At 40.6% G+C, this 51,795-nt stretch overlaps 1 protein-coding gene across 3 annotated transcripts; it reads right to left on the bottom strand.

Moving 5' to 3' along the window:
* Window positions 1-16,456: 16,456 nt before the first annotated feature.
* On the bottom strand, window positions 16,457-50,866 carry SOCS5 (suppressor of cytokine signaling 5). Of its 3 annotated transcripts, none has more exons than XM_075089085.1 (3): window positions 50,496-50,865; window positions 23,117-23,208; window positions 16,457-20,795 (listed from the first exon to the last, which is right to left on the bottom strand). In XM_075089085.1, exon 3 carries the CDS (start codon window positions 20,781-20,783, stop codon window positions 19,176-19,178), a length of 1,608 nt encoding a protein of 535 aa, XP_074945186.1. In that variant the 5' UTR covers window positions 20,784-20,795; window positions 23,117-23,208; window positions 50,496-50,865; the 3' UTR covers window positions 16,457-19,175. The 3 variants fall into 3 exon arrangements, with proteins under 3 accessions (XP_074945186.1, XP_074945187.1, XP_074945188.1); XM_075089086.1 differs by lacking the exon at window positions 50,496-50,865 and adding an exon at window positions 50,364-50,432; XM_075089087.1 differs by lacking the exon at window positions 23,117-23,208 and having other exon boundaries at window positions 50,496-50,866.
* Between the last annotated feature and the right edge of the window lie 929 nt (window positions 50,867-51,795).

Below are 51,795 nucleotides of genomic sequence, written 5' to 3'. Positions count from 1 at the left end.
AAATGGGGAAATCAAGGCTTAGAAAGCACATTTGTGAGACTTCCCAATGGGCCACCGAAGAGCCACAGGCACAGCTCGGATCGCCCCCAGCCCCACGCTTGGAATGTCTGCAAAACCCTCGTTTCCTCTTGTGCCCCTGAAAGCCATCTGCTTGGTTAAAGCAACATGGCTGCCATTTTACACAAGATTTCGAGAAAATAACATGCTGCTTGTTTACATGTTTTTGCCCATGAAAACTCTGATATGCCTCGTGAGACACATGCTTGCACACAGATCCAAGGAGGAAAACCACATAACCAAGACTTCAGTAAAACATCTTTCTGTTTGGAGCAGACAACTTTAACAAGACTGTTTTAATGGGAAGAAGATTTGGTAGCTATTTTAAAATGTTGGCAGCAGTTTTTGCTAGACAGAATTTTATGGTATCATTCATCATATAGATTGCTAATCTAAAAAAAACCAAAAACAACAAAACAACGCACATTTGAGACCCAGTAAAGACTGCTCTAACGGTACAGAAGTCCTATGATTTCCATGAGCAGTTTGGGAGACAGTGGCATGAGGTCAGGCCAGTTCCAAGCATAAGGTCTACTTGATTCTTCCAGGTCTCACACGCTGTGCCACTTGGCTCTTTGAAGGACAACCTGACTTATTACAATGCTTCCAAAATGGATTGGTCATGCACAGAATGACCATCCTCTCCTTCCCTTTTAAGAGCTGCATAAGCAGATATGTGATTCCATGTTCAATAACTAAAATTAAAATTCCCTCTACCCATAGCCTCCTGCAAGAATGTGGCTATTCTGGTTGAAAAACTACATCCTGCTCTGCATCATAATCAAATGGTTCTCTGTCAAAAGTTCAGCAATCTTCCAGGACTGCTGCTGATCTCTTGGAGTCAAGAGCAAATGCTTCTTTGCCATTCCAACAACTGGGTCAGATCTGATGAGCTATAAAATTTCACATCACCCAGGAAAACATATGGGACTGACTTTTTAACCAAAGCAGATGCAGGCATGCACTTACGGGCCAAATATACTCAGCATCCCCTAAGGAAAAAAACAAAAGATATCTCTTCCCCACTCAGAGCTTCTGTCCAGACAGACAATGATTGTCCATGTTTTCCCAGGCCTTCTGTGCATCCAACAGTGGCTGGAACCACCATGCAGTAAATCCACTCAGGCTTACCAGAAAACTGGGAATCTAAGACACACATGTACTATAGTGCATATACTCTGCCTCCACAGAGGATGTAACATTCTTGGAAAGTCTTACTCCCCGTATTGTTCAGGGATGCATGGTCGATTCACATAAGTCTGATCCTGGGGGAAATGGATCCTACTGAGTTAGGTACAATTCACACACATACAGTCAAGGACCTCCCAGAGCATTGGATAACCCACATGGCACCTAGGCCCCATTCCCTGCTTAGGCAAGGGAGATTTGACATTTCTTGGATAAAGTCCTGTATCTGGAAATTCTAATAGATCTTAGTACAGGTAGTAGCACTGTAGAGCCTGTTTTCAGACCCAATTACTTGAGATACCTTCAAATATCTCTTTCCTCACCTCCTACATGCCTCGGCACGTAAGAATATCAGACTGAAGTGCTGTCCCAGAGAGCTAGCAGTTGGCCTCCAGCATTGCTGACATGGACAGGCAGGCAGGGTGGGCAGCCATGTTGGCACTGCAGTGACTGATCCCCTGGGTCCCACCACACCTCACTCACAGTACGTCTCACAGATGTTTTGACTTGAAGATGATCTTCGCCCCACCTGATGAGGCCAGTAACAGACTGAGGGGCAGTCTCAGGTCCCAGGGCTGTGCAAACCTCTGCCAGCAATCAGGCAAACGGGGTTTTGCTGTAGAAAAGAAGTCTGATTTTGAGGCCTGCTCTAGCTATCAGTAGGAGACAGAGCCTTTGATGCACAGGCTGAGGCATCCCATCACAAGCAAGCCGTCTCAAACATGCCTGTTTATGGTGGCAAGGTAAAGGTGCTATGACTCAGGTGCCTGAAGAGGGATCTCTAATGATACCTTCCCAACTACATGTAATACGTAAATACACTATGTGGGCAGGAAATGTATGAAATAAGGCAGCACTTATTATAATTATTTTAAAAGAAATATTTTTTATGTTAAGCATTTAAACTTTATTTACAGCATGGCAACAGCTCCTGGGAAGAGAGCGGGAAGTTGATGACCTTTTTCCCAGCTTTCTTACTGGCATCTTGGCAACATGAGGTGAACTCTACTTTTCAGCCTCAGTTTCTTTACTTTTACAGCCACACCAGGCAATACATAGCTGTTTATTAAATTGATTGAGTTCTGCTGCTGGAAAGGTATTTATAAAGCCTGGTGAGATTTATAACAGTGTAATACAAGGGTATTTAAACTCTGGCTTCTTCTGACAAAGTGGACAAATTCCTGGATTTCTCGGTGTTTATAGTACATTAACCTACTAGGAAAAATGCTGGAGCAACAGCAGCAAGAAGCAGATCAAAGAGTGCAGAGCTGTGAGCTGCCTCTGCCAAAGGGACTGAGCAGCAGAGAACAGAAGGCTCCCCAGGCCTGTGCTTGCCCTCAGAAAAGGGTCCAGGGTGACATTGGTGACCCATGCAATGGCCCGCATGACATGCGTGTTTGTCCACTGTGCTGTGGGGTGAGACGACCACACGTGCCCATCACTGGCCAAGCCACGGCTCCTCAGGGACAGACCGATCCTGTGTCCCTGGCTCTGGCTTGAGAGCATACAACATAGGATACGCCTATACAAACTCCAGGAGATCCCTCTAAAATGACCACAACATAGCTGACTGATCAAAAGGGGACTCCTTGATAACAGAGTAGAGGGTATTCAGAATTTTAGAATTGTCTCTTTTAAGAGGGATTTGAACATAAGGGATTTTTTGGACAGTGACTCATGGTGCCCAGTGCACAGCTGGAGCAGGACTACATTTACAATTACAGTTATTAAAGCCAGTCAGCTATAAACAACTGCTGCTTCAAAGTGGGATCTGAGAAACCACAATTATTTCCCGTTCAAACTGTAGAAGAAAAATGTGGTATTTTTTGGTACCAGCACGCAGCAGTGTTTGCAACAGCTGTACATGTTCAACTGAAAGGGAAATTATGTTTTCTGACAAGTATAGTTTCTTTTATTAAGTCTGGTCAGTACAAGAAGACCCATCAGCCATGAAACACATGCATTACAGATGCAGTTTTCAGTCCCTTGCTGTCATGACAGGCTTTCGACCAGCGATGTAGTCATACCTATTGTAAAGTACCATTTAGCAAACCCTGGCATGACCTGTCCGCTTCTTTCTAATTTACAGAGTACAAAACTCACTGATAGAATCACAACTTTCTAAAGAACAAAATAAATCCATACAAGTTAGGGACAGCTGTTGAAGGATTTCTCAAGACAGTGGGTACCACTAGGTTTGCTTTATTAATCACAACTCAGAGTTGGGCCACCACCTCACTGTGTGGCAGCTAACAAGACGGCCTTCAGGTTATATAGGTTTCCCTGATAATTATGTCATTGTCAAAGTCCATCATAAGTTTCCACTCTGTTCTCAATTCTTCATTTTTCTGGTCAGTTAAAAGTTCTTATTTTTCTGCCTTCAGCAAGTTCTTGTCCTCGTCTCAGTTCTGCTTCTGGTCACGAGCCTTATTGGTCCATTGTTAGTCCTTTGACCTCCTTCTTAGAACATCTGCCCAATGTCTTGTTTAAGTTCCCTAATTTCTTGGAAGTTAACCTTCCAACCCTTAAATTTATCTACTTATTCATCTACACATCTTATCTATATACCTATATTTAGTTAACAGATATTACAATCAGCATTTAATCTTCATGTCTAACTATAGTTCTCTCTATTTATCCTTTCTATTGATTGGCTCTGCTGGTGATTAATCCAGCCATAGTTGGGGCTATACAGGGGACAGAATGAGCAGCACTCTGCGTGGACCAAAAATAATAGTTATACACTTGTGGTAACACAACTGGTATAACAATATTGAATACATTCATTTATCTATTTCTTATTCTAAACTGGTATAACTATTGAATACATCATTTATCTGTTTCTTATTCTAAGTATCTGAGTCTGATATCTCTTAACAGCAGCAAAGGATTTGAGGAAAATAACTGTTGAAGTAAACTCTCAAATGAAGCAGAGAATATTTGACAGCAACTGTGGCTTCAGACTCCCCAAAATAGAGAAAAGCAAACTGAAGCAAACAGTCTTGTACCCAGCTCATTTCCAGGCACGCATCTGGGGAACTCCTTGCATGGGGCTGGCTGAAATCTTCATGGCAGGACGATCACTCAGAGGCTTTCCAGCAAGCGTACTGCAGAAAAAGTTGCCCTGTACCTACCCCAACAATTTGATGGAACCATCAAGTCCATAGGAGATGTCAAGAGGTGATTAAAAGCGAAGAGCAACCTCACCCAATCCTTGGGCCAGCTAAGCTGCAGGGCTCCTGGTCCAGTTGGTAACTGCCCTTTGGGTTTTAGCAGACACAAACAGTCAAACCGAAGTGGGGCAGGGAGGAGCAGTCTGAAATAACAGTTGTGCATGCATTATGCTCTCCAGCTTCTTCTGATAGCAAAACGATTTCTTTTGGAAGGCTTGCTACTGCTTCTACTAGCTTAAAAACCTAGCTAGGTACAACAGCTACTGACCTGGGCCATTTTCCTCCCATCAAATTTGTCCAAAATGTGATTTTGCCTTGCTGGAATCACACACCTGACAAGGAAAACAAACTTGAAGCTTTGAGACAGGCTGTTCAAAGGTGCTCACAGGGTGGGGTTTCTTCACAGTCTTTAATGAACGTCATGGTAGCAGACTGACTTTGCTGGAGCAATACACTCTGCACCCATCCGGCAGTCCCCAGCTTCTGTTAAGGTTTCTTAAAGAAGCTCAGGGGTGTGGGACCTGAATTATCTCTGAATTTAGGAAAAAAAGCAGTTGTCAGCATTCAGCCACTGTAACAAGGACAACAGGATTCCTACCACAGCACTACATCTTTGCTTGTCTCCACGCTTAACCTTAGCAGAATATTTTCTCCTTTACCTCAAATCATTCAGCACATACCCAAGAGTATCTTCTAGTTTAACCAGCCAGATTCTACTCTGAGGTATCAAGCCTGGAGACGAATATAACTGACAAATTCAGCATTTTCAGGCTTCCCTGGCTTCAGGAGAGACCTCAAACACATCTGCAAGTAATGCAGATTGCTTAAAAAAATTTTTTTTTTAAACCTGCAAACCTGAAACACTATTGGGCCTTTGTGTACTCAGAAGTAACCAATGTTAGATCAGTCTGACTTCATTATCACAAATAAAATTCAATGTAAAGTTGACACATTTAGACTATTATCTCTAGCTCTAATAACAGAGACATTGTTTGATTAACTGATTTTTTTTCTTTATCTTTTACAATACAAGACACCACAGTACTCACTAGTTTTAATATGTCTCTTTACATATTAAACTTTTCAGGTGTTGCCATTAGGGGCATTACTGTTTCATGTGATAAATAGGATTTACAAATAGGAGATTTCATCCCAAAATAAGTATCTCCATTATGAATAGCAATGTGGGTATGTCCCAGTTTGCAGTGCAAAGCTCTAATGTCACAGCTACTGACGTATAATCTCAAAAAAAACAAACTTCTGAAGGATTTCTCTTATATACCCATTTAACATTTTTAGGATAAGTAAATTTTACGTAAGTCTTAACTAAATAGGTGTTAAAAAAATCCCAGCAAGCATCATCACCAGAACAGCAAGTCTAGTCTATTCAAATTTCAACAGTCACTATATGAAAGAAAAGGCAATGAATTATGTACACTATTTGTCTCCATACCAGTTTAAAAAAAAAAACCCACCCAAAAACCTCCCAAAAATCTGAGTTTATTTTTACCTATGTCCACATTTCTAGTTGTAATTATACACCCAAAGCACAGAGACATAGGACCTCACTGAAGTGATAACACTGGTAGGTGAGTTACCATGCAATATGTTTTCATGACCTGTTTTAATAATCTTTGGGAGGTTGAAGACCCTTTCTGCTACATGAGTGATTGCTGGGAGTACGATCAAAACTCTTTGGGGTAAAATGTACAAAACTAACAATTCCATACAATGTTTCCCAAAGTCCACTTCATTGGAAGACGGCAGGCTGAACATTTGGCCATCTCAACTCCGTAAGAGTATGAGTTGAGCATCATGCCTTTGCTGTGGTCACTTATGATTGCTTTTGACAAGCATGTTCCAGGATGTGCGTCATCCCAGAAAAGTTTGTTTGACTGTAAATACCCACAGAAGACCTGGGAGCAACAGGGAATGCTGGAGCGCAATCCTAGCTGGTTTGCTAAGGACAAAAAGCAAAATGAGTCAGCCCATAGCGTGATAACATGACAGAGAATGAGTAAACACACAGTGTAACAGGCCACCAAATAGCACTGGATCCCAAGCCAGATGTGGTAAGCAAGGAATAATAGGAACTCAGGCTTTTCTGCAGCAAATGCACAACAAGAAATCTCTTATTTGGATGAGTGACTTAGTGCTAACAGGAAACAAAGAACAACTGTGTTCTGAAGGACTGTAGCCCCACAGAGAAGGTCTGGGACAGCACGTCTGTGCTGTGAGACCTTTGGAGCACAGAGGTGAGCATGCACATTCCCCACATCATGGCTTCCTTGCAAACAACATACAAACATACAGCTCAAAAGCTGCAATAATTTGACAGACTGGCTGACTGGAGAGCCAGGGCTGTGGGGTGCACCCCAGAAGGTAACCCGTGAACACTTCACTGCCCCACACAGACAGGCAGTGCTGAGTAACACAGTCCACCGTTTCTGAGCCTGGTTGCTCAAGTTCCCAAAATAAATCAAAACATCCCCCTCAAAACTTTCCCTTAAGTCCCCATTGTAAACTCATAGTAATTTCTCATCTCAAACAACAGCATTTAATCACTGTAGAATAAATCAATTAAATCAAGACAATACACAAATAATTGAAACCTGCAGCTTCAAATTCCATATTGCTAGATCTAAAAGCTACCCTACAGAAAATTGCAGGCAACATGCCGATCCAGGTCTGATTGGCACTTCCAGAACCTCGTACAACTCAGCAGGAATCCCAGTCCTGTTGTTTTTCCCCCAGGTTCCAATACTTGTTGACCCATGCTGAGCACATCGTCTGACTTTCGCCTAGCATGTATGCTGACCACCAACACCTGCACAGTAAGTTGTGGGAGTGGGTAAACTGGAGATAAATCTAATGTACTTGTGCATAAATAAAGTAAGCTGCAGAATGAAGACACAGCTTTGGAAAGTTATTCTGTACATTAAGAGATTGTAAACTCCCTTTGCATATTTACCGAATGGTTCAAAAAGCTTTAAGTGAAGGCATTTGCTTAAAGTTTTCTAGCCTTTTCCTCATCCATGCAGAGAGATGGGTTTGGCACAGAAAAGAATCCTCTCAAGTATGATTTCAGTAAGTCTGATTTTTTGCAGAAAATTACTAAAAAAATTATAGATCTATCCGTCAAGGCACATTTCAACTGGGATGTAGCAAATACGTATCAGAGTACCGCGACCATTTACACAACTCCCAGCAGCATGCACTTTGCTTACCTTGTGTCTGGAGCAGATGTAGTGTATGTATTTCCCCTCTCATTAAAGTCACTCTGATTAAATGTATTTTCAGAACAGGTCACAGAATTATCATTTTTCCAGGAGCAACATCCATTTCCACAGACTAGTCAGTTGGTAGACAACCCTGCTAACCCCTGAACCTGAGCAAAGGACGTGGTGAAGTATTTTGCAGTCCTTAGAGCGGTGAGCCAGGTACTGTTCTGCTGAAACCACACCACACCTGGAAACCCCCACATCAGCACGTTCCTCGGTAAAGATACAACCACAGTTCCAGGTTGCTGGTTTACTCATCCAGTCCATCCAAACTGTCCAAGCTTTGGTGGGTAGTATGTTCACTATATTTAATATTTCCACCCTCTCAGTTTCATTATAGGTGGTGTCACAACCAGCTCTTTGGTAACACAATCTTTGGATAAAATAGCTGAACCCTGGACTTCTGTTGTGGAAGGTCCTCCCAACCAGTTTCATGATGTTCAAATAGAAAACCAAAAGGTTCCTCAATATCCAAGACAAAATAGGACGATTCAGATATGAACACCTGCAGTTTTGGGGAAAAAAAAGTAATTAGCACAAATGAAACTCACCTCAGATAGAAAAGTAAAGCGAGTGCAAAAAGTAATCTTGTCAAGACAGAGGACACAGTACAGGGAGGGCCAGCTGTAAGGGCATCTCATCCTTTCCATCAATTTGACAGCCATCAGAATAGTTGCCACGGGCTTGGAGATCTGATCTTCACAGATGTCTGTATCAGTTTAAATATCCCCTAAGGAAAGAGATTTTAAAGTAACACAGGGAGAGGAAAACTTAAGAAGAAGGAAATGAAGTGTTTCTAAATCTTTAAGTTTTCTAATTGTTGCAGGATGAAGGAGAAAAATAGTATCTGAGAGGCAAAGATGGCTGTAGACAAACTTTTAACTAAGAAGCTCAGACACCAGACCGTGCCAGAATGAAAGGGGAGGAACACACCCCTGGGGAAAAGAGATGACTAAACTTCAAGCAGAGAATCTAATTACTTGGCTTTGGCATTCATTCTACTGTTAATCAGGGTATCTCCCAACAGAAAAGCAGAGCCATGATTTAACACTGAGGACCATGAGACTCATGGACTGAGGACTATGAATAGAGGTTTGAGTGGAAATGCTGATTTAAAAATCCATGAGCAGGTCTGAAACAATGTTGATCCGTGCCTACTTGATCAACATTACTGATTAGTAAATTACTTAGTTATTTTTGAAAAAACTTGCTGTAGCAACACAAAGGAATTACAAACTATTACTGACTCAAGTTACAATGGACATGACGAGACTAGACAGTGTCTTGAGAAAACCAAGAGAAGCCCTTTGAAATGGCCTGAAGGGAACAATAATACTGCAGGAATTGTCCTTATGCAAAACTGAAGGCAGCTTGCTGCTCAGAGTACACATTGCTCGTGATATGGGTGCAGAGACATCATCTCTGCACTCTAGAAAAGGCAGCCTGAGGAAAGCCCTGTTCTGTTACCCTTAAGTAAGGCAGCTGGGCAGAATCTCTTTATCTTGCCTATGACAAGGGGGATGCTAGAACTGGCCCTGTTAGGACAGGCGGGTTGATCCAAAGGCTCACTCAAGCAGGAGCAAAGCCAGATTTTCTCCTGTGAACCTGAGACTTCTGGCTACAGGAGGGTAGCAAAAGCTCTCTAACTACAGGGGATGGAAAGCAGGGTTGGCCACTAGCTCCATTCTCTGTCTGGTCTGAGATGGGGACCAACTCTTGTGCCTGGCCCTCTCTTACAATAGGTCTTCCCAAGAAGCAAAGTAAGGGTGAGCCACATTCAGAGCCTCAGACCATCCTGGGCTGTTTCATTAGGTGGCACTGGTCCTGAGAGGAGCACAAGGATTAGAAATGGGATTTTTGTTAAAATGTCTAAACTGCCACAAACCAGGACCTAGGGCAAGCTCTGGAGGGTACCACTGTCTATGAAGCATGTAGTGCAGTAAGTGATGACCTGCCGGAAAGTGACTTCCAAGGCATCTACCAAGAGCTGCAGCCAAGTAGTGTTTCAGGGCACTACTCAACTTTTCTGGGCAACTCTATCTCTGGAGCTGGTGCCAGTCTTAAATTCCTGCGAGAGATACCAGACACCCGAGAAATTCAGGAGTTCTTAAAGTGATACAGATACCAGTCTTGGAAACGGTTCTTTCAAAGTTTGTGCTGGAATTATTTACAAGTACCTTTTCTCTTTTTTAACTTTCTCATCCAATGTAAAAACTCTAGTTGAAGTGACCCTGCATAAGGATTAAGACTCCTTGAAATATGGAATCAAGGTAAAGCTAAAGCCTTCCAGAAAAAGTAAGTGAAGCTGTTGATGCTTCTTACAAACTCTCAGCTTAAACCCCCTGCTCACAGAATGCTTCCCACCGGCTTTTTCCTGAACAGCATAAACACTGGCAGTACTCATCTGATGGTCGGTGATGGCTCTGACACATCTGGAACAGCTTAAAGCCACAGCCTTTATGCAAAGCCATGCCCACAAAGGCAAGAAAGCAAATTTTCAGTTAAAAAGAAAAGTTTGATAGCTCCAGCTCAACTGGACAGTTTGAAGAACAAGGGTGAAAGTGTCCTCCAACCAGGAGCACACAACACACGTGCCAGACTGGGGAGGTGGGAAGGAGAGCACCCTTACAAACATTGCTAGGGCAGGAAAGTATTTGGCTTAAGTATCAGGCATCTGCACGCCCATAGTATGAATGGCTATACAAGCAATCGCTTGAAGGAAGAGTCTGGCTTTTTTCTTCTTGACACATAATGAAACTGAAGACAACGGTGTATAAATAAAACAGGGTGCTTCTGTAGTACAGAATGATAACAATCTCAGCAATTCATCAGCTCATGCCAGGAAATTCTCCTCACACACTGCTTCAGGTTATCAGTTTTATCAGACTGGATACAAAAAATAAAATTACAGAAGTGAGGAGGCAAATACAGTGTCTCCACAACAGAGCTTGTAAGCAGAAAATAACACTTTACATGGAGAAAACCTAAACTATGCCTTGACAAAGGGCTGCATTAGGAAATAAAGAGCATATGGCACTCAGTACCCTACACACTAGTGTATTGTATATATCATGTCCTCAGCAGTCAGTTACCACTTGAGCAAACACACTTAATTACACATACCTATCTCAGGTGGTATGTGAGGTGTAAGAGGTGGACACATACCTACCTCAGGTCTACTGCACGTTGAAGGAAGGGTGTCAGCCATTCCCAAATAACACAGACTAGTTCTTCTGTTATGCTGCTCACCACTAGAGTGCAAAGCATTTCACAAACGGATCGAGTAACATCATTCTTCTTTCACTAAAGGGAAACCCGAGCTAGCGAGCAAGAGCATGTCCAACTTACCCCGCATCTAGCAAGTCCGATTCCAAGCAGCTCTTTGCAACCTTCTTACAAGATGTGTCCCATTCCTGAAATGGAGATGAATTTACATATTCCTCCTAACAGAGATGAGAGCTACAACTAACACTATTCTGAAGATTAGAAACCCTAAAAATATTAATTTTTATTAATTTCAGTAAGTTTTGAGACTACAGAAGCTCTGAAAGAGCTACTTTTCTGAAAGAAACTACTTCCCAGATGCCACCGGACACCTGATGGGAAAGCAAAGTGAGGACACTCTTGCAAGCAGGTCCTGCCAGCACTGTTTCACTCATGCCTGAGCTACCTCATCAACTGTCGGGAAGTTCAGATGCAGAACCATGCTAATGCCCCTCACACCACCAGCTGCTTCAGAGGTGAAGTGACACCACAAACCCTTCTTACGGATTCATTTGTCCAGGTCCTCTGGGTTGGATGGCAGTAACATAGCTCTTGTGTTGCTTCTCAGCATTTTACCTGGGTGACCAAATAAATGCTTGTGTGGAGAATTAAAAGCCCAAGAAACACTGCTACAGGCACATATCCTCCTCCACACAACTTGTGCGAGTGCGGCCAGCTATGATCATTCCAGGGCCTCTCCTATATTTATTCGATATACCTATATATTATATTCTAGATACCCATGTGCTTTTGACATCCTGCAAAGTCACAACATGAACAGCTTTCTGAGAGAGACTCCTAATTCCCTCCTCTAGGCAAAGTGACACATGAGCGACCAATTCCAGAGATCTCAGCTTCAGATCGCGTGGTGTTTTGAAACCCTCTTGAAACATTATTGTGCCTGTTTTAATAGTTAGCTTCATCTTCCAAATGCACCATTATAACAGGTAAGTTAATGCCAATAACTTTCATTTATCAATCAATTATGGATTTATTTTAGCGGAGTTTAAGACAATTAACCTTCTGCATGTTTCAATGAAGCTAGAACTACAAAGGCACCCTCTACATAAAACAGACAAAACTCCACAATTTTGTTTTCAGGGGTTTGTTTTCTATTAGTTCAACAGTGATGAGAGATAACTCCAAAGGAGCCTAGACTAACTGTATTTTTTTTAGGAGCAATGCTCTAAAAAAAACCACAACTAACAAATTAAGAAGCCTGAAATAGTCTGGCAGAGAAGCCCAGATGGCTCTTATTGCACCCAGCTGTAGCTCCTCACCAGCGGCATTTTGCCCAGTTATCACAGTCCAGACTTTGCACCAACTTGCTTTGGGAGTAGCTCCATAGGGCAGAAAAGAAACTATCTCAGCTTACAGGACAAGAGCTACATCTATTCCTTAGTTAGCGCTCGTGGGGGCTGTGCTCTAGAATAACACACATTTATGCCACAAAGATGTGTAACTCAGCCCACAACTGGGGGGAGAAAAACCCTTGAGAATGAAGTGAAAACTCGCTAAATTAAGAGCTTACTGGAATTTCAGAGTGTGATAAAACTTCTGAAGACTATAATTACCAGTCTCTGGATCTCTTCACTCAAGTATTTTAGATGCAACATAAATGGACTGGAATAAATATGAGTTGCTGAATATTTTGATCTAACAACTATGTATCCCTTTGACATGTACAGTAACTAAATATTTGTAAAAATATGTATGTACAGTATAGACTGAAACCACAGCTTTTTGCTCCCCAACAAATATAGAAAGAAAACAATATGGTAGTTTATACCCCATTTATTAAGACAGAGCCATCTATTACTTAATACACTGGTTGGGTAGCCATAAGTCACATTATTTTCGTACTATATTGAGATGCAAGACAGTTTGGCAACCAGTTAACAGGGACAAATTAGGCTGGGTGGAGAAACATTTAAGCTGCAGCGGGTTAAAAACCATCTAAGCTAGGGAGACCTAAGCCAGCGCAGTTATACAAGGTGCTGGCATCAGGCAACGCTCAGCACGGCACACTTGCCAGCCAACTCCTCGAATGCCCGGCAGACCTGCCAGGGCCCCTTCAACTGGAATGTTGGGAAAAGGTCCAGGGACCATCTGGGTGCTGCTTTTTTGGACACCAACCAAAGAGTGCATCACCAGAGCTACAGTTTTTCTGTGCAGGGGCCACATAGTTTTTCATAAGAATGAAGGCTTCTGGTAAGAAAGTTTATAGTGCAATCTGAATTACTTTGTGCCCACAGTGTCATTATTCATTCTCCCAGAACAGTTTAAATATAATTGTGTAGGAATTTGCTATCTCCAGAAAGATATTACAAAGTAGTGCTTATACAATTGGTGACTACATAGATTCGATTTTAATAAATATCTCTTCATGCTTTTGCAAAACAAGTACAAAAGCAAGAAGTGACAAAGCAGCCAAGTAATTTTGTACCTTCCAAAAGCTACTAAAATTCTCGGGGCTCTAAAAAGTTAATATACCTTATCGCACAGGAAGCACACACCATGTTCAATTTAACAGCTGCTCAGAGAGGAACAAAACCCAATTCTGCTTCCTCTTTGCCAACATGCCACCAAGTTACAACTCCTGCTGAGAAATCAGCGAGGTTGCTTTACTCCAGACAAGCAAGTTCAGATATGTTTCTGCTTGTCAGCGTAGCTGCGTGCTTAACAAGGAAATCTGCAACATTAGCTATAGCACACATACACAGTTACGTACTTTTTCTTCCACTAACGACAAAAAAAAGGGTCAAACACCAGGAGCTTCAGCTCAAATACACTGTGTTGACCCTAAGAAATGTAGCTGGTAACAGCTGTAGCTTTAATGCAAACTAACAAAGTGAATATTTATTCAGCTTGAAAAGTCTATACTCAATAGTTACCTTGATAACAATAGACTTAAAGATGGTATTGGGTTAATATACTACTGCTACACTACTTTTGTAAATGAAATATTTTATAAAAATAAGAAATGGCAATGCTTCATTGAAATAACAGATTTAAAATCTGCCTCTTGAAACAACTACTCTTAAATCAGTATGGTAACGTGACGTGCAAGCAAATTAAGTAAAAGCACCAGATTTCTGTTCAGTCTTTAAATGATTGTACTGTTACAGTAATCCAAGAGGTGGTGGTTTTTCTTTTTAAAGATTTATGACATAGTGAGAAGGGGGAAAACTTCTTAAAAAAGCATCTTCAAGAGATCCTTACCTCATCACAAAACATTTACTTTATGTATCTTGCTATGAAAACATTAAGCCTTTTTCTTTTCAAAGTCATCATTAGTAGCATTTTCAATTAAAAATTAAAAAAAACTTAAAATTCAGACATTAAGTCAACTGCATTTGGTAGACACAACCCACGGTCAAGCTAAACGGTTCTTTGTACATCAACACTGCAGAAAGGGAGAACAACCAGTAGTGTTATACCATGCTTTGTAAGAGTTAACACTTTAAAGCCAACTGATTTGACTTTTGTCTGTTGTAAAATTTTTAAAAACAATTATGAACAAAAAAGAAAATCTCCTTTGGTCACGGTCAGGAGAACTGTTTAGGCAAGTGTGGCAATAGCAGGAAAACACACACCAATCAACTGGCTGTAACAAATACAGTTGAAGATACAAATAAAACAGCCCTTTTATCTGCAATGCATGCCATGTACAGACAAAGTTTGGGAGAGAATTTTTACAATTCCAAAAGATTAATGCTCGCCATAGTGGTGTACTTCAGGCAGCTTCAAAAAAGGACCATGAATGCACGCATGCTTGGAGGCATCTTATTAACATATATATATAGGCTACGTAGATTCTTGAGAAATAAGGTTTGGCACATACATGATCTTTTCACAACAACAACTTCAGGAAAATGAGTCTCAAAAAGCGCTTTCATAGTTTTAAATGTGGTTTTAAAACAGACAAATAGTTATTTTACAAATAATCACAAAAGATTCAGTCCATATTTTTCCTTAAATACTGTATTTCAAGATAGCTTAAAAAAAAAATAGAACCACGCTCCCTGCAGATCCATCTCTCTGGTACTCAGCAACTTCTGACTCGACAGCGTCAGTCTTGCATGCAACTTTGCAGCAGAAACAAGCTTTAAAGCATTCTGCAAATATTTCCACTTGCACATGGAGACTAAAGCAAACTGGTTTTGTATCATAGAAATTCAGAATCTTTGCTTGTATCTAATTAGTGCAGAACCTTAAAGTTAAAAAAGGATTTAAGGATATGAGTGTCAGGATGATGTCTAGCAAAGGCTTGAATTCATCTTATCAAACACTAAGGATACACAGGTCTTTCAAAGACCGTATGCTTCTGATTTTAAAGACTACGGACTTGTAAGCAACAAGTCTTCAAATACACACAAAATTTAAATTACATCAATGCAAAACAGGGCTTTGACTTATTTTCTTAAGAGAAGTTTCATTCTGCCAAGTAAAATATCTGGACAAGTGGCTGCATGTCCTTAAAGGGTATTTTCAGAAGAGTTATGCCTTTAAAACTGATAAAAACCCCCAACCTGTAGACCCTCATATACAGTCCAAACACAGTATAGTTACTTTTCTCCCATTCCACAGGGACATAAAGAAAGACTTCTCAAAAAAATTTTGATTTAATGCCCTAATTTTTTAAATTTTAATTCTGTTCTGCAAACAATGATCCAGTGACGAGTAAAAACCCCTATGCACTATATGACATTGTTTCATTTACACAATTTTCCAATAGTAAACATGTTCTATGGAAATTAGAATTATTTTAATGTCTCTGTCTTGGTAAACTGGAGCTGCTGCTGACTTTCCAAAATATAACGATGTGTGTATTTACATACCAAGTTGTGCTAAGTATTCAAAGATCCTAATTCTCACACAGCACCATCACCCTGTTCTTTTCAGATATGGTCAAAGATTTTTAAGATTTTTGGCAAAATAATTCTACCAAATAAGCCCTTTCTATAGCCCTTCCTGCAGAAAGGAGAATCACTTCAAAAGAACACTTTACAAGATTGAGGCTCAAATACTTATCTGCCACATAACCAAATTAGGCTGGAATCATGCTAGCATACCTTATTATGCCGAACACCATTGTTAAAAAAAAATTATTGCTTTGTGCACGTCCTGAACATCTGTATAAGGTTTTCTAAACAAAATCAGAAGGTTAAAATTCAAGCATACTCCTCAAACAGAAACGAGGAATCAACTACTTGCGTTCTCAACATACTAACGTTTTAGTGCCTTTAGAACTGAAAATTTATTCATTAAGAAATACACTGCAACTTAAGTAGTCAACGCTCAAGTCTACTATAATTTAAAAAGTGATTATTTTCAGCATAACCACAGTAGCAAGTTATTCTGTATATTTCAGTGAAGCAAAGCTTTAAAAAATTTGTAGAGAAGCAGATCATTCCTCTGTGTGTTTTGAGGGAGCAATAAGTCCTCCCCATAAAGATTATTTACACAAATGCAAGAGCAAACTTTCCAAGATAAGCGTTTGGGGTTTTTATTTTTTTTTTCCAAAGATTCCACCACATGATAAAAAATTAAATGTGTATTCCTGACCACATTGATAATGTCACAGCTAGAATCTTATCAGCTAGTTTATGACAAGCAACTGCAACGGGTGTAAACAAAAAACAGGTCCCTTCACTGGGACAACGCTTGGTTGCAGGTTGACTGTACGATACTAATATCAAAAGCAAGATTTAAAGTAAACTCATCTGGAATTCAGATCCAACTGAGGGAACAGCGAGAACGACACGGTGAAGGTACACTTGGGTGCAATTTCATGCTGGTGACTTTTTCCTCTTTTTATGCTTAGAGCAGATTTTAAACCAGGAGTTGCATATCCAATGACACATACAATTCAAAACTTAAGTGACCATTAGCACATTTGTACACATACTTACATAAACTTAGTATTTACATATTCTAAACAAAGTTCCACTGTAACAGTTGAAGTCTTAACACATGAAAGAAGATAAGCTACTACAAAGAATGCATAACGGGATCACAAATTTTCCACAAGCATATAAACGCATGTTTTAAAGTGCTTTCTGGGTGCTTCAGATTAACCCCTTGCATTATAAGCTTCTATGTAGTGCTGTTCCAGTCATTACAAAATGATTTAAATCATTCCCCTTCAGGTGCATTGTAAGTTCAAGAAAAATGACAACACCATTGATGTAAAAGTTTTAAGCTCTACCAACATAAGTGTATACATTACTTAAGTCAGATGAAGTTGTCAACTACTTTGGTTTATCATAGCTTGGGATAAGTATTTGATAGAACAGAAATTGCACCTCTCCACTGTTAAGTTTACTAAAAAAAATACCCCAACATAAATTGACAGTATTCTTTGGTAAAAACAGGACATTTGACCGGTTTGTGTGTACATCTATTAAATAGTCTAAAAGTGAACCAATGCCACTGCTGTACTGTCAATTTACAGGAATAACCATTCCTTACTCAGTGGGGACCATCAAAACATTAAGCTTAGCAGTTAGCTATGTAACAAGCTGAAACACCTTCAGCAACCGTTACAGGGGATCAATAACGTTTTAGAATACTTTTTGCTTTACATTTATCCTTTACATTACAAAAAATGTAAAATGCTCGATGCCTGCAGACAAGTCCATTACTTTGCAGTGACTACAGAAACATTATTCAACATGTACATTGTTAGGTTTCTGATAAGCATGTACGAAAACCAGGAATATGGTGTGCTGACCAATATTCAACTGCACGGTATTTGTGCATTACCTATACTAAGAAAAGCCTATTAAAAACTCAGTTAACTGCTACAAGTTACTTGAATATATAAAAACAGAGCAGATATACAAGTATAACACTGAACATACTGTACTTTATTAGCACAAAAAGCCAGAACAAGGCACAGCAAGCAGAAAAATACATCAATAGAAGGGTTAGTGTAGCATACAAGAATAACATTTATTGTACTTGCAGCCAAAAACGTTCCCTACCTCGCACAGGTCATTGCCATAGAGAAGTAATATCATACTGTAGCAGCTGGTAAAGAAACTAGGGAGCACTCATAATTGATACAAAACATTAAACAGGGGTCAGGGCATTCAAATAAACTTTAGTGCAAAAATGTCCAAGACAGAACTGTTTTAAGTTCCATCCATTAAATAAGCGAACAGAACTTAGACTCTTGTTTCCAAGTAATCTGTTGAAACTATAATCAGTGCATATTACTTTTAAACATTTTTAAAAGCACAAATGGAAAGATATTTACAAATAAAGTGTAACAGTACCTTTGAAACCTGACTTTTATTTCAGATACGTCAGATTTTGTACTCTGGTTATAATAATTCAATCACTTGTAATTTTCTCTGTAAAAATATCAGACAACTTTAAATAATTAAACATTTTTTCCTCTTCACTATTACCTTCCATTGTAAGTTACTAGCAGTCAGGCCACCAAATTCTGTTTTAGAAAGAAACACAACCTTTTGTTTCATGGCAGTAATCTAATCCCATGAATCAGTAATTCACACTGGAAGGTATTTAACTGTCCAGGACAGCATTACTCTTGCTAACAATGCCACTTAAATCTCCAAGTGTTTAAAACAGAATTACAGTACTGAGCAGGCATATTCAAGTCTTAATGATTAGGAAACCTTATACACTGAGAAAAGTGTGGTTCACCTGTTAGCATCAAAACACAGTTAACGCTTAATGAACTGTTTCTAATGAACTGCTCTTCATTAAAAGAATATAGTCTTATTCACTAGTATTTGGAAACTTGTTTGTGAGTTAAATTAGTACTTTGAGTAGTGGAAAGTTTTCAAGATGATGATTTTAAAAAAATACTTCAAATATTAGCAAAAATGCTCCTCTAATAAAGCCTTTCTTTATTAGCATTATATGAATGCCCCATGGAATATGCCTCATAGTTTCTTCATCCAATTACTACAGCTATAAAAGGGAAACAAAATATTTAGAAATTAGCAAAAATATTTTCATTAGGCCATAATGAAAAACGTGCAGAATTGTGTCTGCTTATTGTTTCCAAGAGGCATCACAACTTAGTTTGATTAACAGCAGGCAGCATCTGACAGGATACTAACACTCAGCTTAAATAGGATATTGCAGAAAAGCTAGACGTTGTTGGTGCGCTCGCTGCAGTTAAACTGTAACACACAAAAAAAAGCATATTCTAGAAGCTTATTCTGATTTCCATTTACTTTGTTTTTATAGGTTCCCGCTCCAGCCATCGCACCCTGACTTTTTGTTTATAGTGATACTCCTTTAGAAAGTCTTGCAACATTGAGGGTAGAGGAAGGTCATCAATTCCATCATACGTAGTGCACCTGCAGATTACTGCCCGGCAGATATACTGCAGACTAAAGGGGAAAGTCCTGTTCAGAGATACAGTAAGTAATGGTTCAAAGAACATGCAAGAGCTAGGGTCTTTGTAGTGTTCCAGAAGCCCTGTAACAGTGGAGGAGTGAAACACACAGGGATCATGGGCATCGAAACTAAAGTTGTGATTCCACTGCTCAATGCGTGCGTGTAGCGATCGGTTATAACGACGGAAGCTCACAGAGAAGAGGTAGTCCTCTTGCGCAGAATCCCTGAGCAAAAAAGTGCCTTCGGGTTTACCCTCCAGAAGTGCTTCTGCTTCATAGCGGTCCATCACACCCCAGTAACATGGGTTACCTGTTATCTGAAGTAAGTCTGGCACAAGGCAATGGATGTAATCAATTTGAGTATGCACTTTCCAAGCCCCCTGCCTGCTGATATGGCCGTGGCTCTCTCCAGACATCTGACGCTGCTTCTGCCTGCGTGACTGCAGACAAAGCGTTGTTGTGTCCTCTTCAGAGTCACAGATCCCTGGCGGTGTTATATTTTTGTCCCCAGTCAGCTCAGTCATACCAGGGGCTAACTTTGGTCCCAGTTTATACAATGGATTAACCTGTGCTGTAGCTTCAAAAGTATGTATTTGGGCGTTGGGAGGGGGATCAACCCCTTCTTCAATACTAAGTCTACGTCTTTCTCTGAGCCTGTCTTCTTCATCTTCGGTGGAAACCAAGGAAGGATCAAATGTGTCAAAAAAAGTTGAATGAGGACTCACAGGCGCTGTGTGTTGCTTAATCAGATGCCACTTCTGAGCCAGATCTGAGCCTGCAGGAAAAGGGCATTTCTCAAGCATTAGTTCAGAGAGATGGATCTTTCTTTTGTTAGAAAACAGAGGTTTGGACTGTTTGCTGTAAGTTCTCATGGGAAAACACAGCCCAACAGTATCTTGTAGACGCTGTCGCAGAGAACGGCTGCCTACTGTCCTGTTTGATACTGCATCCATATCATGGACAGAGCTCACCCCGTACCGTCTCTCCCTCCTCTGCAAACCACTTCGTGTTCTACCAAACCTTTTTTCAGTATCCAAGGAGCTCTGGGTTTTGGTAGAGCAAGAATGCTTCTTCTTCCCACCCCAAGGAGCATGCCGAGAATAAGAGTCCCTTCGAGCAAGTCTAGCTCCCGTCGTGACACACGAGTCATTCTCTTTCTCAATGCTTATTTCAACAATCTGAGGAATTTCTGTGACACAGTTTTGGTTCCGCCTTGAATTCTTTGAAGGACTTAAACCTAACTGCAAAGCAATGTTTTCTCTCAAAGGGCTGCTGGGTTGTTGTTGAGCCAAACCAGTTATCTGGATAGCTTTCTCTTTAGAAGATGAGCAACTATTGGAGTTCACAACTACATTTTCATTTTGGCTTCCACCCTCATGACTGAAGAGATTCTGGCACCTGTATTTGAAATTGTTCCACATCTTTCCCACTTTATCCATGGATTACGTTATCTAAATTCAAGAGGAGAAGAAATATTAAAATATAGTTTAAAAATGAGGACATATCTTCAGTTTCCAATTAATTTACAGACAAAAGATGACTGCTAATTGAACACATCACATTTGGAAAAAGTGCCCTAGTGTTTGCATGGTTACATGGAAGTGACATGGAGCACACCATTTTGATATTTAGAAAAATCACCATGAAGAATATGTTTGGGAAATTACAAACATTTACAAGCAGGCCCTCCCATTTTTCTATAGGCACAGAGGTAGGCCTGATAGTTGTATCTGATGGACAGAAAATATGCTTCATTTTAGGAGGACTTAAGTCATATGTAAGGTATTACTCCCTGATAAGCTTCCAATAAGCGGCAGTAAAACAAACCCTGAAAAAGAACTATTCAAGTCACTCCAATATATGACAGCAGTTAGTGAAATCCAACAAGTGCACTGCAAATGTCCAGCCAGATACACGATCTAAAAGTAAAAGCTCCAGCCGCAGGTCAGAAGTTCCAAGCTATAACTGACAAGATTGGAAAAAAAAAATAGCACAAAAATAGAAATTTAAGGGGGGAAGCATTCAGCATTCTTAGATGAGGCAATCACCAAAAGACAAGGAAAGGCAGTAAGGTATCAGTAGAATTTTAGAATTATAAAGTGTCCGATATATTAATAAAAGCCATACTTATAAAACAAAAAACCGTGTCTGGCTTTATTACTTAAGTTACAAAAGAATGAAAGAGCCCAAGGAGCTTTTCTGTCTTTAGTAAGAGCACTTGAAAGCAGCTCTGCAGCAGAAACATGACGACAGAATCATGAAGATACAGTAAAAAGATAAAAACATTAGCAGTGCGTATTCTGCAACTACCTCTTTAGAAACAGTCTTATAATTGGAACAAGACTGCCAAAAACACAGGACTGCCCTAGGACAGAGAGAAACAGGCTAATTCTGTACTAAAAAAAGTCAGGCAGTGCCAAGCTAAATTAGATCTAATTAAGTTCGGAGAGTAGTGCTACACTTAGAGGACTAAAACATGTCTTATCATCTAATTTAACTCTTAAGGGAAATGGCTCTGTTCTTTGGAAACATTTTGACGCAACATTCCTCTGTTGCTGCAGTTCTTTTCTGTTCACAGCTGGAAAGGAATCTGAAGCAGTGACTGAATGCACTGGGTCTCATGAAATAATGTGGATGATAAACAAGTAAGCAAGACTCTAGTCTAGAAGTCCCTTAAGACAGAAGCTTACAGCCTATAACTTTATAGCAGAGTCCACTGAGACTAGGGAAAAGTCAGAGTTATAGTTTACATGAGAATCATGAAAGGATCATGAACGTGAAACACTGAACTTTTATAGGAACAGAAAGCAAAAGGAGCAAAAGCTTTCTTCCCTTGCCCCTGTTCTCCCCGCCCCCTCCCCAGTAGTTCAGGAAACCCAGCAAGCTACATATCTACATCCAATTGCATAAAATAAAACCTTAAAGAGTTTAGTGTGGATGCAGGGAGGTGTGGGGGGGGGGAAGCGAGGAAATCAGGCCTTAACAGTCTCTGGTGATTACTGTTACAAGTCATTAGCACTGTGTTCTGAACACCACCCAAGGAGTTACTAAGGAAGCAGACACTTGCAGAGCAATGTTATACATAGAAGATGCTACCGAATTCTGTGCATACATAGAAGCATGTAAGCAAATGAGGAAGGAATGTGTTCCTCATTTTAAAAAATTCTTAAATTTGTCAGATCACACACAGATTTGTAGGAACCATACAACCATGTATCATGCCATCACAATAATCATAGCTGTTTGCGGTGTCTCAGAATATCCACTCTGACCAAAAGGCAGTATGTATTTGTTGGCTGCCAGTCTGTCAACACAGTATGTATAAGATTGACTTCTACCCACTTTTCTCTGAAGTTATACATTTCTTTCTCTTCCTAGTCACAGAGATGTTTAACATTTTTGGGAAGGGAAAAGGCAGAGAGTACATAACCTCTGTTCCCTTGGGAAATCAGGCTAGAAACAGTGCACATCGTAGCAACAATGCATTGGAATTACTTTTCTAACCAAAGTCATATGCTGTTCAGTGATGTCTTTTATTCTAAAATTGCTCATTATTGTTCTTCCTTTGCACTATTAGTCTATAATGTCTTTAGACTGTTAGATGGGTGGAAGTTCTCTAAGCTTGCCCAGAAAGTTTTAAGAACAAACAAACCAACCCCTCCACCCACAAAACCCCCACCACACTGGCTTGAAAGACTGTACTTCTCAGAAGTTAAATTTAAGAGTTAACTACTTTTTGTCATACTCAAGAGAATATAGATACCCTTCTTACCCAGAAAAGCATATGAGTCACTGTATCTTGTCTTGAGAATATACCTCAACATGAACTTGCTAGATTCCTTCTCTGAGTTGTGGACATGATTACTACAAAGAGAAAAATGGTATTTTTGTTAGTAGTTAGAATTTTTTCTAGTTTAGATATTTACAATTAGTCACTGGTATCAAAAGGATATTTTACTAATTATATCCTAAATGTGTGCATGGAACTGCCTGCTTATTACATATTTTTAATGCATATTAACATAATCAAATGGCCTCACAGAGCTTACTTGTTCATCCATTAACAACATTTGTCAAATAGAGTCCAGGGGATGACCCTCAAATGAAGCATTTGAGAACCAAGAGCAAAGCCACAGCACCTGGATCACTGTAGTGTCAGGCACAATGGGCATACTCAGCCCTGTAAAAATGGTTTCCCCACATTTTGGTCTCAAGTCCAAAGCAGTGGATCCCAAGCTGTGGTTGGCAGTGCTGTCAAATCACCTCCTACTGCCTCTCCTCCTTGTTTCCAGCTGCTACATTACATCAAAAGGCAGCTAAAAATACACACTTTTCTAATATTACTTTTCCAGGTAAGCAACTGCTGTACTTGCCACAAGGATGTATTATGATTGTGAAGCAAGAGGAATACGAACCATGATTCTAAAAATGGGAAAGTAACTGGAATAGAAGACAACAACTTTATTAAGAGTGTAGGTCAGCACTTCCCTAAAATAACCATCATTGTTTTTCAGAAATGCAAGAGGAGCTAAGGGATTTAATATGCTCACACCACTGTCAGAAATCTAACGGTAACAGGACAGAGGAGAATAATTTGCTTCTCCACACTAGAACCAAGCCCAGGACAGCAGTAAGAGTTAACAGAAAACATTAGGAACATATGTTAAAGCTTACATGCAGAACAGGAAGGAAAATATTAAAATATGATGCATACTCACTGGAATAAAAAAACCTATGGGGTTAGAGCAATGACTAGGTGAATATTAAAAGTTAATATTCCTAGGCAGAAACTCCAGAGTAATGTCAGAAAATTACCAAACGTTATTAGCTTCCATTCACCTCCAGAAGCACCAACATTGCTGAAATGCTTTTCAAGTTAGGCCATATTACTACTATCAAAAGATTCTGTAAAAGTAATCTTTCGAGACAGCAACTGTTACAAGTACAAAATCTTAGTACAAAATGAAGATTAAAGCAAAAATTAAGTTCTTTTGCAACTTTTAACATTTATACCCATTTCTTTTTTCCCCATTATGTTCCTAGCAGTCTAAAAACACAAGTCAGTAAAACCTACTATAATTGGTTCAGAGCAAAGCCTTAACAGAGCAAACAAAAGGTAAAGTTGCTCAAATAAGGGCTATACAATTTTCAGTAAAGCCTTACTTAAAACATCAGGTCATTCAGGCCTCCGAAGACATACCTGCAATCCACATAAAACCAGTAATGCTGTTTTACTGGGCACAGTTGGCAAAGGGGCTGCATACTAACCATTTTAACTCATTAAAAATACAAAAAGGACACGGAAGCTTATCTTGAAGTTTCATGCTTAACTTTATACATCACTATTACTATTATTCCTCAGTTCTGCTCAGAAACATGAACAGTCAATGCACCACCTATCACATCACCATTGCTAGTCAGCTGACACAGCCTGTTGGACAAGCTGCCCTGTAGCTCCAGGAAGGAGTGGTTGCTTTGGGAACCATCCTTTGCTAATGCAAAACAGTTTCTCAAATTTGGGTGACTGTCTCAGTTAAACCTCTCAACCTTGTGTTAGAATAAAACTTGAGTCACTGGTAAAGTATTTTATATTCAATCTAGTAATTTCAAATTAGTTTAAATCAATGTGCAACAAATGTGTGGTTTCATGGATTTGTGGCAGCGCTAAGGTTGACAAAATACAAATTACTTCTGAACTGGCCCTAAAGCCACCCTGGTTTTACGAAGGAGCACTGCCAGTGGTTATTTTATCCTGAACGGAAAATAAATTTAATTCCACCAAAATCCACAAGGTGAATTAATCAATTTGTAGATTTTTCAAGAAAAAGAGAAGTTATACTAATGCTTCTAAAACAATCTCTTTTAAACTAAAAATTATTTCTTTCTCCTTTAAACTGGCATAATTTATCTTAAAAAAATAACAGGTAGTATGCACTCTACAGGGATTACAGAAGAAATTAGAAGAAATCATGTATAACATGATTTAAATAAAGACAACAGTTACAACCTGTTTCTAATCCTGGAATACCACATATTAATAGATTACTGTGAAAACTTGGACCATTCTTTCCAGAAGTATCACAAGATCTAGCCAGAGCTTTCTGCCTCTAACTTCTTAGGAAGAACATTCAAAGCCAAAGTTGTGCTCTGTCCTAAAGATAATACACTTGTTTCACACTGTTACCCAATTTAAAAATTACTTGATATGGTAAATTACATTCAAAATATTAACTCCTAAAAATATACCACCTTCACAAAAGCTGGTACACGGCATAACGTATGACACCTTACAAAACAGGTGGAGTATGCTTATTTCAAAAACAATCTGCAAGATTCTTTCTTTTGGTATTTTCACATGACAATAGCTTCAAAACATTGACAGATAAGGACAAAACATTGAAGGAAAACAAACCAGACCATCCTTTCAAGTCAAAAAAAACAATAACCTGAAAGGGGAGGGAAAAGGGGAAGGAGATAAATCAGTCTCTCTGCTCCTTGCACACTGTTTAGTTCAATGTTAGCATGAGCCTACACAGGGAAGCAGGCTGACACATCCCGTGACACTGGCGCACATCACCTGGGACCATGGAGGTAGAATTAAAAGGAATGGAGGGAGACTACACTTATTTCAATTGTTCCTTACTTTAAAATTATTCACTTAGCAGTGATGAGAGACTCCATTATTAAAGACATTTGCTTCCATTAAGGTATGCTTGCTGAAGAGGTTAATGTCCTATTTACACGTTGCCAAACGCCTGCTGTAGGCTACTGCTCCTAGGGATGCACTAACAAAGCTGCTCACATAAGCACTCCTCAACCTTATTCAGTCAAAATGAATAAAGCTGGCAAACACCTACTGTTTAAAGTAACCCACTTGAGGAAGGAAGAAAGGGCAATACTAAGGATTACAAAGCAGTTTCCTCCCTTCCAATACACATTCCAGAAATAATAGATTACTACTGCAATGCTAGAGACAACATTTCTTAAAAAACAAGGAATATATTGGCTTAAATGGAACCATGCCTTTTTCTACAGACGCACAAAAATGTGCTCACTGCAGACAGCATGAAGAACTGCTTTGGAGGGCTGGAAGGGAGAGGTGGCTGGGGTTTTTTTTAACTAGACAAGGTAAAGGGGCCAAATGTCTCAAGTGCTCATGAAAGCCTTATTAGGGCAAAAGTACTCCTCTTTTCTGCCTAGTAGGCTCTGATAATTTGGAAGTGCAATTGCATAGGAGAAGAATCCGAAGGTCTGAATCCCCAAATCAAAACTCAAACGTGCCAAGAAGAGGTAAAGGATACTGAACTGCAATCCAACAACACACAAAATTGGCTTAAGTCAGCACTGCAACCAAAAGAAATGGTGACAGCCTCTTCCTGGCCACCTGTGCTGGTGCAGGGGGTGGCCTGTACACCGTATGGCTTGCTCAGTCAACCAGCTCAAGGAACTGATCCAGACTAAAATTAATTCTCAGAAAAGGGTCTCAATCATTTACTCCATCTGGTTTATGACTTCTATATAAACATTCATGTTAACACAAGGGAGGAGCAGATGAGGAGGGAAGAAACAGTAGCCAGGGAAAAGCCTGCTTCCTTCCACAGCAGCCGTGATTTGTTCTGCTCACAATATTAAGACCTTAAGTGGCTACTCTGAAGAGAAATCTCAGTTTGAAGCCTATATATTAGTCAACTGTGGGGCTCTGGCTGTGAAGACAGAGATTAGGTCTCTAAGTTGTTGCTTTGAACATTCATGTTGAAAGTTCAGCCACTGAAAAAGTTTACTTAAAAAAAATGCTGAGTTGGCTTGATGATTCCTGCTAAAACACAGGGAAAGCTACAAGATTCAAAGAAAATCTAAAAATCCCTGAAACAAAAAGAACAGAATGTGAACAACACTGAACCAAAAATAGAGAGACAATTGTTTCTGAAGTACTCTTTTCCCTGGCCTTACACAAGTCTAGTGGATAATAATACAACCATCATGAACAAAGCTAGTATTTCTATTTATATAAGAATCACAGACCTACACATAAGCATAAGTTTCCAATATTAATACAGAAATAATGCTATACAGATCTACTGAGAACTCCACAAACTGGTAGATATCTATGGTAGAAGCTCTGCAAATTCAATAATATTATACATATTAATTCCAAGTAGACACCCTCAATTCATTTAGGCAGTATCCTGATGGTCACTCATCATAACATGTAAATCCACACAAGCAACTTTAAGTCACCTCCACACACCCGAAGTGTGAAGTGCTAACCTCACCTTATCAACTGAAAAAGTAAAAGCAGCAGCATTAAGTTATCAAAGGAAGGTACCCACTACAGAAGAGAACTCTAGGTGACTCGCTGAAATAATGTTTTCTGTACTGCTATGTTTAACTCTCCTCATACAGAAGCTGCCAATATACTTTTTTTAAATTCATGTGGGCAGAATAAATGGTTCTAGTCAGTGTTCAAGTTAAGTGCAGCAGCCCTCTTGATGACCTCTGCAAAAGCCATAAGTACTCTGAGAAAAAGTTACGGAGCTCTCCCCTAGCAGTACAGAATTTGTTTCTACTTTTAAGAACACTAACAAAGCATATCCTTCTCTATCAAGTTCTGAAATATAAACAGGTCTCCAATTGATATAAAGAGTGATCTAAGGGTTATTCGTATGTAATTCTTGGGAGTTCCGAGTTAAGGAAAAGCATACCTTAATAGCTATGCCTCACTAAAAGCAAAGGAAATTGGAAGCGAAGTTGAAAAGATGGGTCAATCATATCCCACATTCTTGACTAGCTCAGTAGAAACATCTCATTTAAGATACTTTGTAAACAGAGCATTTCATTCAATTGCAAATTGGCTATTTTGCAAACAGATAGTTCTTCTGTTCTGGGATCAATTTATACTGTTTTAACAGCCTTATTTCTCACTACATTCTTCAAAACCTCAGCAGCCTGCCTAATGCCTCTCCCTCACCACAGTACCCTTGCCCCTCACCAGCTTACAACATATCTCCTTTACACACAGGGCTCTTCTCACACACCCAGCTACTTCCCATGTTTCCTTTCTACATGACCAAGCAAAAGATCACATTCTCTAATACAAACTAGCTAGCTGCCACCTCTTAAAATTTATAAAAATAAAGCTCTACTTATCTTTCTCCAGTGATGTATCTACAATGGTGACTACACAGGAAAAAGCAGTATTACTACTCATGCAACTTGCAAGACATTTTAAAAAGCAACTGAGAAGAGTGACAAGCTACACTGTGATTTCTTCGGAATGGCAATTTAAAAAGTTAGTGTTAACCTGAAGGCTAAAGATCACTACACGCACTTAAAAAACATCTCCTGCACTCTGAGTTGCTTAGTTCATTAAATTTGCCATTTCTGATGAAAATAAGAACACACTGAGGTTTTATGGATAGCATCTGTATTTTTTGTTCCCTTACAATTTTACTGGAGCAAAACACTTCATAGTAACAAGGTCATATACACATGTAAGACAAGAAAACTCAGGAAAATTCTACATCTAAATATGATTATCTTGTTGCAGCAACATAAATTACTTGAAATGTTTAAGAATATGAAACATTTAATTATAGTACAACTATATTAACAGATGACCTGTAAATTGGTAAAACTCCCCTGAGCCACTGCAATACTGAAGAGAGATTAAACTTCAAGCTAGTGGGGAGAAAATCACTGGACCAGCCTAGTGTCTTTTCCAGCTACAGCTTTGGTCTACATGAAGCAGAAGGTGGCCTGGGATGGACAGTTCTGATAGCATCCACAAATTTATCAAGTGGCCTTCATAAGGACTCAACTCCCAACTTACATTCTTTCATGCTAGGAGCTTGGCAAGTAAACTCTATCACTATAGCACCACTGGCAATCTTAGATCAGTTTCTGTATAAAACATGTTTTCATAAAATAGAAGCATATTTGAATAACTGCAGAATGAGACCAGGGGATTTAACCTGCAAAGTATTTGGCAAGCAAGGAGTTAAAATCCTGCCTAAGACTACCCCACAGCTGCTGTCAGCAGTCAGGCTTGTCAAGAGAAGCTCTGGGCTGTCTTGACAAGACTAATTGGCAGCAAGCACCTGGTTCCCTAGGCTGGGCCAGGGTAGGTAAAAGAATATAAACCCTGCAAAGAAGCAGCAGCTGGAAGGCTGCCAGTAGGTCTAGCCTGTTTCATGTTTTCACTTTGATCCACAGGCAACTGTATCCCAGACTATATCCAGTTAGAGCCATCAGAAACATTTTTCTGCAACTTTCCAGCTGAAAGGAACCCATGCTTTATGGTTCTGTACCTGTGAGCTCTGCCACTGAGTGCCCACCTAGCCTTGCTGTGCAGGGTTACGCTGCGGCACAGCCAACTGCAACATCAACACTATTATTAAATTGCAGTGGAATTGAAATTGTGGTTTTCAAATGCCACCAAAAACTAACGAAAGGCATTATTATAACTTTAAAATTATGGACTAATATGCCAGAAAAATAAAAACTAAGACTGTCCTAGGTATTCTGTATATTGGACATACAAAGCATGTGCAATGACAGCTTATGATACAGAGGAAATTACAGTGCATCTTTAAGGAAAGGAAAAAAGTAAAAAACCATACACCCAAAAACCCCACAGCATTCTGGAAACTAGCTAAAAGTAGACTGCACAAACTACTTCAAGCAGGACTTCCAAAAGTGTGAAAAGACACTTGGAATATATTTTGACCTCTACCAGGAATCATGATTTCAGTGAATTTGCCGCTTTTTGAAACTCTGCCCTTTGTTTTTTTGCAATATTAAAATCCAAGTTAAAAAAATTAAATCATTAGCCATGCAGATTTAGTCCCTGAGATAGGGAGATTTTTCTTAGGACTAAGGGAAAAAATATATTGGTTTGTTAGCTTAGCAGAGTTTTATATGATTGAACCAACAAGTGTCTAATTATATATAGACACATACAAGCTATAAATATTAATACATATAATATATACAATGTTCTTCAGATTTTAATTTTTTGTGCAAGGCAGTTTAAGTATAAATACCGAAGAATCAGAATTAAATTTCTTTAAAGCAAAGCACTCAGCAGAGACTATATCTATGCCTCTGCCAAGTTTCACGTTTTAGGCTTTTTACTTCTAGCTTGCTAGTCAAGAATTCCAACAATGTACAGTAGCATGAATATTTCCATAACTTAAAAAACTGGCTATTTAGAAGTGTTAACAGGAAAAGTCAATACTTGTCTTTCATACAGAGGTTGTATACATTTCAGTCAATAAGTGTTAATGCAGAATTATGGAGTTTGTGAAATCAAGAGGCTGTAACGGAGCTGCCCGATAGTCACACCACTGGTATCGTTAGAACAAACCCACCCTAACAGCCATGGAGCACACTGCTCTGTTTTTAATTGAACACATTATATAAACAATTGCACCGTTCCTTTAATTGACAGTGATGTTAAACAGTACTAATGCAAAGATTCATTAGCAATCTTTAAACAGAAAAAGCTCAGTGTAATGAGATTATAAATTACTAAGTTCAGAGTTACTGCTCTAACAAAAAGTTTCTCAAAATGACAGCACAACAAAGCAGCCACCTCTCTGCCAAGTCTGCTCACCTTTTGTATTCTGCACCTTTATACAATGAAGACTAATGAGTAAATTTAGAGGCCCTCTTGGTCTCTACTCATGGGCAAGGAGACTTCTGCGTTTTTAAATTGAATGCCCATGATTCAAAATATATTATCAGGATGTACCATAAAATATTCAAGAAAAAAATCCAACTCTTCACATTGCCAAAAATGTAAGACTATCACTATATGCACAGGATAAGCATCAGAGACTGAACAACCATTGATAAAGAAGTCAGGTCTATCTTTCCTCTTAAGAGCATCTACTGCCGCAATCCATTACAACCAAGTTGTTAACCAAATTACTACACTATTATCTAATCTTTAGGGAGCTGGCTCCTATTGCATAGTGAGATGCAAAGAAGGTGATACAGTTGTCAATATGTGGCTACATCTTTCTCATTGGCCTTATATAATGCAATCAGTTCCAATATATTGGAATGAAATGCTTATTCTAGCAAAGAAGTGCCTGTATATGTTAAGTCCCTATAGGATGAGAATTTTAAGAAAAAGGTGTGTGTTTGTTTAGCTCCTAAATGCTTCTGAAAATAAAATATATAAATGCTTTGCCTTTTGATGTCATCTATCTAATCCTAGAGCCGACTCCAGTTTTCACTAGGGATTGTCACACCAAGACCTAGTCATAGACCAATAACCCGCTGGTTAGCTAACATGCATTCCTATTGATGAATAGGGAAATGGCAACTCCCTCACCTGTGATACCACTCTAATGCCCAACACACACAACTCATTCAGTATTTTAAAGTCAAAGTTATCTATGGGCTCCTGTCTGATACTGTTAAGTAGAAGTTATAGGCTACAGGAACTAAAGGAAGATGCAGCAAAGGAATGGACTAGAAAAATTAATCTTTACAACAGCACTACCAGCTGCATGAGACTAATAAAACTAATAATCCTCTCTTGCCCTTAAGCAGGTCTATGAAAGAGATTCAGTTGTATGAATGGTGTAAGAGACTGCATTTCATGCAGAAAGTTTGCACCACCACATAAAACTGAGCAAACCTAAATCAGACAACTACTGGATGATGAACTTGTCAGAGAGCAGGTATTTAAAAAAAGCACTACACACAAACCCAAACAAATCCCAAAACACAACAGGGACAAAGTAAGCAATTGATGCTATTTCACCGTATCAGCTTGAGACGATAATTTACCATCCCCTGCATGGAAGGAACAGAAGAGCACAGGTCTTTCTCAGTTGTTTCTCATTAGCAGAATTTAGCCATAGCAAGGGCACCCTAAGGGTGCTAGTCCATAACTAACCTACCACTGCTTTGCTGCTCTTAAAAGGGATATTCCTGCTTCCCTCCCATCCCTTTGCATGAGTTCCAACATTCACCTGACCTCTATTTTCACTATAAGCTAATTAATGGAAGCACCAGACAAAGAAACAGAACTTCTCCTAGAAAACAGAAGCCAGGAGCAACAAGCAACAGTGTGAGGGTAGGAGCAGCTCAGGGGTCTTCTGCAAAGAGAGAAAGGGAGAAGAACCATCTCTATGAGCAGCAATGAGCTGTTAATACTTGGCTTAGTCATTTCTGTGAAACCCCACTCCTTAACATTAAACCATATTCTCCTTATACCAGGAAACACGTTTTATTCAAAGAAAGCTGAGAAAACCTGCTTTGTAATATCTCAGTTAGTGATAGCCTTGGCTGCAGTGATCATAATATTGTGGAGTTCGGGATCCTGCTGAGCATGCTGAAGGTCAGTTCTAAGACAAAGGTTCTAGATTTTGGAAGTGCAAACTTCAGCTCACTCAGGGCTCAGTTGGGACGGATACTGTGGGATGCTTCCATGGAAGACAAAGGAGCTACTGAGTGCTGGGAGTTCTTCAAGAACTCTCGGAAGCACAAAATCAGTTATCCCATATAAAGGTAAGGGAAGTAAGTAGAGCAAGAGGCCCCCTTGGCTCAACCACAAACCCCTGGGTCTACTCAAATCCAAAAGGTACACATACAAGAGATGTAGCTCTCAACGGATAATCCTCCACTTCTCCAAGGGCATTGCCAGAGCATGCAGAGGTGCAGTTAGAAAAGCAAAAGCCCAGCTTGAATTGAAACTGGTCATAGATGTCAAAAATAACAAGCAAGGTTTCTTCAGGTATGTCAACCACAAGCAGAAACAGAAGGAACACACAGGCCCACTGTTAAACAGAAAAGGAGAGTCAGTCACCAACGATGCTGAAAAGGCAGAGGTCCTCAACACTTTCTTCACCTCTGTCTTTACCAACACTGTTGGGTCCCAGGTTTTGGGAATGAAATTCCTGGTTGATCCAAACACCGACCTACCATCAGTGAAGGAGGAGTTAGTATGTGAATTACTACAGGAGCTTGGCCCCTACAAATCGATGGGTCCTGATGCCATCCACCCAAGGGTGTTAAGAGAGCTGGCGGACATCATGGCAAGGCCACTCGCCATAATCTTCGAGAAGTCATGGAGAACAGGGGATGACCCAGAGGACTGGAAGGCAGCAGATGTTACCCCTATCTACAAGAAAGGCTCGAGGGAGGATCCAGGTAACTATAGGCCCATCAGCTTTACTTCAATCCCTGGGCAAGCTATGGAATGAATCCTCCTGGGGGCCATCACAGTGAAATGAAGGACATGATTGGGAAAAGCCAACATGGCTTCACTAAGGGCAGATTGTGCTTGACAAGCCTGGTGGCCTTCTATGACAAGTGACTTGCCTGGCTGACATGGGGCGGGCGGTGGACATTGTCTACCTGGACTTCTCCGAGGCCTTTGATATGGTCCCCCACGGCCTGCTCCTGGAGAAATTAATGCATTATGGCCTAGGCAAGTGGTCTGTGCAGTGGGTGGGGAACTGGCTGACAGGCCGCACCCAAAGGGTGGTGATAAATAGCTCTTTTTCCAAGTGGCAACCTGTCACTAGTGGAGTCCCCCAGGGATCGATATTGGGCCCAATGGTATTCAACATCTTTATAAGTGATCTGGGTAACGGCATCAAGTGTAGCCTGATGAATTTTGCAGATGACACCAAATTGAGTGGGGAAGTAGACATTCCAGAAGGGAGAGCTGCTCTGTAGGAAGATCTGGATTGGCTGGAAGAGTGGGCCAACAAGAACCTTAAGTTCAACAAGGAAAAGGATATGGTCTTGCACCTGGGAAAACATAATCCAGGAGTACAGCACAGACTGGGATCCGCCTGGCCGGAGAGTAGCTCTGTGGAAAGGGACCTGGGGGTCCTGGTGGACAGGAAGCTCAACATGAGTGAACAGTGTGCTGCTGCAGCCAAGAAGGCCAACAGGATGCTGGGTTGCATCAAAAAGGGCATCACCAGTGGAGATAAAGAAGTCATTATCCCACTCTACTCAGCGCTTGTCAGGCCACATCTGGAATACTGTGTATAGTTCTGGTCCCGCTCTACAAAAGAGATGTGGACAGGCTGGAAGGGGTCCAGAGAAGGGCCACCAAGACAATCAAAGGACTGAGAAGCCTGCCGTACGAGGATAGGCTGGAAGAACTAGGTTTGTTCAGCCTTGAGAAAAGGAGGCTCAGAGGGGATCTCATCACCGTGTACCAGTTCTTAAGGGGTAGCTACAAAGAAGGTGGAGACCCCCTTTTTACAAGGAGTCACATGGAGAGGACAAGGGGGTATGGACACAAGTTGCTCTTGGGGAGATTCCGATTGGACACCAGAGGGAAATTTTTCACACTGAGGACAGTCAACCACTGGAATAATCTCCCCAGGGAAGTGGTTGACTCGGCCACGTAGGACACTTTTAAGATTAGGCTGGACAAGGTGCTGGGCCATCTTGTCTAGACCATGCTCTTCCTAGAAAGGTTGGACTAGATCCCTGAGGTCCCTTCCAACCTGTGATTCTGTGAAAGATTAAATGAAAGCCATAACTGTGCAGCAAAAAGATAAAATAAAGCCTTGAGACTAAGACTCGTCTAGAAAAACACTGTACTTTTCTGAAGGCTCAAGAGCCATAACACTGTTAACAGGAAAAACTATTAACAAAAATACAAGCACTATTCCTCCAATTTTTCAAAAGGACGGTTCAACTGTTACCTAAATACCAGACGATGTACATGAACATTTTCAAAACAGGGACAGCCTGTTCAATAAATTATTTCAGGAAGCTATGATCATTAAGTATCCTCCATGATGAGGAATTTGATTCTTGATGTAGAAGTACAAGTTTCCTCCATTTATCATTAGGAGACGTGGCAGTTTCCACATCTAGCTACTGTCACATAGTGGCCAGGAGTTCCAGATGGAGAAAATGCACAGTGATCACAAGAATGAGAATTCCAAATTCTCATTCGTAGATGAAAAATTAAGACATTTTGTTGAGATATCCATGATGCCATAGCTTGAGCATCCCCTCCCCCCCAACCATTAGATAAAGCTGAGGGGTCTGAATAGCTAAAACCAGTTATGCAACTTCACACAGGTCTCAAACTCTTCTGCTATAGGTTGGCAGGAGGCTACCAGTCAGGTGGGGGAAAGGAGGGGAAAACCAGAACACTGCAAATGTCTGATAGCACTGGTATCAGTGGCACATAGGCATGCAGGGCTAATCTGTAGTAACTTAAAATCCGTCATGATTTGAAGGAAAACAAAGATTTACCTTCGAAAGATCTGATAAGCAGCCAGACTGGAACACCTTTCAGCAAAATCTGCTTAATTCCACACTGAACAAACATGGGAAAGAAACTCCTGCTCAACCAGGTACTAACTTCCTGTGAAGTTCACATTGCTGCTGTGGGCTCTGCTGCTAGTTCAGAGGAAGGACATCAATAAAACTCAGTGAAAGCTCTCACACAACTTCAAGTGTCTACATAAGTGACATGGATTTTGCTACCAGGGAAATGCGTTAAAAAAAAGGACACTTGAAGCTGTACAGTGCCAACCGCCTCAAGAGCAGCAGAGAAATTGAGCCTAGTTGGTGGGCTTAAAGTCTTCTTCCCAACAAGAGGGACATGCCTTTGGAAAACACTTTTTCCTTTTTCCCCTTTTTTAAAAAAATAATTTATTACCATAACTTAATGCTTTGCATTATCAGACCACGTTCAGCAGATTTCTGTAGCTTTCTGATTTGGTCTGAATATTATAGGCCAGGCAGCTACCTAAAATAGTTCAAAGTTGAAGTTGTTTCAGGAAAAGCATCCAAGAAAGTTACATTTTGGCTGTATTAAAACACCCTACCCTCCTCATCTTATAAATTCAGGAAATGTGGACTTTGTGTGGAACGTCTTATAGAAGTACAGCCAAACTTCATCCAGTTTGGAACTCCTGAAGCAAAAAACCTTTAGGTTCATTGTCTCAGTAGTCTTTCCAGATTTTATCTGTTAAGGTCACTAGAGAATCAGACTGATCTTTTCTGAATGACTGTCACAGCAATCGGTACTGACCAAACACGTATACCCTACTCATACGCAGTGACACAGTGCATTCCCTACAACCCAGTTACACATTAGTATGATGAGTGGCATCCTTGTTATGCTCAGAAGTAACATATCTGTTCACGTGTGGGAGAAGCCAAGCTTCAGCCCAGCATGGATACCTCACCTCTAAAAAAAGGTCTTAACACAGTCAAAGTCACAGTCAAGAGTGGTAGGATTCTGGAGGTATTGGGGAACTGATGGGACAGGAAAGGAGGAGGAATGAGTGCACAGCTCTGGAGCTGACATGTGCCAGGGCTGTCTCACAGAGATTTCCCACCTGGCTTTGTGCCCTAAGACCCCTCTCAGCCCCCCCCAATTAACTTGGGACAATTCCGGTTCCCAGGCTCTGCACAGCTTACTGCTGTCCAGAGATGTATTTGAAAGAAAAATCCTGCTTGAGTACACAGAGTGCAGACAGTCTCCAGGGAATTCCACCAGGAAACATTGCCATGTCCAGATCAGAGACTTTCAAAAAGAGAATTGGCTCAATTTTGGCAGGTACTCATAAAATTAAAACATTACATCTCAGCCAGAGGTCACCCACTGACAAATTTCAAGTACACATTCCAGTTCAGAGGTGCACTACAATATTTTAAAGAAGAGACTGCCATAAAAATATGGCACAGACAATTATTCTAGTTTTGTTTCTGAAAACAGATGAAGAATTTTGGCAGGAAGCTTTAAACAAAATTAAACCCAAGGCAAAAAGAAAAGAGATAAAGGGTTTCAGTCCAAAAGCTCAGAGCTCAGCAAAGTTATAAACAAGTGAATACAGCATCCCTTAAAATTTTTCTAACACTTCCTATTATCTATGGAAGTAGGGGAAGAAGAAAGACGACCAGTGGGAACAATGACTCATGTGTGAACTCCCATTCTCATTTATGCAACAATGCACTTCACTACAGAAGTTTACAGCTGCACAACAAAATAGGACACTTTGTCAATGATACAGAATCACAACTATCCAAATTGTCCATTAAGAGTTTGCAAATTGATGGGTGAACAACTAGATGCTCCAAGTTATTTGCGTAATGGACAATGTCAGGTTCAGTGAAATGACAAAGCAGGATGATCCGGCAAACAAATAAAACATAAGCTTACCTTCCTCTCTAAAAATTCCAACTAGTTGTTTACTCATTGAGATGAGATAACATTAACACTCTGTTCAATCTTTTCTCCAGAAAACACTGTATGAAAGGCAAATCAGAGTGAGCTTTGCAAGCCTCAGAGATACTACACGGAATTGGAAGACTTAACAGCCTTGATCCTGTACAGCGGTATACTCCATCCTAAGAATACCAAGTGAAGGCAGCGAACAAGAAAGTAAAGCAACATGGACATATACAGAACACAATATTCTCTTAAGTTATTACAGAGAATGGAGGACTTTCAGTTACACAGTAAGCAGGAGCTAAAGTCCACAAGGACCAGGTAAGACCCCTCAAAGAGTCTGAGAAGAGAAGAAATGCCACCTCTACAGTAGGAAAACACAATGACCAGGAGAGGTTTTTCTTCACTCTTCTGAATTCCTTCCAAGCAGACCTGGGCATCCTATTTAACTTCAAATCAGATGTAAATAAAACTAGAAACAGCCATGGCCACTGACTCTTTACTTCCAGTTACCACTGCTCAACTTCCACTATGGGCAATATAAAGCTATTTGAAGTATCATGAGAAGAGTAATACACACAGCCAGCCTAAAATTGGAATACCTTTGAATACAGCTATACCTGGTTGAAAGTTATACCTTTGTCTAAATAATAGTAGTTTATTGGGGGGTGGGGGGGGGGGGGGTGGGGGGGATGGTGGTGTTAGAATAGGCTATTTCAATTGGAAGGGACCTACAACCATCATCTAGCCCAACTGCCTGACCAAAAGTTAAAGCACGTTACTAAGGCCATTGTCCAAATGCCTCTTAAACACTGCCAGTCTTGGGACATCAACTACCTCCCTAGGAAGCCATTTCCAGTGTTTGAACACTGTAACACTGTAAAGTAATGAAATGCTTCCTAATATCCCATCTAAACCTCCCCTGGCACAGCTTTGAACCATTCCCTCTCGTACTATCACTAGATGCCAGGGAGAAGAGATCTCCACCTCCCCTCCTCAGGAAGCTGTAGAAAGCAATGTTGTTGCCCCTCAGCCTCCTTTTCCCCAAATTAGACAAGCCTAGAGACCTTAGCTACTCATCACAGGACATTGCTTCCAGCCCTTTCATCAGCTTTGTTGCCCTCCTCTGAACGCATTCAAGGACTCTAACGTGTTCCCACAACAGATTTCCATGGTCATACATGCTTCTACCTGACAAGATGGGAGAAAGACGCAAAAGCAGCAATAATTCTTTTAACAGCACCACCTGTTGGCACCACATTACCGCACAGGGATCAGACACAAGTTTGGTATCACCACCAGCAGTCACTGTGCTATTACTGACACACTGCAAGCTTCAGCTCTGCAAACTCCACACACAGAACTTGATTTCACCTCCTTCTTCCTCACTTCATGATACGCTCCTTTGCTGCTGCTCCTCACCAAGAAGGCTCAAGTCTATCTTCCTTCTGTGCACTCCAATGTGACAACTAAAGTATTTTTCCTCCTACCTACTTAATTCCTGCATGTATAGGATAGGTATGCTTGCAAAGCCTTTTGAGTAGCAATTTTCTACATGCATTTATTTGAGCCGCAGGCTTAGCTCCTGCATAAAGGCATTTAACTACCTATGATGCCTCAAAAGTTGAGGTACAGTCACTTCCCATTAGAGCTAAATACATGGTTCAACTCCAAAATTAGTAAAAGAGATTATAAAATACACATGCAAAGCTAAATGAGTAGGAAACAAGGATCAGAAGCTGTATCAGTAGGCCTACCTAGTAAGATTTTGTAACAGAGAGGTAGCTTTGTACATAGATGCCAAATAAGGAAAAGAATGTCAATCACGGTCCCAAATGAAAGACCAGAATTTTGCCAATGTAACTGTATCTGTAACACCACCATAACTCCTGCTATACGCGAACCATGAGGGTTTCTGACAGCACAGTAATGACAGCTAATATCGAGACTGCTTTTCCATGCTAATAACAAACTCAGCTACATTTGCAAAGTGTTTCCCTCTAGACCATTCCTTACACCAGTACTATAGTGTTTTTATAAAAGAAAAGTGCATACTGAGCATGAGGGAAACTTACAGTGATTAATGAAACCGCAGAACTAAAGTATCCTTGAGAAGAGAGGCATCAGCTGAATACTGTCATGCACTGTTCAACAACTAAAGTACGTCATCCTGCTGCCACAGAGCACCACTGTTGCCTCCTCAGCCCCTCCAGGACACTAAAGGAGCATGCATAAACTAGCAAGGCAGAAGTAAAGAAATTCTGTTAGGTATGTCATCCACTATGTCAGCATATTCTTAAATCAACAACTGTTAACTCACTGTCATCTGAATTCAGAATAACTTGAAAAAAGACAAGGTATTGTGCTTTAGAGATGATATCCCCACTGTTGGCAGGAAGCTTGGAGGCAGCAGGCTTTAAAAATGCCTCAACATTGACTTGTTTCTAAGAGTGAAAATTAAACTTCCACAAAATTTTACAGGTAAGCTGCACCCCAATAACTTTCTCACTAAATTAGATCAGTTTTATGCTTCCTTGAGCAACAGCTCACAGTAGGATCTACAAATCACCTAGGTACCAGACTTTTGAAAACTTTACTAGCACCTACTCCTATGCTTGCCTTTGGCAGAAAAAAGTTTTTGAATTATTTTTATGTTCAATTAATCCACAGTCACATTCTTCATAGAAAGACTGCTGGAAAAACTCAACTTGCTGGAAACAGCAACTATAATTACTGACCCTTTCAAGTCAGCCAAAATTAAATTGCAAAGTAGAGTTTTTGGCATTAGAGCCATAACTTAATGGTAAAAAGAAAAGCAAGTCTGTGAGCAACAGAAGAAACCAAGCCCAACATTTGTGAGAACTCGGAGAATGAGACACAAGTGGTGAGTTTACAGAAAAAATTGAGAATGGACCCTGAGCAAGACTAGCCTCTTTCTAGATTTGTAATGCATAACGAAGAGGGCAAAACTATTTCTTTGCACATCTTTGCTGTATCAAGCTGGTCAAACAACGCATTAATGTTAACAAGAGGAATATAATTTTATCAAATTTTGTAGTAATGAACAAATTTTAAGCCACAGCTGTAGGACTTTTTATCTCCTTACATAACAATATTCTCTTCTCTCTACAATTTTTTGTTTGCATTACTCACTGCTCTCTGGGATTATGAGGAAAGGTAAAAACAAAATCTTAGTGCCTCTCTTTCTCAGGAAAAGAGAAAAGGCCATTGCCTGTGTCCCCTTAAGAAACTTGTGTGAAATTATACATGCCTCTGTTGATGAAACTGGCAAATCAAGATTCTTTTCACTTATTACAGGCTTTAAAGCAAGTATAGGGATGACATATTCCTCAACCATGCACAGATACACTATTAGTAAACCATGTTAACTTCACTAGCATTGAGATGATTGGTTTATCGTGGTACAAAATCAGTTCATCTCTCATATTTGACTAAAATTTTAAAAATATTATAGAATTCATGGGCTATGTAGATCTTTTGAAGTCTTTGTTTCTACTGCTACACAGTCAAAATAAGGGAATTATTTGCATAACTGAAAAAAGTTATTTCATAACATGATAATTTTTGAACCTATAAGCAAGACATTCCAGGACTAAGACCAAAGTCATTTATATCTTAAGAACCATTGACAAAACAGTTCTAACCGCAAATCTTCAGCTTATCTATTGTCATCTATGATGCTCAGGGAGAATATTTTCTACCCAAATAAATCAACTGTGTTGCTGAAAACAAGGCTGTAAAGTTCCTCCGGAGCTCACTACCAACAAGGATTTCCAAATATCAGCTAAATATAGATAGCCTCAAAAAGACAACTGATGACACATTACTATGCTAATTTTTACCGCTCTTAAAATTCTGATCAAAACTAGTTGCAAAAAAAGCCAAACAGTACTCCCCCCAAAAAATACAACAGTGATCAACAGATGTGGGGAAGGGATGAACCAAACAATGCACAAAAGCAGGGAGGTTTCAAACTTTCATACCACTTAAGAGTTAGCCCCTAAAAGCTGGCTTCCAGACCTGGTCCTGGAAACAAGCATAAGTTTAATCAACAAAAAGTCAGTTTTGCCTGAATTATATATATTTCTATGTTCTACCATAGAAAAAAATATTTTTTCTAAAACCACATGCCACACTGAATCAAAGTCCAAACCTTAGTCTAAAATACAAGATGACTGCTACTTTTCCAGACACAAATTACTGGTCTGGACCTTAAGACCCTTAACCTCGTTTATTCTGCTCAAACCGTTAGATGAATATCAAAATAGAAAACTTGTTCAATGCAATGGTCATCAGTCATCCACATAAGCAACTCTGAACTATAGATGAGTGTAATTACTTCATAGTTTTGAATTTTAGTCACATTCCTTCCAACAAAAGCACTGAAAATCCTTTAACAGATGCTTCACTCCCAAAGGAGTTTTAGAAAACAAAACCATGTCGTATGCATATAAGGACTAACAGTTCTACAGACAAAAATGCTAAATCTTTTAACAGATGCTTCACTCCCAACGGAATTTGAGAGAACAAAACCATATCATCTGCACAGGACAATTGACACTGGTCAACCCAGACTCTTGAGGCAAAGCAATTTTCACTTCTTATAGCACAATTGTTTAAGCATTATAAAAATTAACACTTTTGACAGATTCCCAGATTTTCTCTTTAGTTCCAGTAAAGGGAAACAGTAGATTGTCAGGTCAATCTGAAAGAGTCCTTGTATTTATTCCAATAGATTTTGCAAGAATACAATTCAATGGACAATAAAAATACCTCTATAATGCAGACTACTGTGTGGATTTACTGAACTTGCAAATTTTTTAATTGAAACATGAAAGCACCATAGAAGACCATAAGAAGTTATTTTGGAATTGTCATACTGGAAGACTAATTGCTAAGTTATCTTTATTGTAAAGAACAAAAAAAATTTTCATCCTCAAAGTGCTTAAGTGAATTAGAAGAATCAGTATTTCTACAATTTTACCAGTGCGCAATACGTTAAGCTTCCAGAATAAATGTAGATTTTCTCCAAAAGTCAATTGCAAACATTCTCTTCTAAAGATAAGTAAGTCATCGAAAGAAACCAACAATCACAATGTCATAACCCAAGATGGGACAGAATTTTGTTAGTTGTCAAACCAGGCTACAAGCTGATAATGTCAGCAAATACTAACAGGCAGACGATGCACTCCTGAAATACAGCAATGGGATGTAACATAATAGCCCAAACTATCAAAGGATACACCTAGTAAAAACCCTATCTGGCCAATACATGCTGCTCAGCAAAGAATACAAGAACAGGTGAACTATTTATCAACACATCCCTGATACCCTCTCCCAGAGTCAATACTTCGCAGTCCAGGGCCTTAAACCCAGAGGTAGTACCTTGGCATTCTCCATGATTACATTGACAGAAATTTTAATCTCATAATCTATTACATATAATTTGTCTTACATCTGTAAGAACCAGAGGTCCTGTCGTCAAATTTCTTGCTTCCATAAATAAGGCATCCAGATCTTAAGGACAATAATTATGAGAAACTTCTTCAGTAGATAAACCACATACATTTTTGAAGATAAAGCCAGTCTGAAACTGAAGCTTTAAATGCAATTTATAGCCAGATCTACCCAGCATTGTGACAATCTACATTAAGGGCTTCACTTTATTAATAAACAAATAAATAAAGCAAAAGCAAAGCAGATCATGTTTGTTGCCAAAGCTTTAAAGAACATCAAATGTCCAAATGAGTTAAGCCACTGGTGAGAACTTGCAGAAATACTCAGTGAGATCTTGGCAGCAGAAACTTTGCTTACTGGATTCAAGAGACTTTCCTTACATTAAGAGTGTGGCTAGGTGGGGCGGACTTAAGAGAGAACAAGTCACTGCAGTCTGAAGGGACAACACAACACCATCACCCCTCTGCACCCCCTTGCCCCATCGCACACCCCAGCCCACTCTCTTAGGCCAACACCAGCACTCAGAGTTGGTCTCCCTAACAAGCTCTTACCAACTAATCCAGAAGAGAAAAGAGAACATCATGGATTAAGTGAACTGGCTGAATAAAAATTGAGAAAAGGGTGTCAGGGAATCTGGGGACTCCAAGTGCATAATAACACAGGTGCAATGTAGGACAGGTCAGAGAAAAGCTTTATTAACTATGATCACTGTGGAGAGAACACTGAGAGCATCTCTTCTAGTTCTCTGCCAAGTGATTGCAGAGATCCAGCCTATATACTATTTTGGAAAAAGGTGAGGAAAAACAATTATTTCAATGTTAAAGCCAGGTACCCATCCCTAGGAGGGACACACTCCTTAGGCCCCTTGCTAACAGCCACAATGCTAAGGAGGGCTCAAGCAGTAAATAATGTGACAATACGGAGAGATGGCTCTTGGTGGAGCCTAAAGGAGTGGCACAGCCAGTATTATCCTAGCTCAGAAGTGGGGAGTTGGAAACAATCACAGACTGCTAGCTTTTAGTTGAAATGAATGTTCTTTTAGTAAAGATAACCTCTTAGCCAGACCTCTCAATCTTAAGCATTAATAATTTTACAACCGCAACTGTGTGGCAGATTAGAAATACATAGCTCTTTTCCTCTTCCAAGCCATGAGTAAGACCAATGAATGAGAAGTAAGATCTACCAAGTCTGAAATACTGCAAGACACGTGATAGAAATTTTAACTTATTGAGCAATTTGAATAAAAAATGTGTTTTGATAAAATTGGTCGTTTAACTACTCATCCAGCACCTTTGAAGTAATAAGCTACAAACCAATTTGAAAATGTTATTTGTATATTTAATTGAATTCCACTTTCTAACCAAGTGAGGTTTAACATATGTTTAAAAAAGTATATAATTCACAATTCCCCAACAGAAATGTGAAAATTAAAGATCTGAGAAAACAAAGCATCAACTAAGCAGCGTAAGTGTTTAACCAAATCTATCACACAAAGATTCCAGTCAACTCAAGATTAAAGATAATTTGCAGTCTAAAATTAATTCACTTTATCCATATGGTACTTCAAAAGAATAAGAGACCTCTTATTGCACTAGAGGAATTATTAAAATACTTCCTTCTCCACAGAGGCCAAATGTAAAAGCTCTTCAGAAACAAAGTTTAGTAATGGGTACTTTTTCCATAAGTGAGTCAGTAAATCAGACTCTGCTGCACAGGCCTTACTGCAAAACCAAAAACCTAAGGTACAGAGCAGAGTATACAGTTAGATATAAAAGCAGATCTACCTAAGCAGACAGGATTCAAGGTATGAGAAGTTAAGAGACAAGTGGCAATGGAAGTCTGGTGCTCAAGTTCTTTTCAAGAAACAGGTTACTTGCAGGTCTGTCCTATTAAACATGTTCTTCTTTAGCTAGCCAAGTTCCATGAAGAAAATTAAGCCAAATTGGCATAAGCAATCACTACAACTTAAGTTTTTGCTATTAAAGACCAAATATTCTAAGATATTATCTTGATCAGTTATATCACAGTCTTAATCAAGCCTAATTAATTCAACTGCAGCCCTGGAGTCTCTGCTAGCCTAATGGAAATATGTAAAAGGTGCTAAGTACCAGACCTTTTTATCCCAGAATTACAATTCTTAATCCTATGATTGACATTTGGGTCTTGAGCAATGAGGCTCAAATGATTTCATCTGGGTGCTAGGCTAACTTTTGAATTACTATTAGAATTAGTTCTGCTGAGATACAAAAATGTTATCAGAAGTAGTATTGCAGGAAAACTACTTTCTATTGCTTCTACTGTACTAAAATTTAAACAATCTTAAATTCCAACTCTGTAAATATACTCCAATGAGAAATAGCTGAAGCACTTCAACACTGTAAAAGTTTCTGTCTATAAGAAACTGGTGCTCGCCATAAGTACTGCAATATGTATTGCAATACAACAATATTCTAAGAATGCTTCATGCATCTTCAATAATGGTGTGACTATTTACTATAAAAACCTTGAATTTACAAAAAGACTTTATGCACTGCACTAAATTTTTTCTTATTCTGCTGCACCAAGAAAGGCAGATTCCTGCCCTCCTTGATTCCACAACTACTGTAAGGAGCCAAACTTCCACAAGAAAGGACTACTGGTTTAAATACTTCACCTGATAACACAGTACATAATCAAGTAGTGTCCAGTTAGCCAGGAACACACCATATATGGCTACATAAAGAAAATTCTTCAGAGTCCTCAAGAAGTATTACTTATCTGGGCTGCCTCCATCTCCCCCTCCTTCTTATCCCAATATTTCAAAGATAGGCTTTAAATGTTTTGCAGCTGTCCAACATTAAGGCTGAAGAATTCAACAACCATGGTTGTGTAAAAGCACAGGGAGAAAAGCAACTACCATGTTATCTAGGAATTCAGGACCAGTTACAGATCCAGAAGAGGTTCCTGTCTGCAAACTTGTTCAACAAAATCTGGATAATGTCCCAAGAGCAGATGAACCTGTAAAATTACTCTTTCTTCCAGATAATTCTTCAAATTAGTTTCTACCATATAAACTAGTGCAGACTATGCATAACTACATTGAGTTTTAGCCAACCTCTCTCACAGCCAAAAATATCAACCACCACCACTGCACACATTTTCTTACTGAGATTTTCAGAAGGTCTGCATAATCTTATAACCACGAAGTTAGTGAGCCATTTCATATTTCCTGAAACTAAACTGCACATTAGATGATTCACCAATTAGTGTATTCATGAAGCTTTAAAAAGCAATCAAAATTTCATTTTTGTTGAAAAATTTAACAGAGATGTCCAGCTGTATGCATGGAAAGAGCATGTGGGCTTTCCTCCTTTATTTAACTTAACCAACAGCTATGTTAGCTGGTGAAAAACATTCAGTGTGTCAGAGTTAATTTATAGAGCTGACAAAGTATAAGGGCTCCAGAAGGTATAGCATACATTTACTAAACTTTAAATACAATATTTTAGCTAGATATAGCTCAAAGATTAAAATAAGCTGTCCAACAAGAAAACCACACAAATACATATCACTTCAGAACACTTCTTATTTAATGGAGCAATTGCATATTTGCTTCAAACTAATGCATAAGTTAACAGTATCAGAGAAGTTGATAATCCTTCTGACCCCAAACCACAGAAATCAAAATGCAATTTTTTTTAGAACTAGGCAGACATCTTTAGAAGACAGCAGGCATCTCAATACAGTGCAGGCCATGATCAGATGGAGGGGAGGCACTGCATATTGCTCAACACAACCAAGCCTTGTGGCCTTAATGAAGCCTCTAGGCATAAATACCACAACATAAATACTAAGTGCTAATTTCCCCTTAAGGCTGGAGAAACTACCAAGCATAGCTCTTGGGGAAACAAGAGGCAAGGAAATCAGCCTAAACCAGACAGCTACTCAAGAATTACTTAACCAGCCAGCCTATTCCAAAATACTGAAATAGGAATCAATATCTTAGGAGTTTATGGTGAAGCCTTTACACCGAAAGTTCTTTCTTTTATTTTACAAAGTCAGGAATGTACGTTTTTGTGAAAAAAAATGTCTCCTGTTTAGATGTTACATTTGCTTTCACTATTTGTAGCAGTAAATGAAACATCACCACTTTGACAATCTTAATAGATAAATTTACTGTATGAAAGTTACATGGAATCATCTATAATCCATGATCTACCAAAAATCGAGCTATTTAGCAACAGGCTATCACAGGACCAGATAATTTACAACTATTAACTGCAATCATTGCTGTCCTTTGATTAGACTTAACTTTAAACATGATGAATGAGACCAGAAAAATGCATGTTATACCACCTTGGGTTATTAGTCCATCAGGGAAACATGTGAATTGCCACATCAATTTTGATAAACAGTCATCTCTAGAACCTTGCCACAGAGTGACAAGATTCACATTTTTCAAAGAAGCTTAAAAAACCCCAATCCCTTTCTAATAGAACACAGTTGATTTCTAATCCCTCCACCTGCTCTTTCTTAGATGTACCTGCCATCATTAAAAGATCAAGAGAAGAGAAATTCTAGATACTCCTCCAAGGACTAACCCAGCCATTTTTCCAATGCTCTCATACATATGAGGTCAGGTCAAGCTATTGCATGCTATCCAGCTGTCTGAATTTACTAGCTGGTTGTATTGCTAATGCAATTCTGAAACTAGAGTAGATGCAAGACATTTAGACCAACTAGAAAATCAGAGCAAGTTTCAGCAGCTCAGTCCATCAGGTCTCAAAATTGTTTTTTTTCCTCTTTATAGTTTGCTTTGCACTGACAATGAATGAACCCTAAAAGTATAGCTAATTCACTCTGCTGTAGTTATTAATGTACAAAACCCACAAGAAGACAGAATTAAATCTGTTCTGACAGAGACCCTCTTGCTAAGGCTATTGCTTTGATACCAGGTCTACTTGAATACCTTGGTTTACACACTGACAGCTGAATGAATTAGGAAGTTGTTAACTAGGAAACTTGCCTTCTTTCAATATCTCATTGTAGCAACCTCATCAACTGGGGACATGCAAGGTAACAGGGGTTATGTTCAGGCTGAGGGCTGCATGACCTCTTCAGCAGGAAGCCTTTAACAGCAGAAACCTGCATGACATGAGATCTTGAGGGTGTGAACCACACATCAAGATTTCTATAGATGTAATGATTTAACTAGAAAATTGCCCATATGTCACCTGAGTGCACAGTGGCCCATGAGAGATCTGAACTGAGAAGAAAAGTTGTGAGATCTAAGTGAGTAAGGCAAACGGCATTTGGGGGCTATGAGGTACTCCATGGTCATTACCTAGTGACACAACCCCAACGTCCCTTCTTGAAATGGACTTGTGAAAGGACATTCCATTGTACTCAACAATTCATTGGACTCAAAACTTCTGGCACCCATAAATTACCATCTCTATCTTGCACAAATACACTTTGTGCAGCGGAATGCGACTAAAAAGTCTTTTTTGTTTTTAAGAGTACTGTTTCTTGGAGTAACATCCCTAAACAGAAGTTAACTAGGTTTACATGAAAGGAAATTAGGAATGACACCCTTATTGTATAATCCCATAATAAAAATAAAAGCACTTCTAGAAGGGCACATTAAGACACTGATTCTGTAAAGAACTTCACACTAAAAGGTCCAGCAGCTGAACAATCTCCTTCAAGTATTGGGTCCTGACTCATATGATATTAACAAAGTTATTAAACTACTCTAAAGCTATGTTTTAAATTACAATGCACTTAAAACGTAGTAAAATATTTACTACTAATATGTGGTACTTGCAACTACAGAAGGGTCTTTTGTGTCATTCACCTAGAAGGAGGGAAAAAAAGTGCCCTGAAATGCAACTGCTCATCTAAGAGAATTTTAAGTTTTAAAATATTACAAAGAAAGATGTTAAGCTAAAGTAAAAACCAAAAAAACCCAGAACACTCAAGTGTATTTGAAGCATTTGAAGTATTTAGATAGCTATGAAAATGTAGTTTAGTCTTCCGCACAATGTTTTAAAGCCAAGAAAAAACCTTCTGACTATTTTCACTCTCATCTTGATATCCAATTCAGCTGTCTTCTGAAGGAGGCAGAACAACTTAAAATGAGGTCCAGTCAACTTCTGTGCAAATTTATGGAACACAATTATTTTAAAGTAAGGTTACATAAATGCAAGTTTTAATCGTACTATCCATTCATGCCATCTGCCTGCAAATAGTTCACTTGAGCCACATCTATCCCCAAAATGTTTTCCTGTTATAGGACTATATTGCACGAGCAAAAGCTCTCCTGAAGTTGTTGCAATTTATGCGAGAAAAGCTGTACCTTTACCAAACTAGGCAATGTCATGGACCATAACGGAACGAGCTTCAGTGGAAAAGTGCAGCATTTTTCATAATAGGGTTTGCGGTCAGGGATCACACTTCACACGACGGGATATGGTACCCATATGACGATTAGCATAAAAATTACAGTTTACAATCATAGAAACACCGTGGAAAAACTTCGACAAGCTTTAGAGGAGGCAGAAAAAACAGAGAGAAGCATTCTGTAAGAATTCATGGAATAGGAGCTTAACTCTTTACATCCTGTGTTCAGAAGAATACATGCTCAGAGGAAACACAAACCTGATGAACCAAACATATCCGAAACAGAAGTGTATTCCACGGAAGTAAGCTATTACGATTCAGAGCAAATACTGAATTACAAAGTTAACGACAGCAGAAATGACACGATTTACTGCTTCTACAGTTCCAAGAAACCATTGGTAACTTCGCGTTGGGAGCATCTAAAGACGACTTCCAAACTTCTGCGAGCGCTCGTGAGGGAAGCAGCCCGATGTGTAACGCACCAGCCCTCCACGGAAAGGGTTAACAGTAGGTTGCGTGCCCTGAAGGCTCTTTAATGGCAATTTCGCAAGGGCGATTTCCATACGGACCAGCGCGCGTGCAAACTACAGCAGACCGCCGACCGATCCCCCCGCTCCTGCACCAGCTCCGCAATTAACCGGGGGCGCCGGAGGAGCCGCAGCCCGGCCCCGCCGCCCCGCCAGCCGCCCGCCCCGGGGTGCCGGCACCGGGCTGGGGCGGGTTTAGCCCCCGGCGCCCCGCGCCGGGCTCGGCTGCGGCCGCCAGCCCCGGCCTCCCCGCCCCTCTCGGGAGGGCGGCTGGCACCGAGGGGAGCTGCGGTGTGTGTCCTCCCCCCCGGCGCCCCCGCCCCGAGGCGGCCTTCTCCCCCGCGGGCACCCCGCCGCGCCCCGGCCCGGCCGAGCCCCGCAGCCCAGCCCTCCCCCTCCCGCTCGCCCGGCCCCGTCCCCTCCCCCGGCTCCCTCGGGCGCTGGTGGCTGCTCCCCACCTCCCTCACGCCGCCGCAGGCCTCGGCCGGTAGCGCCGGGGCCGCGGCGGGGAGCGGCCGCTTGCCGCCGTCGGGGGGCGAGCGGCGCAGGTCCCGTCCGCCGAGCCCCAGCCCCGAGCGGGAAGCACCTACCGCTTGCGCCGCGGCGGGGACAGCGACGCCTCAGCGCCCTCCCGGCGGCCCCGCCGGCCGCAGCATCCTCCGCCGCCCCGCCCGGGCCCGCCGCCAGCCGCTCGGCGCGCACGGAGAGATTCGGTGGAGCCCCCTCCTCGGCCCCCCTCCGCCGAATGGAAAATAGTTCCCCGGGCCCTGGAGCGGAGAGAGCGGGAGCGACACCTCGCTAACCAATGAGAGAGGGCCTGGCCCTCCGCGGCGCCAATGAGAGAGGCAGGCTGGCTGAGGCGGGGCTTCTCCCAGCCTACCGGGTGGCAGCGTTCGGACTGACCCGCTAGGCTGTCTTCGGCTAGCCTCCACTGACGACCATCTTGGAGTCGGGCACGATGCCCAATCTCGGGAAGGGGCTCGCCGGCGGCCATTTTGGGTTCGGGCGAGGGGACGCGGGCGGGGGTCTGGGTCACGTGGCGGGAGCCGACGGGAGGAAGCGGCGGGGAGGGGGCGGGGACAGCGCCCGGCGGGGCGTGGCTCGTCCCGGCTCCGCCCCGCCGGGGCCGCCGGCAGCGCGCGGGAGGCTGAGGCGGGCTGAAACGCACCCGTGACAGGCGGCGTCGGAACAGGAACGGCCGGGGCCGGGGCTCTGCTCCCCGCCGCTCCCCCTTAAAAGCTGCTCAGAAGCGCTCAGGGCGGCTCCCCGACACCGTCTGAGTGCGTGCCTTTTAAAGAGATGGGCACCTGGCTGGGGGACCTGCTGTGGCAGCTCCCATTTCGGTAACGCCTCCCGCTGCCCCGGCATTGTGTTTGGAGAAGTCAGATGGTTCCTCCTAAGCAGAAGGGACTACTAAATGCTTACAAATAGGGACTCCTGAAGACACGTGGGTATTGATGGAAGGGGTTAATACCCCGTTCAAAACAGTTTCCTCTTCCTACCTATCACAGGGAGCAAATTCATCGCGTGGCTAAAGTACAGATAGAGCACATTTGATCTCATCAGACAAAGGAATCGCTCATTGGTGCACCAGTACAAAACGACAACTTGGTGTTCCAAGTAACAGAGCGCATCTCATCGTTCTGCACCTAGCAGACAAACTGGGATGCTACAGTATGGTGGGTGGACAGTTAGATGGGGAAAAACCAGTTAGATCATCAGGCTCAGAGGGTAGGGGTCAATAAGCTGTACTGCATTGGAAGCCAGTAGCAAGCCAAATACCGCAGGGGCCGATTCTGTTTGACACCTGTCTCAGTGAATTTTGAGGAGAAGATGGGAGTGCGTGCTCTTCAAATTTGCAGGTGATGCCAAACTGGGACAATGGAAAGG

Source organism: Phalacrocorax aristotelis, chromosome 3, assembly GCF_949628215.1.
Source record: "Phalacrocorax aristotelis chromosome 3, bGulAri2.1, whole genome shotgun sequence".
In the NCBI taxonomy this organism is placed as follows: domain Eukaryota; kingdom Metazoa; phylum Chordata; class Aves; order Suliformes; family Phalacrocoracidae; genus Phalacrocorax; species Phalacrocorax aristotelis.
The sequence above is the reverse complement of the archived record's forward strand: the minus strand, read 5'-3'. Positions and strand labels throughout refer to the sequence as shown.

Excerpts from the sequence above, each read along its gene's own strand:
- SOCS5 (XM_075089087.1), bottom strand. The coding sequence starts at position 20,783 with ATGGATAAAGTGGGAAAGATGTGGAACAATTTCAAATACAGGTGCCAG.